Genomic DNA, 66,452 nt, shown 5'->3' on the forward strand with positions numbered 1-66,452 from the left:
ACCGCCACGGGCGCCGTCGGCGTGCTGACCTATGACCTGTTCCATATGCAGAGCCGGGTTTGCTCCGAGCGCATGGCCATCTTGTTCTCCGTGCCCTATGACCACAACTTGTACAAGAACCGGCTGGCCGTGGGTGTGGTTGAGCATTCCCGCGAATGCGACAAACATTTGTACGACCAGATGTATGACGGCAAGGACCTCAGCAACATGTCCCGCTCTGATGCAAACGGCTGCGGGCTGGAGTACAAAGCCAAGTATGTGGATTTGAAGGCGACCATGTCGACTGTCGGCAAAGCCATTGTTAAACTGGAGCTCTATGATAAAATGGGTCATTAATGCTGAAGGAATAACTGGTGTTCTGCTTTTTAGATGCCTTTGTACAGCAGAATGAATAAACATCATTAAATTTTAAAATGTATTGTGATCCAGAAATAAAAACATCCAGAAGAGGGGAAGAATGATTTTGCTGTCGTCTGTATTTCTTTGTCCTTAGAACGATATCAATATCTGACAGCCAGTGCATTGATTCTCCATTAGCTCATTGTTTGGGCTCATGTACATTATACACTCTCTTCTCTCTGATTATGATAATAAAACACTCAAACCCAATGTTTTTGTTACTGTGAGTTTTCTCCATGTTATTCATTACTGCTGATGAACATTGGTAATTGTTTAATCTCTTAGCTGGATCCATCTAATACTAATGAGCAGCAACAGATGGGAATATCAGCATAGATGTTTTTTTAATTGTCAAGATAACAAGATTGTTATTCAGTGGCTGTGAGGCTCTCGGCTCGGCTCTGAATTGTGTGCTTCATGTGAGGAGGGGCTGCAGGAGAAAGAGTTACGGAGAAGTTGCACCAGAAATTTCTGTCTTGACTTGTCGCACATTTTAAGTTGCGCAAAACCATAGGAATGAGATTCCCATATCAACCCGGTTTGTCACTCAGTCACTGAGGTACCCACATCCCCCCATCCCATCTCACCCAACAGGTTCAGGATTCAAATTCAAACTGCTGGAAGTGGCTCAACTTTTCCACGTAAACAGGGCGCGGTTGCTTTATCAGTGATGGAAAAACACAGGGATGTTTGTTCTCATAGTCTCCTGCTTGTGTGGGCTTTGGCTTAGTGGGGAATAGGAGCTGAAAGAGGGTGTGCCACTGTCCGACTGGGATTGTGTTGCAAATGGGAGGGTTCGCTGAGTGATGCCTTACTTCCCCCGCCTCCTCCCTCTCAGGTAGCTTTTCCCATTTTGGGATTTGGAATCGCAAACAGAGGTTCTCGACAGGTAAGTCCAGAGATTTGTACAGAGAATGGCTCTTTGGCTCATGGCTCATAAGAAATAAGGAATTGGTGGAGGTAGATCCGAGCCTGACGGGCATTTGTATAATTTGTATCTGTGGACCAGATCTTTTTCTCTAGTATGTTCACTCTAACTTCCTTATCGCACGGTGCTTGGTGCTCTGTGGTGTCTGCAGCTCTTTTCCGATTCTTCACAACCTCACAAACTCTCAGTAGGCTCTGAAGTGCATCATTCACACTCAGTGCCAGTCTGTTTGAAGGTCACCATAATGCCAGTGCAGATTGTCAGCAGAGCACAGGTCAGGACGGATGTTTTGTGCTGCGCCAAGTGTGTTCGAGAAGTGCCCCTCACAGCTGTTTGATTCTGCTGGTTGACACCTTAACTGCCTTTGTTTTACAAGCGGATCTCACAGCCTTTGCAACATGTCGGAGTCAGCTGAAGCCGTGGCAGCCGACGTGAGCAGCAGGAGAAGTGCTGTCATTGAACTCTCAAATGTGACCAACAACTACTGCCTCCTCAACCCCAAGTAAAAACCAGACCCTGTTGGAATCATGTATTTTTCAGATGCGTACAAAAATGAGAGGTAGACAGCGATTCTCAATGCCTGGGCGTCTTTTTCCACAGGGTGTACCTGGAGAACGGGGAGACTTACAACCCACCTCAGCCCACAGTGCGTCCTCTCAAGACCGAGGTTTGCACCTTCACCAAGTCAGGCGGCAAAGCGACCGGCTGCGTCGGCGTGATGACCTACGACCTATTCGAGCGGTCGAAGAACGACTACATCGAGACGCTGGCCATCATGTTCGCCGTTCCCTGGGACTACAACCTGTACAAGAACTGGTTCGCGGTGGGCATCTATAAGAAGGGTCGTAACTGCGACAAGGATTTGTACAAAGAGATGTACTACGAGAAAAAGCAGCATGGGTTCGTCAGGGAGGCAGCCAATGGGTCAGGGATCAATCACGTGGGCGACTATCTAGATATCAAGGCCACCATGTGTCCCCTTGGTAATTCCATCATGAAGGTGGAGGTGTGGGATAAGCTTTTCACCCCCAGCCTGGTCCAACAAGCATATTAGAGACCCCTCCCCAACCTGTGCTAGCATGTTCCCAGCAGCAGAAGTCATCAATCCCCCTTTTTCCAATGCAGTCAATATGCATGATTCAACAGATGTATTGTTGCTGACATGTGTCTGTTTACCTGGGTATTAACTCTCAGTAAATCTGCTTAGGATCAGAGTTTAATTTGTTTATAAATCCAGGATGCAATATCCCCCTTTTATACCCGAAGCCTCTGTCAGTTTCCATAGCCTCCCAGTTCAAAACGGCATCTTTAGAAATGGAAATCAAAGGATGAGTCAGTGGAGGATGAGGGCAGCTTAATAAAACACACTGAGAGCTTGTCTGTATTTACCTTGACACTGTCATCACAGGAATAAAGTAAACCTTTTTTTTTTTGCTGAATCTATTTGTGTTCGAGTGTCTGTTGATTGAGTTTAGAGGAATGTTTCAAAATAAATAAATATATATCAATAATGTTGAATGCAAATATGATTATTTTTGTACTTTGGAGTTAAACTGAGATTTGGATAGCTGTTTTTTTCCCTCTGTATAGGAGCTGTGTGAGAGCAGCTTAGGGGGACACACCCTTCCTCGTGTTGCTCAACATTAAAGTACATCCGTCATCACTATACCAGTCGCTTTGCATCGAAATATTATATAAATCTAACCCTTTTTTTTTTTTTACATGCATACAAAAGGAAAGGAATTTAGGTTTTTATCTGCTTTTGTTTATTTAGTTTAGCAAGATAACACAAAAACAACTTGTATTTATGAAATTTGGTGGAGGGGCGGGGCATGACCCAGGAAGGAACTCATTACAATTTGGTGCAGATCTGGATCAGGGGGCAGATCCAGGATTTTATATTTTTTACTTAATTTAAATTAAGGATCTTTATGGGTAAAATCAGCCGTGTTAAGAATACTGATATTTATGTGTTATTTGATGCAGATCCAAATTTAAATATGGTCTCAAAGAGGGACTGTTGACGGCCTTGAAGGAGGAATGCACTCCACTGAGGGCCCTTCTAGTTAAATTGGTTTTAAGATCCACAATCCATCTCAAACATTTAATTTAATTGTTGCAATTGGATTCATAACACTAATATTTTGGGTTCGTTTTTAGAAACTATAAATATTTGCAGTCCCGCCATCCCTGCTCAATAATCGTAAATAATGCCTCGACAAACACTTAAAAGTTAAAAGCGAGTTAATTCTCGGCTAAATGTGACTTTGTGTAATTTAAATCTCTTTTAACAGACTCGGTGCATCAGTGTTTTCACCCAGATTTTGGAGATAAAGAGGGTTTTCATTGCCTCCTGACAGAACAAGAGGGAACAGTAAAAACTCCTCAGTTATTGCTCGCAATGCAATCACCGGTTGGTTTTTATGAACCAGTAAACTCCAGGATAAAATGATCAGATACACTGTTTTTTTTACGATCTTAGCTGGGAGTATGAGGCAGTGGTGAATGAGACGGGCCCTGGCCTGTTACAACGACTACTCAGCAGCTTGCTTACTTAACGTTGCATTATTCTTTAATTGGGCAGAAATGACAAAATCCTGATGTGTCATCTCATCATCAAAGAACGCGTTTCGCCGTAATGGCTCAACCAGTTCTCCGCGGATACAATCATTAACCTCTGGAGAAAAAAAAGTGGGGATGTGAGGCGGGAGGCAGAATACCGGCTCTTCATTCCCACCGCAGGCCAACTTATCTGGTTCCTGGATCCTATTTACAATCGCAACGCTGCATCCCTGATTCTGTTTTCCCATTAGATTCGTGATGCTTTTGCAGCGTTTACTGCTGCAGCCACAAAGAAAGCCCAGATCAAAAGGGTTTCTCTCACTGTCACCGTTGCATTTGCATAAAAGCCATACATAATATAGAGGAATAAACCAGGCCTGTTTAGGCTCAATCTCTGAAGCATTGTGGAGGGGGGGGTATTGGAGAAACGACACACTGTCCCTATAAACAGATGGGGACACTAAGCAGAAACTTGTTTGTTGGAAACCGTGATGATTTCCCGCACATTTTCTTTCACATTTTCCCTTTGAGCTCCTCCTCTGTGTTTACCGCACCTGCACCTAAGTCTTCTTTCATATCGTGCATTATATTGTTGACTGTGGGCCTCCATTGGTGTGTACAGTATGTGTGTTTGCCTGCTTTTGTGATGAGCATCTCTAAGTGCAGGTACCTGCACCCGCAGATATGGATATTTCATAGCAAATAAATGCCTTTGTGCATTATGTGATTTGTATTTGGGTTTGAAAAAACATTTCTGGAGACCAGTGTGGGATTAGACGCCTTAAACAGGAAACAAAGGGAAATGTGAAAAATGTATTTTCCCTATGTAGATAAACATAAGCAGCTCAGCATCATGTGGATTGAAACGGAGGCTATTCATCACTAAAGAGGAGTGAATCTATCTGTGTCTCTTGGTAAAGGCTTCTGTCTGAAATCCTAAGTGCAGGTGCACCATGCGGGTTGGCCTCATCTTTTCATGAGACAGAGATCAGGTGATCGTGCGAAAACAACAGCGAGGCTCCGGTTAAACTCACTGCAGGGAGATGAGCAGAGAGGAGCGAGAGGAAATGATTGTTCTGGAAGAAGAATCTCAGAGGGAAATAAAAGAGGAAAACCTGAAAATACCTCAGTTGAGACCGAGAAACTCTTTCAACTTCATACAGCCTTTTCAACCTTTTTAGGAGAGGCGGTGGTCTAGTGGCAGAAACTTGGACTATAGGCAGAGAAGGTCTCTGGTTCGTCTCTGGTTCGACTCCACGGAGAGACAACAAAAGACGAACCTCGATTGATCTGTCCAAAAATCCAAGAGTCTCCCTACCCTGTCTAGTGCCCCTGAGCAAGGCACCTTACTCCCCCAACATCTGCTCCCCGAGCGGCTGCTCACTGCTCTGTGTGTACTGCACAAGATGGGTCAAAAGCAGAGATTAAATTTCCCTACCTGCATGAGTGTGCCTTTGCATGACTGTGCATGTGTTTGGGATGAAGAAATGCATCTTAATCTTAATCTGAAATATGTGCACGTACACTATGTTCTGTCTTCTGCACCAAAAAAATATACAATAAGAAATAAAACGAGGGAACATCTCTCTTTTTGTACCTGAAGTATGTTATTTTTTGTCTCTGCCTATCATCACCATCTGTGGCCATGGAAAATAAATCAACGTTTTAATTTTTCTCACATTCTCAGATGTCCTGCGCCGATCGTCACAAAGCTGCCGAGAGTCAGATCATAAAATGATATTTGCATAAAAGGGATCAGCTCTCAAGGTTGTTTGAATTTCTGTCTCTTTCTGTTTGCTTGGAAATTAATTTATCAGTGCAAAAGAACTGGGTGGTGTATTGACTCAAACTGGGAGTAACCAAACAGAAGAATAAGACGGGTCCGTTTCAGTGACCTGAGAACCGCAGCTCTTTAAACAGCCTAAGCCGCTGCATACCTGTGACCACAGCTGCAAATGGGAAAATAATAGATTCCTCTTCTCCCTCAAAGTGAATAGAAGTGCACTTAGAAGCTACAGTTTGAAGGGCCTTCGATGAAAGAATATGCTCTCAAGGACTGCCATCTAGAGGCCACTTCTGGTAGCCACACAGGGTTCCTAACAATTGACTACTCTGACTAGGAAAACCTTGAAAAAAGCTATTTTTAAAAACCTGGTTCAAAACATTTTCAAAACTATCCAGCTATAATTCTGTATATAATGTGAAATATGTGGTTTTTATTGATGTTTTTTGAGGTGGATGTCCTTTATAATGGGCAGGCAGTAGGATTACTGGTGCTCACCCCGTGGTCCTCTGTTATTCCTGGTTTCAAACATGGCTTGACATCCAGCTGGGTCCGGTTCACTATCTCTGCCCTGATGTGTGTCAGAGTGGCAACAAGCGCCTGCAGCCCCGTCATCGGAGCTCAGTCACAGGCCTCGATCTCACTCAGCCTCCCCCGGGGGCGACTCTATGAGAGGGTAAAACAATAAAATCTGATATATTATTATCAAGCTAGGCCGGAGTTGCATTGTTTGTTTGGTTTGTCAGATTTTCTGTGGATCACATTTCATCACTCTCGTCCTTCAGATGAGATGCGAGGGCCGGAGGTCATGTTACTCCTGGCAGGCTTTGGAAATTGTCTCATCCTGTTAGTTTGTTATTTTGAAACTTCTCAGCATGCACAGTGACACAGATGTGTCTCATGCAACAATACCGATATCTCCAGGGAGGGAACACAAACTGTTCTCTAAAGTAACTCTTGACATTATTAAAATAAACTGAGCTGCCACAGTGTTTCTTTAGCAGCAATATGCTGTCATAAATATTCAGCTTCAAATGTTAATTTAGGACAATTTATACAATTCTCTCTGTGTTTTTCTATTAATACTCGTTTAAATATTGGTCTTTATTGAGGTTTACAGAAATTACATCCAATGCTAACTCATAGGAATAAACTACAGTGTGTGAATAGATCAACTGATTTATTTCATGAAAACGAATCATCTAAAAATATTTCAACATAAAACTTCTTTAATTAATATGTTAATGTTAAGAATTGATCAGATGGTTCCTTTGCTCTGTGGAGCTTTATAACGACTTTCCGCTCGTTCTTTCCATTTCCAGTGACTTTAATGTTTACTGTCCCTGCATCAGTTTTGTCTGTCTTCAGTAAAAGAAAAGAAAAGCAGGTCAGAGGGAAAAGCAACAACCCTCAGACAGGCTCAGTGACTCTATTTAACATAGTAGAGCACTTAATGAACCTTAATAATATATTCAGTGGAGACCAAAAATCTAAATAGAAACTATTAATGCTCAGTGTCTTCCAGTAGTGAAACTCAGCAGCTGTTTATTAACGTATTAAAGGTGATAACATGTCGGTGTTGTACCTACTGCTTGTTTCTGCTGCCCCCAAGTGGCAGAACATTTTGTTATTCCAGGTTTAATAAATGAATCATGAGGATTTGTTGATTTCTAGCCTAAACCCAACATTGCACAAGAGAGTTCCATGTGTCTACATGTGGCCCTTCATGTCTTCAGTGATGAAGTGAACCTCCTCGAGCTTCCATAACACATCTGCACATCCACTGTTTATTTACTCGTTTCTGCCTTGGCCTCTCTGAGATAAACCAGGAGACCAACATCTGCTCCTTCTTTTATGTGTCAGTTGACACAGATTCCTGATCTGGAATAACAAGCAAGTAGCCTACTCCTCAATTTTCTTCTAATCTAGCTTTGCAACGATTTCATAAACAGATGCTGTTCTCTCTGCAGTTTTTTTCTTCTCTGTTGTCGCCAATAGCATCTTTTACATAATAACTCAGAGCTGCCTCCCCAGCAAACTTGGATGTGGTTTAAAACTGCTCGTTATTCGTTTCCATTTTCTGATTCTGTTAACCCCAGCTCTCTCTGGTTATTTCTCTGAGGTGGAAAAGCTTTACCCTTGAAGTTGCATGTCTAGATTTGTTCCAGAAATTCAATTCAACATTATCTTCATCAAACCGGTGATTGACCTTCACAGGTTGTTGCTGGCTTTGCTCCTTTCCCATCGCCGCTGGACAACTGGTGAGTGTATCTCCTTCTTGCCACTCCTATGTCCATATGCATTAGAACACGGTTGTTCATTTGAATTATTCCGAGTGACTGAGTAGCAGTGTTGATGTCGAACCTACTTGTATGTAAAGTCATCTGCTGCCATCATGGTGTCATCCAGCTGAAGGGTCAGCTCTGACGCAGTAGGGCCAGCTGCTGAGATCTCGCACTACAAAGTAATTACTCATGTCACAATGAATGACTCGCTTCAGCGGGCGCGATCTTTTAATTCTTTATCAAGTTTGGCAAACTTTAGAACGCACATGCTCCAGTAAACTATTGAAACATCATGAAAATTGAAACATCCCATAAATCAAATGAGATGCTAAAAAAACTCAACGATAACTTGGCACGGGCTGCTCCAGGAAGTTGACTTTCTCTCTTGCAGCTGTGGAGGTGGATGTGGTGTCGCTGATGCTGCCCAATACTCCTTCACCCGAAGCAGTGATGCTGACACTATCAGACAGCGACAACGGCAAAAGGCTCCGTCAGCAACTGCTGCCAAGTAGACCAACAGTTGATGTGCAGACGCCCTTACCTGCCGCCCTTCCACCACCTCTGCCAGATCTCTGGGACGAGACGGAAATCAGCTCCCACGGTTTCGAAGACCCAGAGGTCACAGAGTCGAAAACCCACCCACCCACCCACCACCCTGCAGCTGGACACACAGCTGAGGCATGCGAGTGAGATCAGTACAGTGTCTGTGCAGCGGTCTTTGTCCTCCGTTTTATAAATATATATTCATATGTCTACAGCTGTGGCATAAACATTTTTTTCGCAAAGTCAGCTTAATTAAAGCCACGATGGAGAATCCTGCTCCGACCTCCTGAGCCACGGCCGCCCATTTACTTTCCTTCATTCACTTTGTTGTCCAGCTTTATGTTCCGCCATGCCCAATAATGCTGAATGCACAGAATAGTTTTTCTATAGACTAAGCTTGTGCACATAAAAATGAGTTGTTTGTAAAAACAAGATCTGCAGGTCACATTGGTTTTATGATGATGTCACTGGAAGAATAAAAAGAAAGACTAATTTAGAGAACAGTTAAAACGTAGTAATTTACATTTAGCGTTATCCCCGATTCAGATTTAAGGTGGAGGTCTTCGTGAAGGCTATTGGCTGCTCATGGTTTGCACAACATAGATCTTTTTGTGTTGCCCAAATTTGAAGTCTAAGTGATAAAGATACTACTAGGAATTGAAGGCCTAATCTTAAAGTTGCCATAATTTAAAGATGTGTAGTCATATTATCATTGATAATGTAACCATAATCTACATGCACAGACGAAATGGTTTATTAGTGTCACTTATTATTTGTAAATCTGTCTGCATAAAACTCATTACATGTTATCCTGAGTTTCCACCCCTGCACTTTGGTAAATGCTGTCAAGCAATATTGCTGAATCATTAAGGAGTTTGATACCTTACCACTTGCAACCACTAGAGGGCATAGTTTACTGGCCTGGTTAAGTTTGTGGCAACTCCATTTGAATGTGGATCCTGAGTATTGGTCTCCTGTACTGATCATGCGCACATATGGTTTAGTGCAACATCTGATGAAAGGTGACTGATAAAATATGATTAACATGGCTTTCACAATCACATATTGCATTTAACTGTCTGAAGTGTTTCTGGCGTGTTGCAGTAGTGAGGAGCAACACAGAGCAGGATGAGATCAGACGGGGGTGGGGATGAGGATGGCCCGACATCCAGAGGGGAGGAAGGTCACCAAACACACTTTCCCACCCAGCCCTGCCAGACACACACACACACACACACAAACACACACACACACACACACACACACACACACACACACACACACACACACACACACACACACACACACAATGTACACACAAGCACAGGCCCACCCTGCAGAGTTGTGTGTGCCAGATGAGGGTGTGATACATGACTGCTGTCACCGCTTCCCTCATTGCATTTCTGTGGAGACTATGCAATGCGCTATGCTACGCACTTGCACGTCAATCCAGCCCATACAGCTTACTGGAGATACAATGAAACTCTACCTGGAGCACAAAGCAATGCCATCTGCACTGCACAGAGGGGAGAGGAAGGTGTTTAATCAAATACTGACAAAGGTTAAAGGGCCCTTTTGCGAGAGAGATGTCACATCTCTGTGAACATGAAACAAATAAACAGCTGACCAAAGAAGGGAGTCAAAGTAGAGCCAACATTCCAACTGTAGATTTAATTGTATAAAATATAAAAAAAGTACATACAGTACATGGCGTGAGAGCAGGCAGGGTGTGTTCTCACAGACAGCACGGTAAGTCCTGACAATAGCAGAAAAATAACACAGTATATAAATACACATTTGATTCCAAATCTGAAAGCGCATACAATGGCTTTGTCGTCATAACAACACATACCCACGGGTATCAAGATTCAAGCAGAAGATAGCATGATTATCTTCTTGTCATCACTCAGTGTTTATCACTAGGCTGCACAGACAAACTAAATATGTCCCTTTGTCTGAATTGGATTGAGACGTTAGATACACTTCGTTCAGCTCATCAACATAAGATCGTGAGGATTGTCACAGTGAAAGTGCTTAAGGATTCAATACTATTCCAAAAATAGACAATACCAGGAAAAAGATCTCCCTCTCTGGGCGTACCCATTCATTGTGTCCCATCTGTAACCTCTGATCTCCAAACCATATGCTCTGACTCACATAACCACATCCATACATCACACTATACTCCCTTGGTAGTTCTCCCTGTGTACACGTGGCTGACCATTTGCATATATCAAACAACGAACCCATACCTGTACCCAGATCAGCCTTGGTTTGAATAGTACGTCGTCTAATTAGTGGCTCAGTTTGAAGAATTCACGAGTTCAGCAATAAGTCATCATTTCAGAATCTTGTCTTTAACCAAGACAAATGGTGTCAGACTTATCGAGGACTGTCAACAAATACATAGTTTTGCAAGCTCTAGAGCTTTTGTCATCATAAACCTGAAAATTGTGTTCTCCATTTCAAACAGAGCCGTTTTCCGAACATGTGCATCCAGTTTGGAAGTAACCAAAACCATCAGTGTTCCAATTTCCATTCGGTGGTTGAAAACAAATCTTTTGTCACAGTTTCTCTTCCTAAAAATTGTTAATTCGATACAGTACATGAATTAATAATAACAAAGGATTTTGTCACAGTCAGCGTCTGTTAACACCAGGGGGTTTGTCTCTGATCAGCCACAGAATATGACATTATGAACTCTGGCTCAGAAGTGTCTATTGATCGGTTTTCTCTGCTGCTGATGTTTCAGAATTCCTCAGAGAAGTGAAGTGCAGGTTAATTTGTCAGAAACAGTCACACCTCCGAAAGCTCACCGGTGAGATTAAAGGGCGGCAGCAGCCTGCGTGGAAACAAGCAGTCCTCACATTGGGAGAATGGACAGAGCATAGGTCCAAAATCGCCATTTTCCTGGTGACTGTGAACCAAGAATTGAGACCCTCAGTAGCTGCCATCGCCATTCTTAGTTTTGAACACCACCAGGACGACCATGACCGGGATCATACAGATGGGAGTTATCACCAGGGCTAAGACGACGACCGGCGGCGGGTCGCTCAACTCCTCTTCTGGACAATCCTGGAAGAACCTGGAGTGAATGTCCACAAAGGTCTCTTCCACCAGCGGGTTGGGCCACGGGATCATGAGACAGTCAGACATCTCCTCTGTGCAATGGCTTAGGTTACTGTACATACTGCAGCGTGGAGACCGGGAGAATATGGAAGAGGATTCAGAAATTTAGTAAAAATGTATATATTTCAAATGTCAAAAAGTGCAGACACTGAACTCACTGCTCACCCGCTCACGTTACCCCACTTGCACCAGTCAGTGCTGTTCAGTGACTCCATTGAACTCTCAAAAGTGTTGAGACATAAATGGCCAATCAGGGTTGACAGGCAATCCATTGTTGGAGCACCGTACATGTCACTACAGAAGTTGCATATTTCCGGGCAACGGTGAGTATCATTCCCACAAGCTGCAATGACAGTTTACAAAAGGAAAGAGAACAGCAACATAAACAGATTATAAAAAGACAATAAAGAAATTTGGACATTCACAGGATGAAATACAAGTTTGCCTGTCTATCTGTGGTTAAAAGGTCATGTCACCTACCAAACGGCACGGTAGCCTCTCCGTAAGTTGTGTCTGAGAGGGAGAAAAGTCAGATTTTGGGATTAAAAACATTTACAGTAAACTGTACACGCTATCATGTGAAAACATTCTAATTCAGTCCATTAAGTTTCCATACAAAAAGAATTCCGTATAATGAGCCATGAGTCTCTTTCACGTGTCTGTGCTGAAGCAGGCATTTTGCAGCTGTAGAGAGGGAGACCACACACTCACCGGAGAGAAAGGAGAGGAATACCCCAATGAAACCAAGTGCTCCATTCATGTCAGAAGAAAACGAATAAAGGTGCGATTCCCCCGGCTGATGACCATGTATAATAAACCTGCACGTCTTAGTCTGTGTACGGCGAGGCATAACAGGAAACCCGGCAGGATGGAAGAGTCGCAGTGTAACCTTCGGTAACCAGATGTCCAAACAGTGTTACCCGCGGTTACCAGATGTTCTTGGAAGATCTGTCTGACGGCCCTGCGCCTTGGCAGCAGTGCTTCCCCTCTCCAACACGCGCTGCTTTAGGACTTTTTCCCTTTTAAAGGGGTGGAGGCAACAAAGATTGTCTTCTCCATTCTCCCAAATAAAAGGGAGCACACCCAAGCTGGGCTGGACCCACATCTGAAAACCCTTACTCTTTAACTCTTGTTCTGCTTTTTAGTCTCAGTTTCTCACAGTCGACGGCCTGGCCAGCTCACAGCATGTGATTTATTTGCCTTTTGGGCTGCCTCTGCCAAATAGGAAACATAAGTAAACATTTAGGGCTTCAGCGTTTTGGGGTGGATGGAATCATGACGCTGCAGGGTGTGCTGTGCTGACAGGCGGGATTTCATATTTAGGTTAATTTGACCAAACCTGGAACAAGTTGTGAGACCCAGCTGACGGGCTGTTTAAAAGCAGATATTTCCACCATAGCTGCGGCAAGTGTTTGTTCTTTTCTGTCACGAGCAGCTCACCAGAGTGTTTCATCTGCGAGGTAGTTTCTCACTGTCGCCATTCACAACTTTAAAAGAGCAGTAAGAGGGAGAGAGACAGAGAGAGAGAGAGAGAGAGAGAGAGAGAGTGAGAGAGAGAGAGTGTGAGAGAGAGAGAGAGAGAGAGAGAGAGAGAGAGAGAGAGAGAGAGAGAGAGAGAGAGAGAGAGAGAGATGGCTTCATTGATTGAATGAAACATGAAATGCACGGCTCGTGTTTTCTCAGGACCAGCTCGTTCATTTATTTCACTGGATCCACATGTTGGGCCTCTCACAACATCTGTTTGCCGAGCTGCATTTTGATTTAGTAATGACATCAGGAAATGTGTCTTTTCAGCAGAGGAGGAGCTCAGAGTTTGGGGGGAGTTGGCAGGGGAAGGAGGGGGGACAGTCAGGGGAAAGGAGAGAAAAAAAAAAGGGAAGGCACAGGATGAGGAACAGCGAAAGGGGCGCTGCTCCAAACTTCCAGTTGTTTCACAACTCTTGAGTTCATGCGTTGATCACCGACGTTGCATGGGGTGAATGACGAACAATTTCAGGAAGTTGAGCCAGGTGGGGGCCGCTCATAATGAGGTTTCAGTTAACCTTTCACCCCAAACCATTATGGACCTTTTATCTGCTGTTGCTGACCCCCACGCTGGTAGAGACCTCCCCAGGAGTTTTTCTTGGATTCTCAAGATAATACACACAAGGGGATCTTGGCAGAAAACAGCCTCTCCGAGCTCTGCTTTCTCCGTGTGTCTGTTCCAGGCCAAGAAAATTGATGTAAGGACCTGACCCAGAACAAACCCCCACTGGACTCAAACACTTAATCCCTATTTGAAATATACATTGAATATATATATACAGACACACAGACATGTTGTCGACCATTAACAATAATGTGAAATAGAAAAAGGTTGTAAACTTACTGGCAGTCATCTCTACTGAGTGATACCCTGTCGAGAAATCGCATTGGGTTAGTCAACGCATTCATTTTCATGCATGTGATCAATATATTTATATATATATATATATATATGTATATATATGTATTTATATATTTCTTCAACATACCTACTGTTGTGGTAGGTTGTGCAGCTAATTGTTCATCTACCAGGCCATCCACTGTCGTGCATCTTGCTGTAACAGATATAAAACAATGGGAAAACAGAACATTGAAATGATGATGGAAAGTACGAAATGCGGCAATCCAGTAAACAGCACATACAAATATAATGCAGTATATGGAACAACATAAAGTTACGTAGAGGTATATACAGTTCAAAATATGTTATTATAATCCAGTACATACAAAAATATATTCTTTACAAATATAATCCAGTATATGCAAACAGTGAAAGTAAGAAGGTATAGAATAGAATAGAATAGAATAGAGTAGAAACTCTTCATTGTCATTTTATTGTACAAAATACAACAAAATGATGTGAGCTACTTCTGGTTTGGTACTTTAATGTAAAAATAACCCATCGCACACAATATATCATGTAGTTAAAAGTAAAGGAAATAGCCTGTTGAGAAAACTGTGAAGCAAACAGGTCACTGTATCCTCCCTTTGTGTGCTACTGCTTGAAGGAAATATATATACAACACAAAGATTATTGAAATACACAATCCATGTCCTTCTTACGTGAATAATACATGTATATCTTATTTAATAAATACAAGCAATGGTAATGAAAATTGTTATAGCCTGGCCTATACTGATGATAACATTTTCAACATCTACTACATGTTGTCACGGCATGATGACACTCACTACATGACAGTTAAGTATAAAGGTATAAACCTTAATCATGAGACAAGCTAAGCTCCATTCTTAAAAGCCACACAATACCACTGAAAGCCTCCAAAGCATTCCTCCTCAGAGGTGAGACAGAGGGCAAGAAAAGAAGTTATACTGTAGCTTGTATCACGCTGGATCCTCGACTTACCCCAGAAGAGAAGAGCCACAAACCAGCCAGAGAACATGGGCGAGAGGCTGGTGGCTGTCATTGTGCCTGACAGTGCTCTGTGCGTCCTCACTGGTGCGTAGGGATTACATATCTCAACCTTTTCGCAGGAGGGCTCTATAAAGCAACAGGAAGCTCTCATTTCCCAGGAAGGGTGGATTTACACAACAGAGCAGGGACACTCTGATTAGCTCAAAACTACTGTGGTCCATTGGTGCACCACCATCTCTCCCTCTCTCCCTCTCTCTCTTTATCCATTTCCTTCACTCATCCCTCCCTCTGCTTCCAATCAAAAAGTGAGGAGTTAGGTAGACCCCCATCACATCTCTCTCTCTCTCTCTCTCTCTCTCTCTCTCTCTCTCTCTCTCTCTCTCTCTGATTGTCAATCAAAAATCCCCAAAACCCATTTGATACTTCTATCGTCCCAGAAATGAGTAATTCATATAAACAGCAAAAATCTATATTATATAAAGATGAATGACGTTTTGAAGGGGTGCTCCACAGTGTTAGTATTTCACTTCTTCATCTTGAGCTCTAATGATGACACTCTGATTTCTTCACACACGCACTAGTATTCTCCAAGACCTCTGATTCTATTGGTTCCCATTTAATTTGACATCATTGGAAAGTACGTGTTCCAGATCATGACTTCTGTTTCCTTGTTGTTGTTGGAGAGCATAAGATTTATGGCTCATCAGTGGCGTTGGTGAGTCAGGAATATGTTGTTTTTTGCTGTTACACCATTTTTGATCTGTGTCTCTTTTCCGACCACATCTGCGTCTGACAGAACACTGAGCTTCTGTGGTAATGAGACGCAGCAAGGCTCTCCACCCGTGATGATGCGCTCGTCCACGTCACTGAATCGCAAGAGCTCTCAGCTGCCGGGGCTCGGGACGACGCCAGGTGACTTGGGGGCCACAGTAAACCTTATTTCTGATAAAGGAGTCCTCTCTTTTTTTTATCTGATTGATTCAATTTTGAAAAGTCCCACAAATAGGAACTGAAACATTTAGCTCAATAGATTTTTTTTAAGAGCATTAGGAGACTATAGCTGTGTCTCAATTCAGAGGCGCAATCCTTCGGAGGCTGTATTTGAAGACCGATTGTGTCACAGCGGCTCGACTTGGCTGTGTCCCATTCCGAAGGCTTTTTCAAATGCCGAGAAGCGCGAAATCACAGAGAAACGAAGGCTCAATTGGATGGATCCTTCTCTGGCCAACCTATCCGATGATTCATTGCACTTAAGTGACAAACCATTGGAAATGATGCCGGAAAGTGAAAAAACACCAATACTTGAGTATCGCTCTGTCACCATGCAACAGCAATAAGGGCGGGACGATCATGGAGGACTTCTGTTGAGACTGTCTCAACTCGGTTCGGCCTCCGTCGTCTGTGCGGCTCATCAGACATCCTGAACTGGGGAGGATGCTCAAACACTAATGCATTGTTATGAACAGAATAATGTTGTAGCTATTGCTGTGATCCAGGTTAAAAAGTCAAACAAACACAGAGTGTCTGACAAACTGTTTTTTATTTCCATGGTTCAAGGTTTAACGACATATTTGATAGCTCATTAGCTACCATTAGACAACAGCTAACGATTGCATTCAACCACTTATTTTAGTTAGCGTTGCATTGTTAGCTTGATTTCATCCAGTCGGTTGCTACTTTAAACTACTTAACACGTCTGTGTTTGTGAATTTTCCTAAGTCACAGATCAATAAACCTTCAATATACTTGAAAGTGAGTCCCAATGACAGCCGCCAAGAGCCCAACACACAGTTTACATTTAAAAACTTCCTGACGATAATCGCGTCGCTCCCCACATGCTTATCTTCCTGTTTGCTTTAGTTTGACAGCTCAGTATCAGTGTTAGACGACTTCATAATAAACATACTTTAGGTTGCTGAATGCATAATTAATAACCGGGAGAAATACGAGGCATAAACAACATAGTCACATTTGTGTAGCTGTATAGTTTCTTTGTAAGAAACCAAAAAACTTCCAGGGAGATTTCTTTATCCAAGCTAGACATGTACGTGAGCATGTATTGTGTCATATCATAAAAAGTAACTGAACAGTGCCATCTTGTGAGTCAGAGAAGCAGCGTTTCTTTGGATATTAATTTGGGGAAAAAAAGAAGAAGACAATATAGTAAATCATTGAAAATGTTGACAGAATAACAAGCATTCACATATTTATAACTCATGACAAGAAGTGACACATGATACAGCTAAGCCTCAATCTTTCAACTAACATCACAGAAGCATCGAAAGCTACGTTCTATCTTTTTATTCATGGGATCTTGAGTAACTACACATTCCATATGTGAACAAAAAACGTTTCAAAATATCCTTAAAAATGTATTATTTGGTTAAGATCGTAGAACTGCAGAAGGCTAATGTGTCATATGGTAACACCCCATTGAATTTTTATAGAACGGGAAAAGATGTATCTATGTGAAGAGTGAATATAGGTTTGTCTATCAACGCACCCATGTGTACTTATGCATTATAAACCTTTATGTATATTATGCAGTGCTTTCATTTTAGCCCCCCTATTTGGCAGTAATGATCAGTATATAAGCATGTTATAAGTGGTTTATACGTGTTGTAATGTGATCAAATATAAGCGTTTATTATTGTATTTGTCAATGGGCGGTGTGGCCTAGGGGGTAGAGTGGATGTCCTCCAACAAGCAGGTTGCTGGGTCAATCCCTACTCTTCCTCATCTGCATGCCGAAGTGTCCTTGGGCAAGATACTGAGCCCCTAACAAAATGGCCCCCACACTAATTGTAAGTCGCTTTGGATAAAAGCGTCGGCCAAATGACATGTAATGTAATGTATTGTAACTACTAAAATTCCTACTGTGGTAACCCCTAAATCTAGGTTGGTGTACAAATAGGTATTCAATGAAAATCAATTAGAACACTGATATAAATTTGCATTCCAAATCATTTATATCCTAAATGAATGTACATTAATAAATACAAATGTAGTTACATCGTTTGGTTTTCTATTAAAAATATTGATTAGATACATTTGCTGGACTTAAATTTCAGCTGGGGAAATAATTTTCTGTAAAATGCATCTTTCTTAACTAGGTAATTGCTTTATTATCAGTCTCAGGTTAAATGCATTGATAATAGAACACTGCTCCAAAAATACTGTATTTTTCTGAACCAGAATGTGATTCTGCACAAGTATCAACTTCTGTATCTGTGCAGTGGCACAAACTGCGAGCAGCCTGACTTGTTAAAGATAATTAGTATTTATATTTTAATGTAATTATGTGTACAATTAGCTTTATTATAGGTCGTATGGTATAGGTCATATCAGGTTAAAGAACAAAAACGTGCTCCATTGAACTCAAGTATACTTTACGTGTTCATCCTCTGCACAAAGGCTTTCAAATTGTATATTTCAATATCAATTCTGCATTTATATAATTCTCCTTTTTGTTGCAAGAAGTAGTTTCATGCCATGTTTCCACCTCGAGTTCTGTGAATTCGTATTGCACGTGAAGCAGTCATTGGTGACAGCATCAGTGGCCTGAGGAGCCTCATCCTGGGTAAAATGTGTCGAGCGCCCTCGGGAGGCAGAGAGCGGAACTACAACTGAGCTGTTTACCGTCCGACAGAGCGTGGAGGTCTGCAGGAATGTTAGAAAACTATTGGTCAGTTTTTAAACTATAAAAATCAGTTTAAATGATCATAATAGATAACTTTAATACAGGATTTACTCTCAAGTGAATGCGCCTATTATATTTATAATGAGGGTTTTTTTTACTCCTTCAATTAAAAATTATCATTATAAAATCGATGTAGCACGGTTTTATGTATTTATAGCTTGTGTCTCACTCTGCCTCACCCCGTGAGTGTCCTGACGTGACTCATCCGAGAGGGGATCACATGCCGACCGAAAAAGAAGAAAAAAAAAGCACCCAGAGAGCTAACGCAGTATTTAAATGGCGATCTAGCCCTTTACTACGCGGACGCACAGTTGCATCAGATCCTGTTCGTGAGTGCCTGTGTGTATGTGTGTGTGTGTTGTGTGTGTGTGTGTGTGAATGTCTGTGCACCGCGGCCGCTCCGCCAGGCTACGCCACTTTTTTCTCTCTTTTTTTTTTTATTCCCAGGACGCAGAATAGTAATAAATCCTCGCGGGTTGGGGAAAGGCTGTGATCACAATAAAGACGTCACCCTGCTGCTCGGGTTGAGCCAAGTGCGCAGCTATTCGCAGGCGACAACAACAACACGCTCCGGCGGCACCATGCCCCTGGATGGACGGGCTGCTTTTCTCCGAGAGATCCCGACGGTTCCTGCGTCAGATCCACGGTGAATAACCGCGTTTAACCGCCCCGGATCCCTCGGCTACAGAGAGAGAGGAGCAGGAGGAGGAGGAGGAGGAGGGGGGGGGGGACTCGCTGCAGGCGCAAGCAGGACGCACGACGTGGATTTGGAGGTATTTAATAACTGCGACACTGGGTGGACACGGGGGGAGATGCTGCGGTAGTGTGCTGCGATCGCGCTGTTTAAAGTGTCGCACATCGGGATGGACACAGTGCTGGTGTACGGATCTGCTGCTGCTGCTGCTGCTTCGGGACGCAGCGCACTTTCCTGAGCTGAGGCTGAAAACGTGTGTGCACGGATCGTCTGTCCAGGAGGTGGGAGAGAGGAGAGAGGCGCACGGGAGCAGCTTCCCCCGCTCGGTTCTTATTGACCCGCACACTTATTTCCGATCGCGCGTCGGCTCCCGCAGAGAAGTTCGTGTTCTCTGAGGAGAGCGTGAAACGCGTGAAAACTGTTACTACGCACTTTTTCTGCTCCGCTTCGTGCTGGTTTGGTGGGGAGGCACGCCCACTCCCGAGCAATGTGGATGCCCCCCCCGTGCTTTCACACGCACTTACACTTTATTTATTCATGTGCGCGTTGTGTGTCCGTTTGCTTATTATCACTGTGACATTAGAAACCGATGATGAAGAGGAAGATGGAGACTCTGAACAGTTTAAAGCACCTGTGTTTGGAAGCTTTTTTAAAAAAAACACGAGATGTCAGTTTTGTTTTGCCAGCAGTGGGGGGCGCTCTTTGGAACAGACTTCCAGTTTGAGTGAAAGGGGAACTTTTGCATCAGTGAGAAGCAGAAAGGAAGAGAGCATCCTACTCACTATATATAGTCATTTAATAACAGCGTGTTACCATCTTTAATACCAACTACTTAAATTAAACTGTTTTGATCAGATATTTTTTTTTAAATATTTTAATATTAAGTATTTATGCTGTTTATTATGTTGTGTTTATTATGTTATGTGTCTTGTTTTGTTCTCTTTTACCCCCCTGTGTTTGGTAAAGTTCTTTGTAACCTTGTTCAGATAAGTGCTATAGAAATAAAGTTATCATTATTATGATAATAATAATATTAACACAGCTACCTGTAGGCTGTTAAGGATAATTGACAATTGCTGGTTAAAACAGTCAAATTACTACTTTATAAAGTGTCGTCAGAGGACCAAATACTATTGAAAATTACTTATAGTTTTCCTGATATTGTTCCCATTCAACTTTTTGCGATAACAAAAAATCTGTCGTTGACCTCAGCATCTAATGCCAGTGCAGGCTGTACCCAGTGATGTTGGATTTTAACCACACAGCATCTCTTGTCTTTTTCTTTTTTTTGTAAGCATCATGGAGGATGCAGCTGCCGCAGACCCAGTCCCTGCCACTGGTGCCGCCCCAGCAGCCCCGAGACCTCAGCCTTCCTCCCTCGCCAACTCTCGCAGCTTGCTGGAGTGGAGGCGGAGGGTCAAGTCTGAGTATATGCGCCTGCGCCAATTAAAACGCCTTAAAAAAGCAGAGGAGGTCAAGGTGGGTGAGCACAGTTATAGATACATCTCCATATAACTGAAATGAACGGCTCGGTCTGTTACTGTTTGCATGGTTCCTTGCAGGAGGTGTGTGTTTTTTATGTGCAGCACTCGCAGTGTTTGTTTATGTGCCCGGTGCACGTGTGACACTGACTTTGTTCTGTTTGTGTTTTTAGAGCCTGTTTGTGTCCAACAGACAGAAGATCGAGCGGCAGACGAATCTCCTGAACACAGAGTGGTCCAAGCTCAGGATTCAGCCCACACCTCTGTCCACTTCCGGTGGAGCTATGGCCGGAAAAAAGGTGTGTGCGCATCTGTGTGTGTGTGTGTGTGTGTGTGTGTGTGTGTGTGTGCTGAAGAGGGTGTAATAATCTCTGTTGCATCACAATCTTGTAAATACCATCCTCCTGCCTGCACTCTACAGTTCAGACATCATCTTCCTGCACCAGCAGGTCAGGGTCAACTAGTTACTACCTCCACCAAGGAGGTTACTGTATGTCTTCGTATCGTTTGTTTGTAAGATTATGCAAAAATTTACTTGACCAATAATCATTATATCCTGTGGAGGGTTGGTGCATGACCCAAGAAAGGTTGGGTGGATGCAATATGTTTTTGTAATGTAATGTTTGGCATTTTTCAGCGTTTTCAGTGATTTCTCTGAAAATAATTCATGGATCTTGATGGAAAAATCAAATACATGTCAGAGACAGATATTTATAGAATACTCTGCAGATCCAAATGAATATCCGGATCTAGTGAATTTAAATGCGGTTTCATAAGGGAGACTGTTGAACCCCAGCAGTGGTGTGCACTCGACTGAGCTTCATTCTAGTCATGTGTATTATTATTTTTACATGAGTGCCATGTCCATCGTGCTGAGTCCACTTCACCAGCTCTACTGCTCTGCTCTCATTCCCACCTGCCTGTCAGATGTTTTACGAAAATCAAGCTGTGTGTCAGAAACTGATGGTATGGTATGTGACTCTGTAGGAACTCATGATATAACAAGCTGAGAGTATGACGGCATCATTCTCTTCCCACGTGCTGCCAGGTTCAGCTATACTGGGTTTACTGGGTTTATTTCCCCCTGTTACATAGTAATAAGATTGCAGAGGATTGTTCTAGTGTCTGGACCCTAACCGTTCTTCTTTTACAGATGTGTACGGTGGAGTTTGGCTTCCCAGGGTTCAAAGCTCAATCCATCGCCATGAGGCCCCTGTCCACAGTGGCAGGAATCCCCTTCATGTACTCCTGGTCGCCTCTGCAGCACAACTTCATGGTATGAAGTGAACCACAGTGTGTTGCGGGCAATGCAGTCACAGTATTTCACTATATTTATTTCACAATATTGCCCTCATTCACCTGATTCCTATTTGGAAGATGTTGAAAATCAACCGTCACCGCTCTACAAGTGGATGTTACCGTTGTTCCATAAACGCTTTATTTTGACAATGAAAGTGCATTTGATATTTTCGGATGTAGCTCCTCAGAAGTCGCACGGTTAGCGTGCAGCATCAGGAAGTCACGTACCTGTCTTGATGGGAGTCTTTGCGTCCTAGGTGGAGGACGAGACGTTCCTTCACAACATCCCCTACATGGGCGACGAGGTGCTGGAGCAGGACGAGGCCTTCCTGGAGGAGCTCATCGACAACTACGATGGCGTGCATGGGGACAGAGGTGTGTGTCCCCTCAAGCTCGGATGTACTTCATTTGGGTTCATTATATGCTAATGATGTAGCTTTGGTTCTGGAAGCCTGCTGGGGGTTATACCGAAGGTTCACGCTGTGTCATTCCTTCTCACCTGTCGTGTCCCAGAGGGCGGTTTCATCAGCGACGAGGTCTTTAAAGAGCTGGTGGAGGCCTTGAGCCAGTACTCGGACCACGAGGAGGAGGAAGAGGAGGAGGTCGTGGCCGGGGTGGAGGCGGTGGGGAAGAAGGAGGAGGAGAGGGCGATGAGGAGGAGCTCGGCGGAGGGTTCGGAGGAGACCAAAGCGGGGACCGTGGCGTTCGTCAAGAGGAAGAGGAGGAGCACGACGGAGGGTGAGTTCACACGAGAGGGCGGCAGCGCGAAACAAGGGCGACACTGTTCCTCTTGCAACACAGTACAGCTGCCACAAGGTCGTCCTGTCCCAACAGCACTTGAGCTGGCATTGTTTACTCTAAAGCAACCACTGTGTCCCTGCATGGGCACAGTGTGTGTGTGTGTGTGTTAGTGTGTGTTTGAGGGAACTTGTTTGTTCATGACACTGATATGTCCCGTCTCTAATTACACAATTGAATGACCTCTCGTTCCCGGCTTTATTAGAAACTGGACTACAAACAAACACTTCCAACACTAAGCGATAGTGAAATTGAAGCCCACCCGAGCGCGCGGTCAAACCCGTGCACGATTGAAGGGTCCATGAATAAAACACGCGGAAAAAAAAGACCACTACACTGTTCTCACGAGAGCTGCCTTCAGAGCATGTTAACGCTGAGCGGCCTTGAGAACCGGGAAACCCTCGGCTCCTTTGCAAAAATGTGTAAAAGTATTTGTGAATCTGAATTGTGGTCCAACTCTGCTCCCTTATTATCTTGTCTCCTAATAGTGAGGGACTTGTGCGGCAGCAGGAAGATCCCCAACGATAAGATATTTATGGCCATCGCCTCCATGTTCCCGTACAAGGGCACCACAGAGGAGCTGAAAGAAAAGTAAGAAAAGCGAAGTGAAACCGCCGGTCGGCGCTCACAATGCCGAACGGGCCGTTGCTTAGAGTTCACCATGGCGACGCGAGCCGTCGGGGAGGAAAGTAATAATGGTGGCTCGCTCTCAGGCTCCCTGACTCAAAGGAGCACTTGCATCAGCATCTGAAAGAGCTTTATGTCAAATGAGTATACGTTTCACCGCTGAAAGTTGTTCCCTGTCGCCTCCTCAGGTACAAGGACCTCCTGGAGCCCCCCAGCCTGGTGAAGCTGCCCCCACTTTGCACCCCCAACCTGGACGGACCCTTTGCAAAGTCGGTGCAGCGGGAGCAGTCCTTACACTCCTTCCACACACTCTTCTGCAGACGCTGCTTCAAATACGACTGTTTCCTACACCGTAATGGCTTCTGTTGTGTTTATTTTCAATTCTCTTGCAAATTCATTTTTTGTGATTCCCTGAGATTTTAGCTCTTCTTACACTTTGAGTTTCACTGTGGGCAGTTGCAATCTATAAAACCTCCTGTTGCACAATAGAGTCAGAATATTGTTGTCTTCTTTTCTTTTAGCTTTTCATGCTACGCCCAATGTTTACAAGAGGAAGAGTAAGGAGATCCGCATGGTGACCGAGCCATGTGGTGCAGATTGCTTTCTGCTGCAGGTATGCCAAGCTCACAATCCTGCAACCTGTCCATGCATTTTGTACAACGATGTTTTCATTGTTTACTCTTTGTCATGTTTTTTCTCTCCCCCCCCCCCCACCTACTCCTCTGAAGAAAGGGGCTAAACAGTTTGTGGATCAGAATATGGTACGGCCCCAGAGGTCTCGCCGATGTCGGAAGCAGCAGCGTTCCACCGTGTCCAGCTGTCCCGGACCATCCGGGTCCACTGAGGAGGGCAAAGTGGGCGACAGTGACCATGAGACCACCTCCTCCTCAGGTACAGGACTCAGATCTCACAAGAGAACACAGTCGGGAGCAGCTTTTGAAACCATCAGGTGCTTTGTCTAGACATGAAAATTACACAAGCAATGGAAAAACAGGTTTCAGTTGGGTTCTTATGCTGTAGACTTGAAGATACAGTGCAGTATTTGCTAGTACTGAAGAATTTGTCATTATGAGACTTCTATTTTCACAGCTAAAAGTGAATGATTCACTCAAGCTTAAAGGTTGTGTGCTCTGTATTTCCACACACTATAGCCACAGTTGTTTGCAGGTGTTACTGAGACTTTGAGTCACTGTATGACTCTGTGAGTGGCTGCATCATATGACTTCCCCGAATAGTCCCCCTTTCTGGCAGGCTGACTGCAGCTCTTCAGAAAAGTGAAATTTGGCCGGGGATGATAGCTTTCAAGTCATATCCTGCTCGGTCCGGCCCCCCTCTTCCATCCCCTCTCAATATCAGCTTTCGCTTGCCAAGCAAAATAAACCAAACATTAGTTTTGCATGCTTCAGACCCAACATAAACACTTTGCTCCCCCCTCCCCTCTCTTACTGTGGCCCTTTTTTCTCTTCCTCTTTAATTTCTATTGACATCTGCATGTGGTGAGCAGTGGGAGGGAAATAAGAGCGATCTCCTGTGGATCTTTATCTTTATTCTGCCCTCCCTCCCAGAGCTCTCAGGTCGTCTCTCTGTGCCGTCAGTGCCTCACTTGGAGTCCCTGTTAGTTTTGGAAGCCGCTCACGCTTCACCGGTGACTCAGCAGACTCTCTCTCTCTCTCACACGTTTTGAGATAATGTGGAAAAAAACAGATTGTTGGGCGGATTAATAAAGATACTCTGTGTGGTGGAGCATGTGGCCGCGGCAATGCTGCATTCTGCCTGTTGCCAAGCAACATTAGGCTCTCTGCCTCGAGCTGTGGGTGTGTAAGCATCAGTCCTGAATATCCAAAAAAGCTCAATCAAAGCCCATGGTCCTTTGAGGACTGTGTACCGTGTACCGTGTACTGTGTGTGTGTGTGTGTGTGTGTGTGTGTGCGCGCGCCTGTGTGTGGGTCTGTTTGTGTGCGCGTGTGTGTTTGTGCGCGCGTGCCTGTGCGTGCGTCTGTATGTGTGCAGATGAAAAGCTGCCTAGACCAAGGAATTGGTTTGCGTGTGCTGCTGCATGTGGGCAGGTTCCAAAACTATGAAACAAACTGTCTGCCGAGAGTAGTTAGTTAGTAATACTGATGTTTGTTTTTTTGTGTATATCTACGTGTGTGTGTGTGTGTGTGTTTGTGCGAAACAGAGAGTCCTTCACGGTGCCAGACTCCCACCAAGCTGTGTCCAGGGGATGATGACGGCGAGCAGCAGCCGTGCTGTGTGGTCAAGTGGAGCGGGGCGGAGGAGTCACTGTTCAGGGTCCTGCACGGCACGTATTTCAACAACTTCTGCTCCATCGCGCGTCTCATCGGTACCAAGAGCTGCAAGGAGGTGAAATGTCTGCACGTTTTTCGGTTTTCCCTTCTCAACTCGTTTCCCCTAGCCCAACGAGAAACAATTACTTTGCTATGTTCATTCATCTTTGTTATTACTGTATGACATAGATCCAAGCAATCCAGTTTTTTAGGTTGTTAAGTTTTAAGTAGAGATTTTCCCTTCACACTTTATTTATTGCCACTGAAACACATAGTTTGTGCAAAAGAGTCTTCTCAAGAGTTCTCCACAGATTTTATCATTCCACCTCTATAACCTTGTCGAAACCCGGTGCCTACATTACCCACAATGCAACGTGACTGCCACCAATTAAGGAGCTGTAGTAATGAGGAGCAGTCTACAAATATCTAGTTAAGAGTCTCAAAGCATTTTTGTATTGAAAGTTCGAGACCTTACAATTTTATAGAGAAACCAAACAGTTCCCACAGCGAGAACATTTTGGCAACTGGAGAGAAAAGCTCAAGTGTCGTCACTGGAGAAAAAATACTTTTTTCATTTCCCTCAGGAGCTTAAAAAAGCTTTATTCAGCTGTTTTCACAAAGAGCAATAATACTCCCCAAGACCTGAAAACGCACTTTGAAGTGTAAAATACGTGGGGAGTTCCTCTTTAAAACGCCACATGCTGGAACGAGAAAAAGGCTGGAGATAGATATTAAAGATTCTCAAAGCCTCAGTGGAGCAGAAACAGAAAAAGGATCTCCATTCAAACAAGGGAATAGAAAGTAGAAGCAAGAGGTTTTATGAGAAATCAGTTGATCTACTTGTAAAATAAACAGTGGAAAATAACTAATAATGAAAGGGATGCGTAGTGGTTTTGAAACACGGTACAATACAGACTTGCGTCGCTGATTTCCGTTGCGTTTGCGTCAGTGCGAGTGTAATAACATGCATCCTGTGCGTGTGGTTTTATGATGTGGATAATTGGGCGGACTAGAGAGAGAATGGCATGTGGCACCATAAACAGGGATGCGTTCCAGATGTGTCGTCTCTCATACGCTCATATTACATAACATATAACAGATCTCAGAGCTCTTTTTTAAAAACTGTTAAACTGATAAAACGAATTTTTTGATATGTCTTTGACACACGTTAAAGCCTGTCCATCATCCCTCTGTATATCCAGAACGCCCCGCCCACTTCTTAATCAAGTGGAAATGCTAAAACCAGCTGCATCATTATGTCTGTCTGCGTCTCCGGGAAGAGGCCAAATCCGGGTTTTGGCAGCAAGAAGATGTTGTGTGTGTGTGTGTGTGTGTGTGTGTGTGTGTGTGTGTGTGTGTGTGTGTGTGTTTGTGTGTGTCCATGCAGATGTTTGTGTATGTTTGGCCTCTGCAGTGGAGATTTGATAACAGAGGATGGTTGGGGGGGGGGGGATGTTGTGTGGCGTAATCGAGACAATGTGCTTTTCAGCTTGACCGGTAAATTACACAACATCATTAGAATAAAGGGAACCGATTTACTTCACAGCAGTAACCTAACGTTTCCGCGTGATGTTGTTTCATGACATTTAACCCCCCCCCCAGGTGTACGAGTTCGCAGTGAAGGAGGTCCTGATCCATCGGGTTCCTTTAGAGGACGGAGGCATCTTGCCCCAAAAGAAGAAAAGGAAACACAGGCAGGATGAAAAAGAAATTTTCATTTAATTACATTTTCTTTGTCAAATTAATATTTTGGTGTCTTCAGAAGATGAAAAGTGAGCGAGTGTGGAACAGGATTCTCACATAACTCCTCCCCCTGGTGTTTGTCTGATGTTGCAGGTTATGGGCGAAGATTCAGCTGAAGAAAGGTGCGTTCCTCCCCCACTGAATTATCCCCGTGTGACTTTTACTACCCTGCCCTCTGAAACACAAACCGGCTTTCTGTGCCAGTCTGAGGGTTTTGTCCTCTGTTGCTCCAGATAACTCCTCCAATCAGGTGTACAACTACCAACCATGTGACCACCCCGACCATCCGTGCGACAGCTCCTGCCCTTGTGTGATGACCCAGAATTTCTGCGAGAAGTTCTGTCAGTGTGAGCACGAGTGTGAGTGTCACCTTTTCTGTTTCACCTGTCTCTCACTTATTGTGCGCATCTTTCCTTTACACAAACACAAAGAAGCAGACACACAGAAGGAGCCTTCTCGGCCCTGGTGCGGCGAAAAGAAAATAGTTTGTCACCACATTTTCCACTGGAAGCTCCCAGTAGCTTTAAAAACCTCATTTATTTTTGCCAGGCCACAGTAGAGCAGGGCAGCAGAATGTAAAACGATTCTGCAGTATTCTGGCAGCAGTCAGAGGAGAAGCTGTCCTCTGGCGGGGATAGGTGGGTGTCTGTTTAACTCAGAGCTGCATTCACAATGAGGCATTCGCTGCAGCAGTAATGACCTAGAACTGTGTTTTCCAAAATGACCACACGGTGGAGGAATGCATTTTGTATTTTGCCCTCTAGGGAGCTTATACCAGAGAACGGGGATAAGAAGAGGTAAACATATTTGCTTTGGTTTGGTTTTGCCCCATTTGTGCATCACTTACGGTCCAGTCACCTTCTCCCCCCCGCCTCCTCCTCCTTACCCGAACGTTACCTCGCCTTTTCCCGTAGCAGGGGAGAGCTGCGGCCAAACAGGAAGCAGCCCCTGGTCGCACATGTGCGTGCTTTAAAAGACTTGGAGGGGAATCAAAGGGATGTGTCAGGCTCTGCGCCTGATATACAACCTCATCTCCAACATCAGCATGACTCAGGCTGCTCCGGCTAAGCAGTGCTCCATGATACTGACGCACAAAGCTCACACAGGCTGAGCATGGGAGGTTACAGCGCCGCAGCAGTGGAGACAAGCGCTGCCTGGAGCTGTCGCTGTGGACGGTTTTAACCAAGCAGAGTCTCCTGAAAAGACATTTTTGATTTTTCTTGCCTGATCGTTGTGGTCATCTGCCCAGAGGGTGTTGTGTTACACTCTGCAAAATTGTATTTCCGCATATCTGCCAGCAGAGGTCTCCAATGAGTCTCTCGGCCATTGTTCATCTCTGCTGCAGCTGCATTTGGAGATGGAACTGATCCATCATAATCACATTGTGTTCTGCCCAGTCATGCATCATATTTCTGCATAGCCCCTTTCTGAGCAGCGCTGGCTCTGAATGTTTTTCAGGCCAGAACCGCTTCCCAGGCTGCAGGTGCAAGACTCAGTGTAACACCAAACAGTGTCCCTGCTACCTGGCTGTGAGGGAGTGCGACCCAGATCTGTGCATGACCTGCGGGACTGCGGACCAGTGGGACAGCAAAGTGGTCTCCTGCAAGAACTGCAGCATCCAGAGAGGCCTGAAAAAGGTACAGAGGGCACGCTTGAAGGTTTCAGCAGCTAAAAAATATATAATCTGTCGTTATGTTTGAGGTCACTCATATTGGTCGTTCCTCTTTAGCACCTGCTGCTGGCTCCATCGGATGTCGCCGGGTGGGGCACCTTCATCAAAGAGGCTGTTCAGAAGAATGAATTCATCTCAGAGTACTGCGGAGAGGCAAGGCCACATTGATTGGTCAGATATTAAAGACATCATTTTGCTTACGAGCTTTCAGATAGATGACACTGTTGTGTGTGTGTGTGTGTGCGTGTGTGTGTGTGTGTGTGTGTGTGTGTGTGTGTGTGTGTGTGTGTGTGTGTGCAGCTGATCTCTCAGGACGAGGCAGACCGACGTGGCAGGATCTACGACAAATACATGTCCAGCTTCCTTTTCAACTTGAACAATGGCAAGTATTCCCCAATCTCCCTTTCATGTTATATATTGTAAGTCGCTTTGGATAAAAACGTCAGCTAAAGGAAATGTAATGTAATATAGTCCCGGCCTATCCCTGCCGTGTGTTAAGTAATCCTTCATAAACTCTGTGCGTATCTCTCAGTAGACTTTGTTGTGGACGCCACACGAAAGGGGAACAAAATCCGCTTTGCAAATCATTCAGTTAATCCCAACTGTTACGCAAAAGGTGAGACCGTCTCAGATGTTCTGCTATGAAGTGTAACGTGAATTAAAAGACTTGGTGACCTTTCCCTTTGTTTTGCCGTTGCAGTGGTAATGGTTAACGGGGACCATCGCATCGGGATCTTTGCCAAACGAGCTATCCTGCAAGGAGAGGAGCTTTTCTTCGACTACAGGTAGAGTCACAGGCCTTTAGGTGACTCTCCATCAGCTTCAAAGTAAAAGACGAAGGACAAAGAAAAAAGAGACAGGCAGACGTACAATGTCATCGTGTGCTTTCTGCTGTTGTGGCATATTTAAGACGCTTTGCTTCCTCTTCCTCTTCCTCTTCCTCCCACAGATACAGCCAAGCTGATGCCCTCAAGTACGTGGGGATAGAGAGGGAGGTGGAGACGACATAGCTGCACCAGGCGCCTGAGCCTGTCCCCCATAGCTCCATGGCCTCCTAACGCTTCTTACCCTTTCTGCAGTGTCACATCTGGCTGACGACTTTTCCAAACCCTCACTGTCTCACTCCTCTCCGCTGCACTTCCAAAAATAGACAGTCCCTCCCTGATGGTTTGCAGGTGCCGCTGCTCTGCAGACGCCTCACCGCCGCCATCAAGGACGGCTGCTGCCTCGCCCTCCTCCTCATCTTCCCCCCCCCACCAACCCCGCAAGACTGTACACGCCAAGCTTATGAAACAAAACCATTAACAGTGGAAATACTATTAATCCACATTGCACATTTTCTTCGGTTACATCTTGTCCAAGCAAAGAGGCGACAATTACCCATCATGCAGCGTGTTAATCTCTATCAGCCGTTTTGTTACTGTGCTTATAGACCGGCTTTTGTTTGACTTCTCGACACGTAACGTAAGCTTTTACTTCGTACCCGATGATGATCGGTGAAATGCATGTGCTGTCTCTTGGATAATCAAACCATTAAACGTGTTAGCCACGGCATTAGCTTCAGTCAGACACAGTCACTCTGTATCGTAGTGTTGTGTTGCCCTCTTTCAGAGGAAACCTGACCGGGTGTGTTCCCCTGTGAGCCCCAGTCAGTGGCAGGCCTCTCCGCCACATCTCTATGGTCAAATAAGTTATTGTGCATTTATATCATTGTTCTGCAACAAAAAAAAAAATTAGGCAACCGGACGAGAAACCGACTGACTGAATGTAGCCTGTGGACGATGGTGAAGAGATCTCATCCCCTCTTTTCATTTCTTAACACACCAACCTATTCCTGATTGGTACTCTGAGCAACCTATGCGCACATCCAACATTTCGAATCATGTTTACGTGATCTTGAATCCGTCAAACCTTGTGAGGCAAGTAATTGACAAATGAACGAATCACAGATTAAATGTCTTCCTTTCAAAATCGTATACAAGTGCCAAATGTTTCTACGCAGAGAAAAGACTGAAGCAGTGTGGAGGAGTAACTTCTGCAAGGTTTAAACAATGGGAAAAACAAAAAGTTTGACCAAATATTCAAGTCCCCCACATGTGAATGTAAAATATCATTTATCATCTTGTCTTCTTCTTTTTATATGTCCAGATTTGTTAGCCGCTCCGTTCTTCATTTTTGAAACATTAATTCCCACTTTGAAATGAGATCTTTGTCAACAGAGATGAACAAAATGGAGTTTACTGATATGTACAGTGTATGCCTATAAAAATAAAACTTTAACTTTATACATTAAGACATGCTGCACTTGTCCTTTTTGTGTGTTGGTCCAATAGCTTCTCGCCGAAAAGTAGTAGAAGGAATTCCTCCCTAAGGGCCCAAGAATCTATCAAGGTGCACCGAATTGCTCACACACCTTTGTGGCTGTAACATGCCTGATTCTCTTTCATCAAGATTCTTCAAATGAAAAATAGATGAAACTGTCTCACAACTTATCTCCAGTGTTGTGCATGAACGAACGCAAAAGAACGAATTCATTGGACACGTTCACTTTTATGAGAACGATGAACTGAACACAACTCAATGACAAATTAAGTTGAAAGGTGAACACGTTCATATTGTAGCGTCCTCGAATATAGACGACACGAAACGTCTCTCTTTATGTGTAACTTTATTAAAGTCCAGCGGACACGACACACTTCTTGTTCGTAACTCCGACACTCCTATCATCCATCCACCAGCGTATTCTTCACTCCCCTTCCTCATTCACCCTTGATACGCCAACTCATCAGCCAATGAGAGCCTGCCATCCCACAAAACCCTACAGCCATTGGCCTAGAACTGTCACGTGCTCCTCCCTTACCTGTTCACTGACCCTCAGGACATACTTTCTCCTCAGGAGAGAAGCTGTCTAAATCGATTGCTTGCACCATGTCGTTGCTCAGTGCCCGTAAAATGTCCTCGATGTAGCCTAACCTAAACCAACTAACTAGACATCACTACGTTACCCATCACTCATGGTACACATATGCAGACCAAATAAGCAACGAATTCCAAGTGTTTTCTTCTCTGGCCAGTGTCTCGGCTTCGAACCGTAGTTGGGAACTCAGCTCACTGGTCAGGGCCGGCCCTGGCGATGTTGGCACCCTAGGCGAGATTTCAAATTGGCGCCCCCCAACATACACATGCAAACTGTCATGCATCCCCAAGAACTTTTGGACTGTATACAGATACACACCCAGGCAGATTTGTAAGCTATAACAAAATATATAAAAATATATAATAAAAAATACAAAAAGAGTCCTGTACTGATAGCATATCATGTCATGTCGACACAAATAAACATTAATGATGTCCACAATCGGGGTGATTCTTACATCTATATTGTTCTTACTTCTCCTCCACTACTTTGCGGTGCTTTCTGAGTTGTGTAACTGATCATTTTATCTTTTTTTGATTCATCTTTGACTTTAACCGCAGTCTATCACCGCAGCGTGTACGTCAGGGACACACCTGAGGCGGAAGCGCAAATTGTGTGCGAGCCGCCGCCTGACTGTTCACACAGGGAGACATCCAGGAGGATGTTTTAGATGTTGGCTAGCCTGTCCACGGAGCCACGGGTGGTGACATCAGCAAATGTCCCTACTATGCTGCCAAAATGAGTAGGTTTTTATACATCTCTTCATATGCATCATGCTACTATGAGGAACTGTTGTGAGGTGAAATGAAACTCCCTTCTTTTTTTTCTGTTCTTGCTGAAATAAAGTGGATTCACTTGGTCTGACGTTTTCACATCTTTATAAAACACCTCATTAGCTTCACACTTCATACCCTGTGGGGGGGAAATGTTTTTTGAGAGAAGATTCCAGATTCATTCACTAGATTGGCACTCAGTAGAGCTCAACAGAGCTGTATAGATTCATCTCTGATCCATGCAGCTTCCTTCTGCCAAGTTGTGTGGTTATTGGTCCAGTAGTTTATTACATAAACCTGTTGACTGACAAATCAGAGATGAAAACATAACCTCCTTAGCAGAGGTAATAAAACCTCCACCCATTTATCAAGGAAATGTCACCAACATTAATAATTATTAGAAACACAACAGGAAATTAAAAGTAGAATGAAATGTTTCGAGAATATCTAAATAGTGGACGGGTAATTTTCTGACTTATCAATTCATTTTTCCCCTGTTACTTAGTCTATAGGGTTTTTATATTGTGTTTTATTTACATTGTATGTATTGGTTTATTTTTTTCGTGCACTGATTGCTGGATGTATAACAAATTGCCCTTGAAGGATATTAGAGATTTTATTTTATGGACAACTTTAGTTAATCACAAGCTGCACAAACCAAGCTAGAGCAGCAGAGGAACCCAGCAGCCAGCAGGGGGCAGCCTCAGGACATCACATGGAGGCGTCCGAAGACAAGGTTCTTAGTGAGCTTAGTTCCTAATGACAATCAGCAGGTTGTGTGGCCTACTCTGTAGAGTGATAGTTCCCTAACATAAGGTACCTGGGTTCAAACCCCACTCATGGCAATACACTGAATCCTTAAAATTGGCAGGATTTCCCCTATTGACTGTTTTATATCGTTCAGTATGTAAATTTAAATTAATTAAAAATAAAAACAGAAAAAAAAAAAAATTTTAAAAGAAAAGAAAAAATTCCTGCGCAATTCCTGCGCAATGGGCTTCTGCATAGGATGTGCGCAGTGGGCTTCTGCAGGATGTATCCAATGGGCTTCTGCGCAGGCGCAGGATGTTCACAATGGGCTTCTGCACAGGATGTGCACGCGCAGTTTTTTGTTTTTTTCATTTAATTTAATTACATTTATTAGATATTTAATTAATTTAATTAAAAAATATATATATTTAATTTTACATTAAATTTTTTGATATTTAATTTGTCATCATCATCATTTCTCCTCGCTGGTTCAGGGGTAAATGATGCTGGTCTTCACAGGCGACTGACCTAAGCAAGCCTATAGCCGCCACACCCCCACAGGAGATTATGTGCTTGTGTGGGTTTGGGTGTGGCCGCGGCGCTTCCCGGTTTGAACAGCTTTGAACAGCCAAAGTATTTACCATGGGCGAGGAAAGGAGGAGGACCGCTTTTCGCAGCGCTTCTACCTCCGGTGCGTCCCCGGGGTTAGAGGATGATGGTGTGACGTTAATGTATTGTTTTACATTGCATGTGTCACGTCATGATAAATCAGTCTCCTATGTCGCCTGTACCAGGAGCCGCCCCTGTCTTGGCTCGCTGTCTGGTCGGTAACCAGCCGTCCGGACCGAAGGAGGAGGAGATGTTTCCTTACCTGGAATGCGGCCACTTTATTTCTCGGATATAAAGCAGGAGCAACACTCGTATCACCTCTAGTTGCTCCGTCACTTCTCCTTATAAACACACTTTTAGCGTATTTTCCCACAATACCCAGATGCACTACGTCACACACTACAACCTTTTCTTAAAGGGGCAGGCCATACCTGCAACACAACAGCTCTCGGTCTCATATACAGATGGCAAGAGAAAGCAGAGACGCAGACTCAGCAACTACATCCGAGATCCGATGCACCTTATTATTATCTGAGTGATTTTTACACACTGTCTGATAAACATTCCGACAGTAAAGGTAAGGGGTAGTGATGGATAAGGTTTTCTTTAACAAGTTAAGTCTTTCATTCTCACTTTCCACCTTAAAACTTTGAAATGAACTGAACTATGAACTAGTTCAGAATTTAAATGGTGAACTATGAACGTGAACTATTCATGTTTACTTGTATGAGCTGAACTTTGAACTAGTTCATGAGAGTAGTGAACTTGCTTATCTCACTCACACTATGTTGAACAAAGTTTCATGGAAATCCGTTCAGAAATCTTTGCGTCATCCTGGTGACAAACAAACAAAGCAAAAACACACGAGCAGTTTCCTTCAAGCTTCTTTTATTTAGGTGACAGTTTGGCTTTGCCTTGATTTACACAGTCATGGTCATTTACAGTGAGAGTTTTTACAAAACTAAAATCGAGCGCACTGCAGAACAGAAAAACTCCTAAATGTCAGTGTGATCACAAACACAACTGTAGTCATTGTTTCTGGTACTCGCTGCAGAAGGATTCAGTTTGACCGTGCAGAGGAATCGAACCTGCCCTCTCTCCTCACTCACACATGATATCACTGTGAACCGGTATCTGCTGATTTATTAGTGTCAATTAGTGTTCGTTTTATAGGTACTAGAATTTTATAGCATTAAAAGTGACATGCAAATCATTACTTTTTTAACTAAGCCTAATTTAACTTTATGCCACTTTGAATATAGTGTATAATTTTGTATCATTATTTCCTGATGCTAATCTTTGTCCAATTTGAAACTCAATGAAGCATAAGATAGTACTCAATAGATGGCCTTTTTAATATCTTTTTAAGGATTCTGCAGACACCCTGTTTGAGCCAACAACTTCCTGCTGGTGTGCTCCCTCTACTGGCCATTTTATCTCCACTTTCACCCACACCCTTGCCTCCATTATGAGGAAGCAGGCTCTGCACGTCTCAGCAAAGACCCTCTGTGTTTGAAATCTCACACAACAGACGTCCCATACCTGAACACGGAGGAGCCACGCTGAGCTATATCTAGTACTGTTGGTGCACTACAGTAAGTGGTTGGTTGGCATCAGTGCACATTTGTTGTTGTTGTTGTTGTTTGGACGAGTCACTGTGACTTCAGTTAGGTGTATCTTGGTGGACACAATGCACAAACACCTACACACTCAGTCAGTCACACACACACACACACACACACGCTCCAGGGACCACGCATGGATTACCAAGTGAGTTGCAATGAAGTAACACCGATATAAGCTGAATGTTTATACGCCGTTTACCAGTGAATACAGTGAAGTGAATACATTTACAGAATACATGAGTTGGCTCTTACCTAATAGGCGACTAAGCGTGTTTTAGCCACGTTTGTTGGTTTGGCTTTGCACCGGGTATGAACTTATGACCGGCGATTGTCCATATAACAAAAAAACAACAACCCACAAACGTTTCTTTGCATCGATCAGAAGACAAAACATTTTCACTCTATCTCTCACTCCTCGTGGCCATTCGTCTTTCTCACAGCACATTCTCCAAAAATATAGCCTGGGAATTCCAAATCTATGTGTACATTTTCATACATTATCAGCTGTACATCCTGTCGCTGTACAATTATTATTATTTTTTATTTAGCACAGCCCCGCTCGTCTGCAACAGAATAAAACCAACCGAGTGTCTTTGAGGAGTGTTAGTTCCTGCAGAGAACAAGTACTGTACTTTCTTTATCCTGAGCTTTACTTTCAGTGCTAAAGCAGCCTCACCGTCTGCTCGTACATTACAGAGTCAAAGGATTTACATTCAAATACCTCCCTTCATCTGAATTCACCATGTTTGGTATAAACCGTAGGAATAAAAAAAGTCGCTTGACACATTAATATTCATAGATTCACATATAGACTCGTAACATCCTATGTGCTAATGTGCATCTGCAAAACAAACAAGCGACGTTAACATCATTGCTCTACGTATACACAGCTGATATGTTGCAAAGGTATTCCTTTTTTTTTTTCTTCGCATACACAATAGTGCATTTGCATGTAAGTTGAGCTGCAGTGAGTGATGATAGCACTAAGCTTCTGTTGCACCACACGTCAAATGAAAATTCATCATAGCAGAGAAGAAAATTTGATTTGGACGATAAGAAGAGTTTGGACTTTCCACTGAAAGCAGCTAAACAAGCAGCCGGCCACTGTCGTGCAGCATTTTGCTAAAAATATTCAAGCAGTGTGAGTAAGAAGTGATAGATTAGCATTTACATCTGTGTGGTCCTCTGTACATATGTTTTAAAGTGTGTGTTTGGGTGGATCCTTCTCCGCCCGGCAACAGGGAGCAGCTGTTACCTGAAAGAGGCTGAAAAGGGTTTGAGAGAAGACTTGATCCTTTTGACGTCCAATGCTCTGTAGCAACGAGCTACTGGCAGATTGACCCGCGATAAGACCACCAAGTAAGACAGAAAGAGTGAAGACTTGGATATTGAGGGTCGCTGTGTCCCCCGGTGAGCCTCGTCCCACTGACTTTTGTTCCGTTGTCTGCAGTACACCAACAGCCCATCACATCTGAAGCAGTATCTTCACTCATATCCGAGGCCCTGTGTCCGAGAAGGTGAGTATACTTTGATCGGCTAAGCTGCTATCTACTGACACTATGGCAAGTCTGAAACTGCTTCACATGTGCCATTCAGTATAGGTAATGCACTGTTATAGGCTGCAATACAACAAATAGAAGCGTATACACCTTTTACAATCTTTATACGTATGATCTCAATGCTAAACATCTCAAAGCTCCATGCTTGTCGGTTTGCTGTCTCCTCGGTTTGTTGTTATTGTTCAATAACAATGTTTTAGTTGATTTGGATTAGTTGTTTTTGTATTGTTTTTTTTTGACATGCTGGTTTAGTGCACCAGCTCTCAGATGATGACCTGAGCTCGTTCCCCAGCCGGATTATGAGCAACAGTGTCAAAAATGGCTCAATGAGAGATTGTCATCCGAAGGTGATTTATAGATAGCAATAAATCTGCGCTGCAAGATATCGGTGGTTTTGACCGGTCTCAGAAATGGCTCGGAAAAGAAAGCGATCCGTAAAAACCTGAATGACTTCAAACTGATGTTCGAAACTGTAAATAAACGTCCCTTAAAATCCATTTTTCCCACAGTGTCTGATCTGAACCCGATCTGAAAAAGCTATTGTGGATACTGCAGATCACGCTTGCTCACATGAGCCACTTCATTTCGGGCTTGATTTAACTTTGAACCCAGCAAAACTAGAACTGACCAAAAATACATAAAGAGCACCAGGCATCAGATTCCAATCAACCGGGGAATGGAACAAAGAAAAATAAATAAAATAAAATTTGAAAAATTAACACAGGTATACGTGGTTCTTGTATGTGCTATTTCCCTCGGATCGACCCCACCCTACCCCCCCACCCCCAGTCAAACCCTACCCGCTGCCCCACAGGTCCTGTGATGCTAGTCACTCCTGAACTCCTCGTCAATTTCCGGGAAGTGTTTCTTCTCCCTCCGCAGGGTGTCGGTCAGCGGCCTGGAGCTGCTGGGAGACTCCAGGTTCTTGGGTTCGTTGGTGAGGTAGCTGCCCTTCTGCTGATACGTGTACACATAGATGCTGTACAGGCCAGCGAAGAGCAGCAGCAGCGCCAGAATGACGATGACTGAAAGATAAAAATAGCACAGTCACAGTAAATCTGCGAAACAATGAGGGAGAGAGCCGAAAACTGATGAGGGGGGTGGGCTCTGTTTGATTGGAGCTCTACTGCTGTGCAGTTACTATATCAGCCAAAGTGGTACGGGCGAATTTAGGCCTTGCATTATCTATAAGGACGATATAATAACCCCAAGAACTAAGAAAGTATTCACTTCTCTGAATTGAGTCCACATTGCACAAAGAATTGTCAAATCAGATGTATTCACAGTAAGACTCCTGACTGAAGGACATCTGTTGTGTCTTATATCCCTCCCTCTATCCACGTGTCTTGTCTTTCTCTACACCGCCTGTCAAATGAAGGTAAATAATGATCCTAAAAACCAAAGGAAATACATAATCATAAGACACTAACTCTATCAGGGTGCAGATCTAAGATCGGCAGGCCAGCTATTCAATGTTGTTGGTGCACAGGGATTCAGAGCAGGCTTTCAGGAAATGAAGGATATTGGTGCCTTGTGATCTAAGAGGTCTGCTGGCTTTGTAAATGGAGAGCATTATCTGATATATACTGCAGAGCCGGCCCATTAAGACCTTCATAAACCAAGGAGTGTCTGTAAGAGGCAGGCTGCAAATGGAGATTTCTGGGAACTGGAGGGATCTTTTTTGTCCTGGGTCGGAATTGCAGTAATCCAGCATGTTTATGGCAAATGCGTACATAGGCTTATGGCATGACATATAGATGATAAACCCTTGTGATGCTACTAAAGTGAATGGTCGAAGGTCAAATTAGTGTCCAACATGAGTCCTGGATTTGTATTGCGGTCTCTTATTCGACAGCCCACCTGTACCTGAGCTCTGGCGCTCACATCTGCACTTGTTCCCGCTTGCAACAGGATTGCTTAGCGGCTCGAGCCAGCGCCCCACAGCTAAAGATTCCGCCCTCAGCCCCTCGTTCTTTCTCAGCGTCGCCCCTGGCATTTGCTTTTGTTTTCTCTCGCAGTCCAAAGACACGATTCAGGTGAACGGGAGACATTAAATAGCCTGAAGGCGTTTGTGCTTGTTTACCAGTCAGAGTGTAATAGACCTGCAAAATATCCCAGTGTTTTTGTAACCTTTCTACCAATGCTGTCAAAGGCTTCTACCCTAGGTAGGTGTTTACACCATTATTTAATATGATATTGTCAAAGGCCAAATAAAGTTTTATAAATAGGTTCGGTTTCTCAGTCATAACCATTTCATCATGAGGACTATATCAACACTGGACCATTGTCCTGATGCCTGAATACCGCTCTAATCTTTAATGACACGCTGATGTCCTGCATTAGCATAATATCTCTGAAGCCGAATGATCTATTAAGCTGGAGCATGCATCAATCATGAACAGTAAGCTGGGCCCGCATGCAGACTAAATATAGCTGATCCAGTAAAGGTCTCAGACAGGGACTGTGTCTGTGCCGCACTTTAATCCTGAAACTCCAGTCTCCTGCTCATCGGGTGGACCTGCTCTCATTTTCTCCTTCATAAGTCACACTGCGCTGCCGAGCGTTCATCTGGTCCCAGCACTCTACGTGTCCCCTTGTAATAAGATATGGTGATTTGTCTGGGTTTAAAAACATGAAGATATATATTGAATATTGAGGTTTTATAGAAATCTATAGGTAAAATGTGTCTTATCAAAGTGATTCATAGCATCAGTGTGTATGGACATATTGTCATCTATAATGATAGAGTAAGTACCATTGATTAAGCTGGTGCAATATAAATCTGAATTTATGTGTTAACATATAAACATTTTTAACTTTTCACTGCAGACTGTCAAATTAGATTTACTTCAATCTCGTTGAAATATACCTCTAGAAATGTGTATATTACTGATAAAGGAAATTTACTCCTTGTAAATTATGTATGGTAAACAAATATAAGAAATATACAAAATATACATAATAATATACTGTATTCTAATATAATAATAAAATAGAAAAATACAAAGAAAAGATAGAGATTAAAGATAAATAAATATAATTGGGAATCCTGCTGTAAAAAAGGTGACAATATGTCCATATTAAGCCTCATTTCCGTTATCACCAGAATAATAGCACAATAACAAAAGATAATGGATGTGACCATCTCTATTATTAGCTCACATAGTTATATCAAAGGCAAAAAGGTACACAAATAAGTAGCTTACATTAAAAAAAAAAGTCTGACTTCACCTGAATGGAATCAATTATAATTTTCAGTGGCATAACATTAGCATTAGAAATGTTTCTTTTTTTAAGCTTTTTTGTGCCACATGTAATAAATTGAGACCGCTGTCAGATGCTTGAATAAACACTTAAAAGCCCACGTTGGAAGCCGACAACCCAGTTCTGATTTAGGATTAGAGGATTTTAGGAAAAGAGGGAACGAGAATTTCAAACGTCTGATTTGTGTCATCTGGGACAGTGAGTGAAACAGAAATGAGGGGAGAGGAGCAGTGCTCCAGAATAAACTGGATTAGCTGCTAAATGTCACATTACTGGACTCCACGAGGTAGACATGCAGCATTTGACTGGATAATGTCTGAATAAGGAGAGTGTATCATCAGAGTACATGGTAAAATGGAATCTTACCTGTTAACCAAAACAGGCCTAGGTCATCGTGGATATAAAAATACTCTGAAAGAAAAGAGATATAGATAATATAGAAAATACAGAAAATACTATTCTCTTCATGGTTTTATGAATAATGATTCCATAGATATTAACTCACCTATGCTGGTAAACCAGGGGTCTGCCTCCCATGGTACATAACCCAGGACAGGAGGGAAGGCGCCACAGTTGGACTCAGAGACATAGCCTTGTGTCGTCACTGGAGGGTCGGTTTCATTGGGGCGGAAGAAGGCCTTTAAAGGGGCGTAGACGTTGTACCTCACCCCGGAGATGCAACCTATGAAGCCTGGAGAATTATGCCTCTGTATCTCATAGTCGATGTCACCAACCTCTGGACGAGCGGACACAAAAGGGTTCAATAAGATTTTCTACTTTAACGATACAAGATGAATACACTACATGTCAAGTAGGGTCATTACCCATCACTCTGCCCAGGAACATGGACTTTGGAGAATCAAACCTGGCGTCCTCCACTACGGTTATCTTTTCAACTATGGGCTCCATGTAATCCACCTGTGGGCAAAGTACAGTAAGTCATATACTCCATCGTTACAGGAAAGTCATGTAAAAAGGCCATATATCAAAAAACAAAACTATTGACAAAAGTGTATATTTGTAGGTGAGCAATCACACAAACAGCTGTAGAAATCTGTCTGCATTTCATTCTAGATATTTGGTAGGAAGTAGGTGATGTCTAGATAAACAACCTATCATCCAACTCTCATATCACATTTTCGAATTACTATTCTTGTTTCAATTCTTGCATCAAAGCTTTCCTGTAATTTAATGAAACAATGTATTTGGTAGACAGGTGCACAACTGTGCGTTTATTTTCTAGACATTGAATATGATTCAACATGAAGTGCAGATCATGTTCATACAGAAACAGCAGTGAGAACGCCGACCTGTGTTTTGATCGTTCGGTTGTGTCTGGTTAGGTTAACGTAGTGGGGGTATCCGTCTGCCAGGTTTCGGTGAGTCAGCTGGTACTTGTGTGTTATGAGCCCCAGCCTATACCTCAGATCTACACTGCCTGTAGGGAGAGACACAACATAATGCATCAACAACACATTCTTCTCCTGAATAACTTACTTATTACATCAGAAATACACTTCTGTTTTATCTGAGTCTCTCCTACCGTCTGTCTTTAGGATGATAGCAATGTAGTCCTGAACGAAGGAGCTGATGTAGAGCAGGACCGCTGGCGTGTGGACGGTGCTGAAGCTGAACTCGATGTCATCCGCTGTGTCGTTGTAGCCGAGGCTGAAGTTGTCGTAGTGCGGGTCGATCCAGTTGGCCCACGCTGCCTCGTCCGTTATAGGCTTCTTTCGGATGTTGTAACTCAACCATGAGCCGAGCTCAAAGAAGGCTCCGATGTCTTAAAAGAGATTATTGCAGAGTTACAGATCTGCATCCGTATCAAGGCATGGATGCACATGAGAGGAAGGTGTCTGAACTCACCTTTATGGCAGTAGAAACCATCGAAGGCTGTGTTGTTACAGTCACAAGTGTAAGACGCGTAACCCTCAATACACTGTCCACAGTTTCGACATGGTATGGTGGCATTGAGACACTGTCCTGTACAGTTCCTCCTTATACCCTGTTCTTCGTTTACTTTGCCCTCTAGATCCAGAGGAACACCGTTCATCCGTAACCCTCGAAGACAGCCCAGGAACGGTCTCTGGGTGCGGTTGGCTGAACCTAATCAAAGAATACTCATATCAGTGATTATCCCTTTTCAATCAAAGTTTAGGGGACTAATTCAATCTTCAAAAAGCTTCCAAATTCACTTACCTACTAAGAGAGGATGGGTAAACTTCATGGTGATGAAGGTCTGGCCTGGGAAACGTTTCACAGCCCATGGTTGATAATCAACCTTGATCCTGGCCAGCTTCACATTGAGCTCAGCCTGAACAAAGTGCCACTCGTTGTCATTGAGTCCAATCGGGGAGTTCAGGGTCACGTTAAGGATGCCGTCGCCAACCATGAACACGAATGCAAGGTTTTGGGTGGCTGGAAAAGGAAAGTGGTTAAAGTGAGAAAGAAAGAATGATTTTGGCTGTGTGAGGAGACCCGTTTCCTGCTAACAGGTGCGTCGACTCACTGTTGAGCTCGATCCGTATAAAGTTTCGAAGGTGTTCGTCAGAGTTCTCCAAGAAGACACAGTGGTCACGATAGGTTTTGAAGTGGAAGGAGATGTCAACGCTGGATCCAGGCTTGAACGTAGGGAAGGTGATGTAGGTGGGCTTGGTGAAGGAGATGGTATTCCAGATGTTTCCTAGGGAAGACATTAAAATACGTATAAAGAAATACAACCACCAACCCTCCAACAACACTGAATTTAAACTCACTGTCCCCATGGCAGCGGAGGGGCCCAACTGTGAACTGTGCTTTGGATCCTGTCCTGTTGGTGTCCCCGACCACCACTCTCCTCACAGGCAGATGGTCCCTGAAGTCCAGGTAGCCCTTGTCTGAGTACCTGCGGAGACACAGTGAGGACGTTAAAACATCAGAGTCACAGATACAGAATAAACCTGCTTAATGTGTCCGTATCTCACCATTGTCTATAGTCAGCATCACAGTTGCATTGAAACTTGGAGTCGATGCACGTTTGGTTGATGGCACATCCACACTTTTGGACCTCTCTGAATGTCCCACCCCAGTAATAGTGACTCACGTTGTTGCGACCGATCCAGTAACCAAAAGGTCTTCCATCTATTTTTAAAAGATAATTGTGTTAGTGTGTCATTCAAGTGTCGTTTCTTCTTTGTAATTCACTACTAACACAAATAGAACAGCACTCAGTAGAGCGCATAGACCTCCACAAAGGCCCAGCAGTCCCCTTAAATTCAATCAAGCTGCACCAAATTGCACAGACATATTAGTCCCATAAATATGCCTGATTCTTTTTTCATTCAGACTCATTAACTGTTCCCCGGAAAATCTGTGCAAATGTAAAACAAAATATCATATTGTTAAAGAAACTGAAAAGAGAAATCCTGAATCTACCATCCCAACATTTATTATTTATTCATTCTTGGCCCATGTCCCATCCTCCCACAAAGTTTTGTGGGAATCTGTTCAGCCAACAAGGGGTGAAAACCTCACCTCTGGCGGAGGTAATAGACCAACTTACCGGGGGTGTTGAGAAGACGGGACTTGTAGCAGGAGTAGTCGATCCACTGCTCACAGTACAGGGAGGTGTTGGCCAGGGCAGTCACTTCGTCCCAGGAGGCATTCCAGTAGTTGACATTTCCTATGTACGGCCGATCTATGGAACTCCCAGAAACCTTGGTACCATCCACTCGGTCGTGCATGATCACCGTCCAGGATTTATAAACTGTCCACAATGAAGAACAGGTGGGAAGAATGAAAACTTAAAAGAAGGAAAAGCTATTGAATCTTGGTTAAGAATGTCAAAAAGCTTAAGCACTACCTCAGAAACAGAGATTGACTTTTCTTTATATTCTAATATACACACACAGACAGAAACAACTGGACCTTTCTTGTTTGATGCCTCGTTTTTTTAATTTCCCTTGACACTCCTGCACACATTCCTCATTGCAGCGACATTATAACCTGACATCTGGCTTTCCAACTTTTAATTTATAACCCACGGACGTTCTGGCTCATACTGAATACATTGCTGTGAAGCTGTATTTTATCTAGGGACAGCTCTTGCTTACAGTTCATTTTGCAGTACACCTCAAATGGCTTCAGCGGTCCACTGAGATCAGGATCGATGGTGTAGTTTCCAGACCAATACTTGCCGCTGAGCCTGTAGGCCTCGCACGACTCTTTATAAACAGCTGTTTGAGGAGAGGGAGATTTTCAATTTGTTATTATTAGGGAGAGAAACATTTCACGGATCGGGTGTAATTAACTGTGAAGAAATGGTTATATATCAATGGTACGATGAGCGGCCGGCACTTACACATGTGACACACTTCTCCTTTGTAGCCTGTGTTCTCACAGAGGCAAATGAAATCATCCCAGGACTGGATGCATCTGCCTTCATGCTCACATGGATTTGGAGTACATCTGTGGACAGAACAGATATTTATAGTGAGAAGTCTTTTTATATTTCTAAAAATATATTATATTTCTTTCTTGCGTCCACATTCTTTTTTCAAATATTTATATTTCTTGTTAAAGGACACTGTTTATAAGTAGAAACGTACTTTCACGTGATGAATCCTGACTACTCGATAAATACAATATAACAATAATGTGTTTCTGTAGGAACACAGTATTTGGCTTCTTGCCCTGCTGTATTTTTTTTCATATGCATCTTTTAGTCATGCTTGCCACGCTGTAGGAAGGTACTCTGAGTTAAGAAGTGTTCCCTACCTGTCAGTGATGCCACATGTTCCCAGCAGCAGCTCAGCATAGCGCCCCCACTGTCTTTGCAGAACAATATCAATATCCAGCTGTTCGTTGTCTATGAAGATGTGCTGCATGCAGCCATGGAAGCGGTTTAGCTTGGTCTCACACTTCCTTATTGTATTATTGGTCTTTGGACAACCTGAGTGCAGTAAAGCAAAGGAATGTAAGTCTATAGATTTGGAGAATGATATATTATTGAAAGCATATGATCTGGTGGACATCACACCTCCAAAAAAGTAGCGGTCCCCAGTCCGAATTGTGAAAGGGTTGGTGATCCTCAGTGGAGAGCCCTCCTCCTCATCAATGGTCAGGGTCATTAAGTTGTCCCTGGCGGCCAGATCCACTGTATGCCAGTAACCATCATTTAGCCGGTATCCTAGAGATGGAGGAAAGGCTTGTCATGCAGTGGTTCTTCTTTGAGAGACATGCACAATATACAACATTAATCTTGCAATGGTTGTCCACCAAACCGTGTCCTAAAACAGGTTCGTCCAATCATTGCCCATCAAACTTATCGAGGCATGGCGGGTCTACCAGGCTTTGAATTTCTGCGAATGCTAAAACGGTGCATGTTGGCAAAGCAGGAAATCTGAAATCGAGGACTCTTTCTTTCAAAAACAAAATATATCTCATTGCACACAGGCCTTTTGAAAATGGAAAAATCGTGTTTCACAAAGCCTATGACTCTATCAATGTTCCAAAACCTTTTCTGTCAAATCTGACTGGACTCCACATCGCTACCTGCAGCAAACTGGAGTTTCTTCTTTCCTGGCTGGAATATGGTGACGTTGATCTGCCCCTCACTCAGACCCAGTTCAAGGGCACCCAGGTCATCAGCGAAGCGTGTGAACATGAGCAGCCCCGTGTAGTCCCAGGAGCGGAACTTGAACTTTACGAACATGCGAGGCCTCCGGAAGAAGCCCGGCACCTGCAGGAAGTTGTTGGGCCCGGCAAAGGTCATCGGTTTGAGGAGAATGTCGCGGCAGGCAAAGTGCATCTTTTTCTGAGGGCAAGAAGGAAAATCATTGATTTTGGTGAAAACATTTCCATCGGTCGTGATTCTGTTGGGACCATGTAGCAGGTCAAGTTATGGTGTGTAAAGATCGACCTTTCGTGGTATTTGGATGTCCTCTTCTTCTCTCTTGGCCTTGTCAATGATGTTGATGTTATTAATGAAGACGTTCTCCAGGCAGCCCCGGAAATTTGGTGTGGTGGGGAGGTGAGGCAGGTTCTGCTCTATTACGCCGCCTACATACAGCTAAGCGGTATTAACACAGTCAGTTACTCTCATTAGCACAGAATCCATATTTCATAATTATTATCAGTATAATGAATTGATGCTGAGTTACCTTTGTATCCAGATCCAGGTGGGTGAACTCTCCATTACAGATGGCTGTTACTGTCTGACTGTCCACTGTGAAGTTCACCTGTCTGCCATAGCGCTTGATGGTGACGTAGTGCCAGTGGAGGTTATCAAGGAGGCTGCCAGCGGTCAGTGTCGTTCGACCACTTACTTCGTGCACAACACTGCTTCCTAGAAAACATAGGGTTAAGAAACAAATGCTTAGAGCAGCTCCAAGTAACCAAACGTAATAGTGAGAGAAAATACTGCAGGACTCCAGCCAACCACATAGCCAGCAATATAGATTTTTGGATTGAGAGAAGCCTGACTCTTTCCAAGATTGATGCCATTGTCAAACAGGCCATTCTTTCCTTTATCCAAAAGTCCCTAACATAAATTCTAACTTTAAGTGTGTCCCCTGTGTGGCTTAGAAAATGAAGGGCAGACCAGATCCGTCTAGTCTGGGAATTTATCTCTCTCTCTTTCATTTCCTGTCCACAAAGCCTGCCCAAAACACTGGAAAACATTTCTCAATTGCTCAGACATAGCGAGCGGGGCCGTACCGAGGCTGATGTGCAGGTAGAGACGACCTCTCTTCAGCTCCAGGGTGAACAGGTCTCCCTGAATCCCCTCGCTGTGCAACAGCAGACCGTCCTGCTCCAGAGTCTTGAAGTTGATGGCGATGTGGTCGTGCAACGTGCGGGACCTCTTCCCTGGGTACAAGTACCCCACCGATTCATCCCCATTGTACTGTAGTACGTAGGAATCTGAAACAAGGGGGAACATTTTCAAAGATATATTCAAGATGCGCTAAATAACCACAGATGTCAAATATTGCTCATATTGTTTTAAGTATTAGGATTACGAGTTTATATGTATGCTTATGTCGCATTTTACAAGCTTTTAGCAATTATCTAAAATAATCCTTGCACAATTTAGCTAGATTATGATTCAGGTGACCAGGCTCTGTGGAATGTTTTACCCTGGAACTTACTGAGCCTCATTTGACATGTGGGTGTAGCAGCATATTGTCAACTATGATTAATCACTGGGATTTTTTTAATGTCCCAAGATCTGAATTCAGCAGGAGTGTATCACTGTCAGTCATTTTTACCATATGGGCAGCCGAACAGCTCCAGCCTCACGCCGATCTTTCCTCCGTTCTCTGTGTTCCACGCCAGAGGCAGCAGACGGATGTGTTTAGCGGTAAATGCGTAATGGAAGACATTCCTCTTCACCTGATAATAATTCCAGTTTCCAGGCATCGTCTGCAAACAGATGACACGGGGAAAAAGAGAAGAGAGATTTACTGAGTCACTGCAGTGGTGTTCACACACTTATTAAGCGACTTGAGATGAACTGATGATGAGATAAGCTTTGTCAGTGTAGAGGGAGATAATAGGCTGTGCTGCCTGTGTGTGTAAGCCACGCAGTGACAATAACTGTCATGGGACACCCAATGAATGTAGATTCAACTATAAAGATTATGTTTGACTAGTTAATCCTGGACCCATCCCACCCACAACCATTCTGGCTTAGTGAAACCCACAGAGTTCCCTCCGTTCATGATGTACGGTGTCCAGGAATCCGGTCGGTCTCCGTACAGCAGTGAGTACTTGGTGACCCAGTCGTACGAGTTGAAGACCCCCTGGGTGGCGACGGCTATCAATCGGTACTTCCTGCCCAGGTCAACCTGCAGCCATGGCTGCCGGTCCCTGGGGGATGGCGACCAGCCGCTGCTGCCTGGAGGAGGAGAAAGAGGAGAGCTTGATTCCAGGCTGATGGATACAATTTGATGGCCATGAAATCCTGAGCAAACCAAATGTGACATTAACTGAACTTATTGCAGCCATTTTTTACCTTGAGTTAACTTGGAGTGGATTCAGCTAATGAGCAGGTAAAACTGGAACCGGACAAGCACTTAAGAGTAATATAATTAAAAAGAAAATGCAGCTTAACACCCAACGGTTCATGTTGTGCTTAATTTAGACCCAAACTCTCAACCCCAAGCAGAAATGAGAGAATGCTGCAGAGGTCTGGTGAGTTCACTCACCTCCAGGTTGTTTGTGTTTTCACACTTGTAGTCTCTGGTGTTAACAGACTAACAGTTCTCCAGGGACCTATGAACACACTTTGATGTGTTTGTATGATGCTCAACAAGTTTTAGGGCCAGGGCTGGGCAATATGGCCAAAGAAATCAACTGATATCAGGAATTATCACAATTGATTTCACATTATTTTTTCTTTTATGTTTGAAGACCCATTTCCCACTCTAAGTGAAAGTTGTGGTTTTGAACTCTTCTTTAAGAACACTTGATAGACAACAACATTTTTTACAAATCTTAGACGGATCAATATTTCAACATATATCGTACTTTTGTGGTATCGAAACAAAATTTAAACAAAATTATATTGTGATAATTATTGATATTGTTTTATTGCTCAACCCTATTAATGACTCACCAAGTGTTCCATACAGAAGTTGCAAGTTTAATATTATTCAAAAACAAGTGTATCAAATAACGTTCCAGTACCATGAACCTGGTATTACATACTGCAATGGTTCATTAATGTTATTGCTACACTTCCTTCCTTTTCCTGGTATAATGTCTGCCCAAGGTAAAAGACGTGAAATGAATGAACTCGACAAGTGAGGACTTACCATACAGTTTGGCAAAATTGGCTGAGTACAGAAAGTTATATCTGGAGGAGGCCAGAAAGGAGGAGGCATAGAGCCCGGAGATCAGTGGATCGACACATTCTCCTGCAGAGACAATCAAAGAAGAAGTGAAGGTCAGGAGTTATTAAAAGGGTCTTCTCATAATGCAGCGTTCACAACTGGCTTTCATAATGAAAGCGTTCCAAGTGAGAAAGGCTGTGCTGCTGCACAGCCTGATAAGAAAACACCATTAGGAGTTTAATTAGAGGTTACTTGTTCTGTTAGACATAAAATTCAAATTTAACCAGATCAATCCAATTTAATTAAAAGCGTAGCAAAAAACAATTTGAGGCTTTTTTACTGGTTAAAGTGCCCAGATAATGAGGTAAGAGATTGACACTGAACAGCCTAATGGCAATCAGTAGAGCGCATACCTCCGTCAAGGCCCAACAGTCAGTACATTCAATCAAGCTGCACCAAATTCCATATACCAGAAAATTCCTGCTGCTACCACTGATCCAAAATTGAATGGGTTCTTCCCTGACCCATACCACAGCCTTCAACCAAGTTTCGGAAAGTCTGCTCAGTTGTTTTCATTTTGTATCCACCTGTCAGTGCTTGCACGTCTGAATCAGTCTGTGTAATTTATTGAAAAGGTTCCTGAGTATCATGGGTAGGAAAGTCAAAGTCGAGCTGAGACTGCAGCTGTGTCGTGAGGAGTTGTTATTCTGTATTTGGTCATGAGACTGATGGGACCATCACCCGTTTACTGAAGCTCATCTGTAAGCTCACAGCTATTAAAACCCTAATTCTCCTGCAGACAAGCGCACAAAGGCCTCACCTCTAGCCGCAAGAGAAACACTCCCTCATTTTAATGCTGAAGTTTGCTCTTTAATCCCCCCCAAGAGATTTTAAATAGAAAGGCTCAAATTTAGATGGATTTGGTTTTGTTGAGGATCAACAAAAATATAGTAATTAGGTAAATGAAAGCAGCTCCAGGCTGAGCCTTCTCTTTTATCTGTATATAACTCTCCAAACGCTGGGAGCTGTAATTTCTGTTGCTAAAATAGCAGGGTCCATGGAGCACAGGTGGCTTAAAAAAAGGAAATGTTTGATGCAAACTGCTATTAGATACAATGAAATGTTGAAATTCTCAGCGACTGTCCAATGCTTTTACTTTGAGAAAATGTCGTCAAGTAGCATCCCTTGGATGTTTCCACTCTGAATCCAGTTGTAGCGTCGGCACTCGGCAGTGATGAACTCGCTGCCCATCTTCTCCTGACTTCTGGCACAACTCCTCCTAACAAGAAGCTCTTTCCCCTGCCTTGTCCAACCCATTAGCCCCCCCCCTTCCTCCTCTCCCTTCCAGCTAATCCAAGAGCTGTGAGCATATTCCACACAGCCAGCACCTGGACACCCCTGCAGCCAAACTCAACTGGAAATAGCCATGCCTGTGCTGTCCTTTGCTTTGTTGGCCCATGCCCTGGTGGCCTTCCTCTCTGAGGCCTCCTCCCATTCCTTTATAAAAGAACTGTCAGTTCAATCAGAATGATCGTCCTCGCCTCCTCGGACATATGACTGTGTCACGCCTCAGGCATGTTTGGATGACCTTTTCTTCCCACATGGAGCAAAATGAAAAGGAAAGCTACAGCACAGCATGGCATTAAATTTTAAGTATCTTTGCAGAGGAGAAGGAGTCTAGGCGATCAGAGCTGATCCTTACAATGAATGGGGAAGTAGAAAGCTTCCATCCACTGCCTTGCTCTACTTTAAATGTCTCATGAAACATACATACTGTATGTTTTCATAAGCCATTATACAGCAATAGTACACCATTTCCTACTTCATCTGGAAAAAAGCGAGTGAGCACGGTAGGCACGAGTTTTGTCACATTTCATTCAAGGACCTGCGGGGCACTAAGATGGAAGAAAGCTGCTGAGCAGGTGAAATTTGACCTTGACTTTCTGTCCCGGTCTCAGCGTCTTCTTCATACACCCTGGGATAACGCTGCTGATCAATACCGGATGTCATGCTGCATCATTCCATCAGTGCACTGCGGTGCCTCCTCATGTGATCCGCTGCTCAAACGGCCATTTAAACGAAAAAATATCTGGCAGCATATTTTGCTACTAATAGCTTCAAATGAATTAATTTGTTTTGATTAAATGGGGAGCCATCTGACTTTCAATGTGAAGAGCAGCTCCATCCTAGACTGCAGCAGGTTACCTCAGGCTAACCGGCTCCTCGGCTCCTCCTTATGGTAAGTCTGTCACGCACTCTGCACCCCCACCTTTTCATCGTCTCTCTTCCTTTCCCCTCACTCTGACTCCTCTCTCTCTTTTTTATCTCCATCCAAACTCCGAAAACCATCCGTTCTTTTTTATGCTCCCTGCATCCTCACATTCTCTTTCCCCATCATAGGGCTATTTTTTACTTCTTTCCTCTCTTTTAAACCCTGTGCCTCTCTCTCCCCAAGTGGGCGTTGTCATGTTACAGTCGCCAAATTGTACCTGAAGTGTGCGCACAGAGCATCCTTTTAACCCCTCTACTGGTGATCCAGCCTCCTACCCCTCCCTTCTCTGCGCCACACAGAGAAACCTCTCTCTCCATTTATCATTAAGGAGCTGTGGGGGAACAGTGTGGCTGTGCGGGGCATCACTTCTGCTGAATCATCAGTCTGCTGTATGTGTAGGCTGGTCTGTCTGGGCTGACACATCAGTACTGCGGGTTGCATACAGTATGCAGAGGGGGGCGCCTTCTCCGGCTGTCACATGCCTATGACGCGTAGCTCCAAAGGATTGTGACACCATCCCTGCATGCGTGCAGTTCAGCTGAATGCACCAAAAATAATGTTTAAAAAAAAGTACACTGCAACAGAACATATGGGAAGTGAAATATAGCATGCTCTATCGAGGGGATTTCATTAAATTATTCATACCCTTGGCAGTGCACCGCGGCGGGTGGTGCACTGCCCAGGAATAAAATCCAAACTATACAGCATATCACAATCAGGCTTAAATTTGGATCTCAAACAGCAGCATGCTAATGGCGCTGCTCAGAATAACACTCCCCTCATTCTCATGGTATCAATCCAGTCAGTCCCCTCCTGCCTGCTCACCATGACAGAAGGAACAAGGCATGAACTTGAGATTTATTCATACGCAACACACGCTGCACAAGCACACACACACTACTTATTGTGAGTGGATCTGAGCCCCACCCCATGCTGGGTCACAGTGCTCTGGGACTTGAGGCTTCTTTTTCAACTGACATTGCTCTTTTGTGCACAATCATACAGTGTGTATGTATGTATGTATGTATATATATATATATATATATATACATAAGCATCAGCAAGCATCTCTCACAAGCAGTTCCCACAGGCCTCAACTTAGTGGTGTGATCTAATGAGGATTCAAACCCCTACTTGAGTGCATGCAGTTATATACATTTCAAACCTCTACAGATCACTTCCCAGAAATCTCTGACAGAGCTTCTAGAAAGCAGCAGAAGTAGTGATCATATTAACAACTATATATTATATATAGTATTATATATAACAGTAATTATATATATTAAATAAAAAGCAGTCCTTACAACAGCTTAAAATATATAATCCAGAAAGGAGAATTATCCTACATAAAGTAATATTAATCCATTTATATAAACAGCCAGAGCCCAAACTGTTCAACTTTTGCTTCCCTAAAACACAGGTCAGGTTCCCTGGCCTATCGATCCTCAGGGTTAAGTGACGTGTGCAATTCACACCATCGAGAATCTGACAATCAAAACTATCCAGAAGTCACATGATGCCCCACCCCTCATCTCTGATCCTCATAGAAGTCTAAACTAATGAGTCACGCATCTTCTGAGGTCATCCTGACACCGACATCACCTGGAGCTCATCGGTATGCATGGAACGTGTTAGGTTAGATTGCACCTTTTACCCCCCAAACACAGCTCCCACCTCGAAATCCACCACAAGACTGCTGCATCGGGTTTCAATGATTTCTGCCACGCGCTTCGTGTGCAGGATGCGGGGCTCCGTGGACAGGTGATGCGGACAGTCCCCCCCCCCCCCCCTCCAAAAAAAAGTACTGCAGTGGGCTGGTCCCGGTCAGGACGCGGTGCCCTGCACGCCCGATTGTCACTTTGAAAATGTGTTTTTGGCATCCCCCACAACAGTAACACGCACTATCACTGCAACGTGGAGATGATCACATTCGAAAGAAATGACACCGTGGGGCTGCGGGGAGTTTGAAGGCGCGCGGTGCAGAAACTTGCACGCCGGCTCACAGAAAGCACTGCAATGCAGAGAGTGCAGAGCGGCGCAAATGGCAGCATGGTGCGCACTGTCCGCAGGAGCGACGCGGTTCGCTCCTGCACTTTTCCGGGTGATCCCGCTCCGATAACGCTTTAATACGATTTCAACATCCAAAGCGAACAGTGCCATTGAATGATGTGTGCTTGAAGACCATGCCCGGTTTGATCGCAGCGTGTGTTGCCCTTCAAACATCCCAACACCCCCAGGATACATTTCGCCCTCCAGTGTTATTTCCCACTTATTATACCGAATGCAACTTTTTCCTCAACCATATACGATCACAGGCTGAATAATCTGACCAGAATGCATGTCTATATACGTTGAAATAGGAATAACATAGGAATAACACACATGAATAATGACTGTTTCACGGGACTTACGTGTGGAGCAATGTTGAAAACCCAAAAACAAGAGGCATATGCTCAATATTTTGCAAGTCATCCTTGACTTATGGACACGTTTCTCCGCATATGCGACAGTTAATGAGGCCGTAGGTTGTTCCGCAGCATCCTCTCGCCCCCCTTTTGGCCCAACTTTAACTCGCGCAGCTCCAACTCCTCTTCCCGGGATCTCGGGCAGCCTCCACCGGGGCGGGGACGCGCATCGGATGCTGCTGGTGCTGATGCTGCGGCGAGAACGCGCAAATCTTGCCTTTATATTTCTTGAAACAGTTGGATTCACACGTCTGTCGTGCGCCGGTGTGGCACCTCCGTGGTATAATCTAGCATATAGGGCTACGTCTGGCTGAGAGCTCGTACACAGGGACAGGTGGGAGTGAAGGATTTTGTTGCACAGGATACTGGATGAGAGGAAGAAGAAAAAAAAACTTTTCACATCCGCTGCAGATTGGTTGTTTTTCCCCCAGAAAAGTAAGAATCTTTTGAGGTGGTGTGCAGATTCCAAATAAAGTCAGCAACAACAATCTTCCTGGGTTGTTAGTGGACAAACATATTTAGGATATTCCTCTCCTCTTCTTCGCTGGCATCTCCTATATATCCTCCTCTGGTACAGTTCTCATGGCTGCCCTTGCTCCAGGAAGGGGTCTTCACAAAGTCATTCCCTCCAGGAAGCAGATCTTAACTTATCCCCCAAAATAGATCAGGAGTCCTTAGTATCCTCTATCAGCAGCAGAACCACAGAGAACGGCAGTCACAGCAGAGCAGAATGCGCAGCTCAGCTGGCCGAGCGTCTGACCTTGTCCAGGTACACAGTTCAAACCAGTGCTCTCACAATGACGTCCAGAGCAGAACAGGTTACAGGATGAGGATGCCAGCTGTGCCTACACCAGTCTCATCCCTGCACACACACACACACACACACACAAGGGGGATGGAGGCGGGGTAAAACTGAGGCAGTGGGGGATTTGTGGCAAAGGGTGGCACATTGACCACAACATAAAAAGGCTTTGGGATTAGGAATTGGGTTTATGGGACGTCAGTGTGTCAGCGATGATGTGAGATTGAATGCCCGGGGGCCAGTGTGGGATTTACCATGTTTTCAATCAAATCAGATTGTCCGTTTGTAAGCTCCCTGCCACTGGTTTTCCTCCTGGAATTCCATTGAATACTGCAAACAGGAGACAATGGCAAACAGAGGAAAACAACATGGGAGAATAAAGTAGGACATGGAATCGGCGAGGAGAAAGGGCTGCAGAGGTGGTCTGTACTGCAGAAGTATAGGTACAGGTAAAATTATGTTGTGAATCAAAGCAGAAACATACATTTCTTGTTTTGTGTTCCTGAGAGATTGTCATATTGATATTTTGCACTAATCATCAACACTCAAGATTGAGGCCTAAACTCACAGTGGCCTTTACAGGTGTATAATTATCTAACACTTCTGCAATGGTTTCTCTTTATTTTGTTATGTTTTTTTTATGTTCAACAGCTTCACCACAACACAGCATCAAGTTTTACATACACTCTTTTATGAATGAGAGAGAGAAACTAAAGATTTTATATTGCGTTCATGTCGTTTCTCTGTGAAACTCTGAGAGAGCGTCAGAGTGGAAGCGCTTTAACCTACGCAGCACATGGTACTTGGTGCACGGTTCATGGCACACGATAAAACACAGACGCTCTCCCTCCCACACATCTGCACCTTGTTTATAACTGTGGGGATTGTTATTAGGCTGGATTGCCATCTGTCTCCCTGCCCCTGACCTTTTACATTTGACCTTATAGTAACCATGGAGACCTAATACAATCCAGTTCTGGGTTAAACTACTCATCTGGATAAAACAACACACAGGCTCAGTGATAAACTGATTAATAGGACAAGAGCAATCCAGGACATCATTTCCAGCAAATGTGATTCAAGCTTAAAAACAACCTCACTCACATTTAGATTTTTTGGCACCATCTCAATGTAATACTTTAATCCTTCGGTTTTTGTATGCCAGCGGTTTGGAACAATGCCACTTCTATACAACAAAAGATGATTATTTTAAAACTGCATAAAAAATAAATATATAGATAATATTTATAAAATGTATTTGAAATAAGCAAAAATAAGAAATAATGTGGTACAACACGCCAAATTTAGTTAACTATTACTTTGGGTTGTATGAGTGAAATTGTTATCATTTTTAATAAATAATACTTTTATTATTGTTGCTGTTTATATATAATAACTTTTTTCCTTTTTCTCTGTTCTGTAAAGCAGCCTTTAATAATATTATTAAAGCAGTAGTAGTAGTATATCACATATCACTTTTTTTTTAAATAAGATCATATATTGAAATATTCAGCAATAATTGGGTAAATAAATACATTTAAATTTGATCAAATGTTAATGCTAAGAGTTATTTTTTTCACATTTAAGCAATGTGTTTTCATTCATTATTTCATATGAAGTGTATAATTTGCAGGGTGAAGCCTGTTGTCGTACTGCAACTGACCACTAGATGTCAGATGAAGCTCAGACTTGAATCTGATCACATTAACGTCATGGCAGCCTGAGTGATATGACTGATGGGATGTTGTGCATATCTCCCCCACAATCTATTCCTCACCTTAACTTTACAATGCAAGCTCCAAAAACACATTAAACCCTGAAATACATTATGAATGAATGAGCAAATAATCGAGTCAGAAAGGTCAATATGTCACATCATCTTCATCAGTTAAACAGATAAAGCTGTAAGATTGTGCACAGATATATATTTTCCTTCACACCTTTTTTTTGTTCCACTTTCAACTAACTTGAACACAAAAAGACACATGCCGTAAAGGTCATTCTCACCCTGTCTCTGTCAAATTTCTTAAAAAACACACACACACACACACGTGCCAGACAAACAACAGGTGGAGGCTCATGGTGGCCTACTTTCTCACAGGGATCTTTTTTTTTTGTATCAGATTGTACTTTGGTCTACCCCCATTAGCACTGTGTGTATTTTCCATAGGGGTGCCACCGTATGCTGCATTGGACATGTGCTGAGAGTATAAGCCTGAAAACACACACACACACAGACACACACAGTTCTCACAAGTAGACATGCACCATCAAAACCCACAACCATGGGCACACAAACACAGGCCTACGCATAAACATGGGTCAAGTCATGACTCAAGCCCAGATGTTTCCACATGATAGTTTTGCTGATCTGTCATCATGGGTGAGTGCAACCTGTCATGAAGATGGATGTTCAGGTGTGCGTGATGAGCACTGGCCTCTTTTTGTGTAGCAGATATTACCAACACAAAACACAAACTAGTTCTGCTGACGGTTGCGGGTTTGAAAATGTGCATCATAAGAAGTTGAGAATTCAGCAAGATCGTGTTCTATCCGGAATCAAGGACAGGTGTTTATATCGGCCAACACCTAAGGGAACCCAGTGTCCCTCGGGGGACGAGCTGCTGTAAAGGCCTGTTAAAACAGCTTGCTCTTAGGTGTCCATACCTCCTGCTGGCGAGGGCCAATCCCAGCTGAAAAGAAGCCCAGCGGGGGAGGCACAGGCGGGGTATCCGACCTCTGCAGCGTCCCCCCCAGTGTGAGCTCAATCGGTGTCCAGGACAGCTGCTGCAACCTGTTCGACCACTCAAAGATCCCAGTGGACTCACCAACCAACTCAGTTTAGGACACAGATCGGGGGTGAAGTAAAATGTTTAGATCATCAAGTGATAGTGGCTTTGGATGAGTATTTTAGGATGAATGAATAGTTCAGCATTCTATGAAATCTAAAAAATCGATACCACTCTTGTGTCTGACCCAGCAGCTGGCTAGCTTAGCTTGGCACAAATGGGGACATAGCTAGTGTGGTTCTATTCAAACGTAACTAAATTTTGTGATTTTTCTTTAATCTGTACCGTAGACGCTATGAAAGCTACGTAAAAGTGAAGCCAAAGCGTCTCCATTGCCACCTGGTGGCTGGCTGCAGTATAGGTCATAAATTAGGGCAATAAGGACGGAACTTATGTTAAAGTCAAATAGATTTTTCTCAAAGATGTTTCTGTTGTTTTAGGTAGCTATTATCTCACTGTGTATGTTCGGGGGTTCATTTTTGTCTGATAGGTTTGGTTATATAGTATAATCATTTGATGCTATAAAAATGGATGATTGATAACTGAGACTGACTCACGATTGGACTTCACTACCAGATTCTACATACGCAAGTTGGCAGCATTCGTCATTGGGATATTTTGGCTTCAATTGTGGATCTAGGAGGAAGTGGAGAAGCGCCATCCATCTTTATTTATGTCTATGATGTAAACAAGAACTGAAGAGTAACAATGGAAATTTGCCACTTTGGAGGGACTAACATTCTTTTTGCTCAGCTTAGCTAACTGGTTGCTGGTGGTTGGCTTTCAATATTTAACCTACAGACGTGAGTGTGGTATCAACCCTGTCATCTAAGTCTACTGTAGAAAGAGATGAGGGTATGTTTTGTTTATGTTCTTCTATTCAATGTCCTCATTTCAGCTGCAGGGGTAATTTCTCTGTCTGCGCTCATCACACTCTTTTTAAAACAACCGAGGGATGTTTGGGTACACGTCATGACTTTCCTTTCACCGAACCATCTTCGAACGCATACAGGCTCGTTGACAAATACACACGCGCTCGCATATATTTTTCGAAGGGGGATTTAATTCGCAGAGACGTGTGAGATGTATGCACGACGAGAGCTTCACAAAGACGACGGCACTGACACCTGCATAAAGTTTAAAGACTGACAACAGCTGCGGCCTGGTGGCGATGCATGGAGCCGAGAGACTTTTGTATCTAATGTTTGCTGCCAACACACACACTAAACACACACACACACACATACACGCACACAAAACACACACTACATTCACGCCCAGAGAGAAAGCGAGAGAGAAGTTCACACATAGGCAGATGCAGAGCCACAGCCAGTGATACACACACACACACACTCACACACACCAGTGGGTTGTGTTTCGCTCATGCAGCAGACAAGCCGCAGTTATTTAGTCTGCCTCCCAGTTTGTTTGCCCACTGTCTTTTTTTTCTTTTGTTGCTCTGCCCTGGGCTTTGTTTGATGTAAACTGCTAACTGTAGCGAATGACAGTTGCCGGGCGGATGATGAGTGAGGATGAAAAGCCTTCATGACAAAGTACGAAGGTGGTCAGGCTGGATAAACAGAAGTCACGTTCGATTAAGACATCTCTCTCAGGATACTGGGAAATAGTCCAAATGTGAGCTGAGTATTTTCCTAGAAGTTCCGCTGACCCCTTCTCCACAGCTCCACTGTGCACATACACATTGAGATATGTAGCTCGACGTGCTCAAACCCCGTCCTTCCCCCTCCCTGGCTCCGGTAAAGCAGATTTGGCAGCGGCGCCTCAGAACGGCTTGTCCTCTCAATGCTGAGCTCCACTCAGCCCACAGCCTGCAGGTGGGGTGGGAGTTGGGACATGTGGAGGGCAGAAATTCATGCAGCTAATGGCAGTGAGGCCTATTGACTGTAAAAGTTAGAATTGCAGGAAGTGTGTGAAACGTTTCGCAGTGATGTCATCCTTCGTGGACCAAGACGATAAAATGATCAAATCAGAGTCTCCTCTGCTTCCTCGGGTGATAAAGGGGAGCGGAATCATTAGCGTGGATATGTTCATGATGATTAACCATCAGTGAACGAGTGCAGCCACATGCCAAACATATGTAGGATTTGTGGGGCACAGTGTGTTTGTGAAAGGCCATGTTGCACAGATAGAATGCAGCCCTGCCCCTCTGTGCAGGGTTCATCCTCCGCGGCCAAGAACGTTGCTCTTTGAAGTCACAGCACCAGCCTGGATCAAGTCCTGAAAGAAACACGAGGCAGAACAACATGCACCGACACACACACTCCTACACACACATGTTTATTTATATAAATAGCGATGTTCATTTTCTTAAAACACACCCAAGTTAAACTAGCTTCTTGTGAGACAATGTTGATCACACGTGCAGAGTGGTGTAAAAAAAAAAATTACGCTATCTAGTGCACATGTGTCCGCGTGATGTGGTGTGGTTATCTTAGATCGAATCACTGATTCATCTCAAAGAATTTCTTATTTCTCTCTTCCTGTCTTATTACCTAAGAATAACATTTGAATTCAGAGGAAAAACTCACAGTGACTGTGTGGGGGCGACTGAGAGAAGATGATATTTCATTAGACGGCCTTACTCAGGAAAGTTAACAGGACCTTTATTCAAAATTCATTGGGACATTAATTAATAGAGGCTATGAACAAGTACATCAAAAATGTTGTGAGTGCACAATATCAAAGAAACTGGTTACAGTTGAAATAAATGCATGCTGCATGTTACCTTGTCTGTTGTCCCACTGCCAACGTACAGTAAATATCTCCCGTCTGTGTATCCACCCTGTGAACGATGACTGGTAGACATCCATTATGTGCAGAGTCATATTATGTTTGATTTCCTCATAAGGGTAAATGCAGGATCTTTCATGAACTAAGATAATTAAATTGTAAAAAAAAAAAGCTAAAAACAAGATGTGTAATTGTCCAGCAGATCTGCTTCCCATCCATTGTCTCTGGATTTGTGGTTTTCTTGATTCTTGTTTTGAGCGTTCCTGTTTACAGTGGCGCTCGGAGTGAGGAGGAGTGTGACGTTCTGCTTTAGGATGGGTTCCCCTGTAAAGACACCCAGATGCACTCTCGCAAATTGGACCAATGGAGCCGTTTACTCGGTTGTTCTGTGAAGGGCCGCTGCCCAGACTGAGGTAGAGCAGTGGGCACTTTTTTCCATATTCAGTAATTATACTGCTTGTACTGCTAAGAGTCGCTCTCAAGGCTGATATCTAAACACAGGAAACACAAGCAAGCCTGTGCACAGACACACAAGGCTCGACTCCTCCACAAATAGCAGAGAGTTCCCAATGATTCTGCAAGACCTTTTAATAAGTCCATCATTCAGTTATTCTTCACAGTGACCACCAATCATTGTCACTCCTCCGCTGCTATGCACAGAAAGATACAAGCACTCAGTTTTGTATTCTTTGTACCGGATGCATGTTCACAACAGTGCTTTCTCTTCTTGTGCACATGCACATTTCCACATGCAAGTGCACACAGACGCCACTAATCCGGCACAGGTTCAGATTTTGGCTATGTGTCATCAATTCTGTATTCAGTGCACTTTCACACAGTCAGCATCCTAAAAATAGCTGAAGGACTCTGGCTCTCGGCTCAGCCTCCCTAACTGTCAATAAGTTATCTTCCCCCTCACGCCAACACTCGCAGCTTTTAACCTGCAGTACCACGACAGTTAACAGCACTGCCTGCCGAGCAAACACCACAAGTTAATCATTCATTGTTTTAATTTGGCCAGCCTCAGGCATTTTGATAATAGACCAGTGTTCAGTAGAATTAAGTTAGATTTACAGGATGAAGGAGGAGGTAACACTCACGACTCACTAAAACAGTAAAGTACATTATTTAGGAACTTATTTTAGGTACTTTTACTTAACTTGAGTTGTTTAATTTTTAAGCAACTGGATACTTCTACTCTGTAGTTTTTACTCCACTACATTTATTGATAATTGTACTCAACTTGTAAGTAAAGGATCAAAATACTTGCTTCACCACCTTATTATATGCAGTAGGATATTTAAGAGTGATACAAAAATGCACTTGCTAATGAGGACTATACGGTGAGAGAGTATCACAGGTACTTCATTGTTGTTTGGGTGGTCGTTTGATTATTGTCGTGTATAAGTTAATCAATTACTCTAATTTGACCTGTTCCAAACATGAGATGATACACAAGGCTCAGTAGAATTAAGGGAGATTTACAGGTATAAGGAAGAGCTAGCACGCACGGCTGACTGCAACAGAAGGACCTGTATGCAGTAGAGGAAATAAAAAAAAGTAACTTTATTAAAGTACTGTTTATAAGTAGGCTACAACTTTTAGGTACTCGTAATATTACTTTGTACTTCTACAAGGTAATATAAGTTTTACAATAATAAGAAAGAGTATAACTTAATTGCAGTATCTTCATAAAAACATTAACCAGCAGTAAGATCATTTGTTCAGCACACTTGGTGACGCATGTTCTTTATTTCCTCTTTGATGTGAAAGTACCAGACAATATGAGGGCATGTCTCTGCTATTTGTTTGCATGGTTGGTTGTTTTGTCTCCAAATCGTATCCTCAGCCCTCCTGGATTATTGTTTTTTTAATCGGTTCTGGTGGACTCTCCATGTTTATCAACCTCCCATCTTTTCTCTCTGCCTCCTCGCTTGGCGTTTGATGGCGGTCAGAGATAACTTCTTTTATTGTGTCTTCTCGTGTTTTCGTTTTTCCCCAGTTCTGAGGAATGTTTGCTTCTCAAATTCCAGTAATAGGTGGATTGTGGTGCTGAGCTTGTAAAGGCTGAATTATGCAACTATATAAATTTAATGGATGGCGTGAATAATGGCGATGGCATTTCAAAATGCTTGCAGCCACAAATCTTATTACAGATGGTTGCAGACCACATACACAAAACAGCTGTAATAAACAAAGTCCAGGAGAAAAAAAAATATTCGCAATGAGCATGTCACATTATGCCTATTTTCTGGACTGGTAAATACAGTGAGGAATAAATATTAATTGTCTGTAGTGCCCATTGAAGATGCCTCGGGTGCAGAACATCAGTCAGTCTCTTAAAACCTGAGAAGCTTCCGTACAACACAAATATTCATTCTATGTACAAGTTCTGAAGGCAGGCTATGCCACTGTTCAAGACGGGGGGAGAATTGCAAGAAGGTCAGAAGTTAACCCCCCCCCCAAAAACAGATGTGCCCACTGCCAGGATTAGATACTAAAACCTCCAAAAAACTGGTAAACACTGCTCCTGAAGCAGGAAGACGGAAGGTACTGGACATGCCATCGACGTGAATCCAGCTGTGTTCACAAGGGTCTCACTGTCTCTCTAAAAATAAAACTAATGAAACCCTGGAACAACGCTGTGGTAGGATGTGTGTGCAGTTAGAAGCTGATTAAACCCATTTCATTATCATTCTTTTAATCAACTCTCTTCCTTCATCATTTTATCCCACTTTCTGTATCCTATTTACAGCCTTTCTGTCACAAACGATCCACATGCACAGCTGGATGTTTCACAGCGGGAACTTCGGGTCAAGTGGTGCAGTAGTTAAAGGGCCCTATCCCATTACACAGCCAACAGCCGTCAAACAGCACTCCTCTGTTCACTAACTCGTAGCTTGAAACCCCTGTTGGACCAAAAACACACTGCTGGTAGTGGAGGGGGCGGTGGCACAGCAGGGTGAGGGTTAAGTTCAATGCTGGACACAGCAGAGAGGACATCCTGTCTGAACCAGGGGTGAGGGATCACTGGGGGTCAATTCCTATCCTAAATCCTTACTTTGGGGTTGTCAGATAAACTCTGACCTTGGTCGGGTCTTCTGAAGAGAAAGCCAGCGAGGATCACCAGAGACTGAGCTGCCGTCTCCAGCAGACACAGAGCTTCTTTATTGAATTTGTTTGGATGTGCGCTCGTAGACCACATCGGGCGCTCAGTTTCAAATGAAACCTCAAAAGCAGACACCCCCTCGGTCCTCCTCGAACATAAAGAAAGTTCCCATCAATCATCACCCGGAGAACACTCACAAGATAAACTTACATACGGCCACATGCAAGGAGCTTCTAGGCCAGACCAGATTTCACATCCATTTCTGTTGACAATCAATCTGGTTCACCAACATCAGCGTCTGGCTGTGATGCGGGCTACAGTGAAACAGGATCCTGCAGACATAAACTCAGAGGGGAAAGAGTGGGAGACACACAGAGACGCAGAGAGAGAGAGAGAGAGCGAGAGAGAGAGAGAGAGAGAGAGAGAGAGAGAGAGTGTGGAGGGAACAGGCCCCTGCTCTGCTCTGTCTCCGTTCAACTTGACATGTGCGACTTGCATCTACCCCACGTCTCCGTTGGAAACCTCACACGCCAATTTCAACAGACGGTGTTGTGAGGAGTGGCAGGCAGGAAGTGGGTGGGACCAGCCTGAAAGGACAAAAAGACAGGAGGAAGTTTTATTAACAGCCAGAAGATATAAGTCATATCGAGATCAAAAGAGTAAATCTGCACCTGATTTAATTTGGGAAGGGTTATTATTTTTCTTGCTTTTGAAGATGTCCATGCTATTTCCATAATAATAAAAGCTGTCTATAACTGCTTTTATATCCCCTCTTCTCTGGCAGTTTGAAGCTGGGGCCTGCCTGCTTGGCTCGTGTTCAGGCTTGGAACGCGTCCTCTGGCCTACTCCTGATCTGGAGCCTCAACCTGACACATTATATCAGCTAACTTGTGCGTATCTAAGTTTGTGTGTGTGTGTGTTCGGTAGTGGGGGGGAAGAGAGGGACAGGGAGGACAGTGAAAGAGAAAGTGCGGGTAGACGTCGAAAAGTTGAAAAGACCAAATAATACCACCAAATAATAAATGATGTACTTTTACTCTTTGTACTGACTACATCTCTTGCAGAAACCCTATGCGGAGAGAGGGCTGTCCCACATTTTTCCCACTTTACCAGCATGGGCTGAGGGAGTGAGCTCTAAAAATAAAACATATGTTCCTCCAGGTCTGTGGGAGCAGGGGCCCCCAGCGTATTGTTTTGGGATATGGGGGAGGACAGGGAGGATCTGTGGAGACAGACAGAGAGAGAGAGAGAGGGGGGGGGGGGGGAGCAGAGGAGGGGGCTGGGACACAAGGCTGCTGTACTTTCAAGGAAAGAGTTGAGGAGATACGGTTCCACTCAAGCAAATGTGCCTGAGCTCTTTTGTAACGTACACCTACATGTCAAGTGGAAAGCTAAACCGAAGTCTCTCCTCTTTCCTGTATCCACCAGGCTGAAATGTGGGGCAGTGTGTCTGTGTGTGTTACTTGAAGGGGCCTGTCTGAGATGGGGGGGGGTGGTCAGGATTACTGTCCATAATACTGAATGCACCCCAGCTGAAAAGGTGCATCCATGAGCCTTTTTATTGATTCCCAAAGCCCTCGGGGCACCAGCGGGGACAAGGGTTAAGAGTGTCTGAAGGAGCAGTGTGCTTATGTATGTGCACACTGAAAAAACTGCTTACAGTGTGTGTGTGTGTATGTGTGTGTGTGTTTGGTGGGAGAACTGAATCGAAGGAGTGTATCCATCAAGCTAAAAAGCTCTCCTTGGTGAGGAAGGAGTTAAAGCCAGCTGACTGAGATGTGTGTGTGTGTGTGTGTGTGTGTGTGTGTATGTGTATGTGAGGGGGTTGGATTTGCACAGAGCAGAGCAGGGGAAATTAAGGGATATTAGGGCAGAAATAAGCGCGAGCGCCGAGGGGACTGGATATGTCACGTGTCTAGATTTAGCACCAGTCCTCTTACCTCCTGCTGTATCTTTGCAGACTGTTCAGCAAAGTGGAAGACGAAAGAGTGGGGGAGGAGTGTGTGTGTGTGTGAGTGCACAGATCAGGATGTGTGTGTATGTGTGTGTGTGTAAGAAAAGCAAGAGTTTAGTTAGAATACAGAGATTAAGAGAGAGAGAGAGCAAGAAAGAGAGAGCAAATGATGGTAATCAATAACATGGCACAGAAAAACCTTATCTTTTCTTCAAATAAAGTTTTGAGAAATATCATGTCCTGCTATTCCGTTACAGCAAAAGTAAAACACTTAAAATGTTGAGCATGATATTGTCATCACACACTCAGAGTGGTAAAGCAAATACATGACTGAAGTACTGTTCATAAGTGGAATTCGGGTACTCTACTCGAGTATTTCAATTTCATGCTACATTTTGTATAGATTATATGACAGACAAAAGAGTTGATAAGTCATCTCAACCAGTTGTAACATTACTTGTCCGCTTAAAGGGTAACACACCAATAATAAAGATCCATTGTATATTAATACATCACATACAGACAATGGTTATTCCATATTGAGTTCTGGTTACTTTAATATGCATATCAGCAGTACTTTATATTTGACAATACAAAAGTAACATTTTGAATTCAGGACCTTTACATATACTGTGACTACTTTTACTACTTAAGGAAATGATCTGAATA

The 66,452-nt window shown here is 43.6% G+C and overlaps 5 protein-coding genes and 1 long non-coding RNA gene across 10 annotated transcripts in view; 4 read left to right on the top strand and 2 right to left on the bottom strand.

Annotated features, from left to right (window-relative positions):
- The window catches only part of LOC128458477 (uncharacterized), a 2,304-nt gene extending 1,695 nt beyond the window's left edge, over positions 1–609 (top strand). Inside the window, exon 3 of the mRNA XM_053443315.1 lies at positions 1–609. This exon is cut by the window's left edge and continues 94 nt beyond it. Within this exon, the coding sequence (XP_053299290.1) occupies positions 1–336 (336 nt within the window). The 3' untranslated portion in view covers positions 337–609.
- Positions 610–1,104: 495 nt separating this feature from the next.
- Positions 1,105–2,845, top strand: apnl (actinoporin-like protein). Its single transcript, XM_053443312.1, has 3 exons — positions 1,105–1,288; positions 1,704–1,829; positions 1,928–2,845. Exons 2-3 carry the CDS (start codon positions 1,726–1,728, stop codon positions 2,379–2,381), a joined length of 558 nt encoding a protein of 185 aa, XP_053299287.1. The 5' UTR covers positions 1,105–1,288; positions 1,704–1,725; the 3' UTR covers positions 2,382–2,845.
- A 7,300-nt stretch (positions 2,846–10,145) lies between these two features.
- On the bottom strand, positions 10,146–23,589 carry ramp2 (receptor (G protein-coupled) activity modifying protein 2). Its single transcript, XM_053442651.1, has 8 exons — positions 23,490–23,589; positions 22,703–22,941; positions 15,021–15,155; positions 14,143–14,208; positions 13,998–14,024; positions 12,110–12,142; positions 11,795–11,972; positions 10,146–11,690 (listed from the first exon to the last, which is right to left on the bottom strand). Exons 3-8 carry the CDS (start codon positions 15,079–15,081, stop codon positions 11,441–11,443), a joined length of 615 nt encoding a protein of 204 aa, XP_053298626.1. The 5' UTR covers positions 15,082–15,155; positions 22,703–22,941; positions 23,490–23,589; the 3' UTR covers positions 10,146–11,440.
- ezh1 (enhancer of zeste 1 polycomb repressive complex 2 subunit) lies at positions 18,660–31,624 on the top strand. Of its 5 annotated transcripts, none has more exons than XM_053442649.1 (20): positions 18,660–19,502; positions 20,719–20,902; positions 21,078–21,203; positions 22,058–22,180; positions 22,461–22,578; positions 22,717–22,941; positions 23,490–23,592; positions 23,817–23,980; positions 24,150–24,241; positions 24,357–24,519; positions 25,808–25,992; positions 27,519–27,610; positions 27,753–27,781; positions 27,893–28,018; positions 29,118–29,296; positions 29,389–29,484; positions 29,632–29,713; positions 29,864–29,947; positions 30,032–30,158; positions 30,281–31,624. In XM_053442649.1, exons 2-19 carry the CDS (start codon positions 20,723–20,725, stop codon positions 30,118–30,120), a joined length of 2,256 nt encoding a protein of 751 aa, XP_053298624.1. In that variant the 5' UTR covers positions 18,660–19,502; positions 20,719–20,722; the 3' UTR covers positions 30,121–30,158; positions 30,281–31,624. The 5 variants fall into 5 exon arrangements, with proteins under 5 accessions (XP_053298624.1, XP_053298620.1, XP_053298622.1 ...); XM_053442645.1 differs by having other exon boundaries at positions 18,661–19,502; positions 30,032–30,116; XM_053442647.1 differs by having other exon boundaries at positions 18,664–19,502; positions 29,867–29,947; positions 30,032–30,116.
- A 4,208-nt stretch (positions 31,625–35,832) lies between these two features.
- Positions 35,833–48,624, top strand: LOC128458873 (uncharacterized). The gene is made up of 4 exons (XR_008342068.1): positions 35,833–35,975; positions 37,247–37,364; positions 37,456–37,522; positions 48,501–48,624. It is a non-coding gene; the product is annotated as an uncharacterized LOC128458873 (long non-coding RNA).
- Positions 38,380–54,385, bottom strand: cntnap1 (contactin associated protein 1). Its single transcript, XM_053443913.1, has 24 exons — positions 54,325–54,385; positions 49,624–49,725; positions 48,511–48,704; positions 48,076–48,229; positions 47,525–47,728; positions 46,969–47,153; positions 46,728–46,877; positions 46,361–46,622; positions 45,846–45,995; positions 45,584–45,758; positions 45,168–45,274; positions 44,920–45,042; positions 44,370–44,573; positions 43,792–43,948; positions 43,585–43,712; positions 43,338–43,511; positions 43,028–43,246; positions 42,695–42,934; positions 42,372–42,611; positions 42,139–42,266; positions 41,653–41,746; positions 41,334–41,564; positions 41,195–41,239; positions 38,380–38,589 (listed from the first exon to the last, which is right to left on the bottom strand). Exons 1-24 carry the CDS (start codon positions 54,383–54,385, stop codon positions 38,390–38,392), a joined length of 3,927 nt encoding a protein of 1,308 aa, XP_053299888.1. The 3' UTR covers positions 38,380–38,389.
- Positions 54,386–66,452: the final 12,067 nt, after the last annotated feature.

This window comes from Pleuronectes platessa, chromosome 16 (assembly GCF_947347685.1).
Source record: "Pleuronectes platessa chromosome 16, fPlePla1.1, whole genome shotgun sequence".
Classification (NCBI taxonomy): domain Eukaryota; kingdom Metazoa; phylum Chordata; class Actinopteri; order Pleuronectiformes; family Pleuronectidae; genus Pleuronectes; species Pleuronectes platessa.

Excerpts from the sequence above, each read along its gene's own strand:
- apnl (XM_053443312.1), top strand. The coding sequence starts at position 1,726 with ATGTCGGAGTCAGCTGAAGCCGTGGCAGCCGACGTGAGCAGCAGGAGA. Across the intron at positions 1,830-1,927 it reads TACTGCCTCCTCAACCCCAA|GGTGTACCTGGAGAACGGGG; the intron begins GTAAAAACCAGA and ends CTTTTTCCACAG.
- ramp2 (XM_053442651.1), bottom strand. The coding sequence starts at position 15,081 with ATGACAGCCACCAGCCTCTCGCCCATGTTCTCTGGCTGGTTTGTGGCT. Across the intron at positions 14,209-15,020 it reads TGTGGCTCTTCTCTTCTGGG|CAAGATGCACGACAGTGGAT; the intron begins GTAAGTCGAGGA and ends TATCTGTTACAG. Across the intron at positions 14,025-14,142 it reads ACAACCTACCACAACAGTAG|GGTATCACTCAGTAGAGATG; the intron begins GTATGTTGAAGA and ends ATTTCTCGACAG.
- ezh1 (XM_053442645.1), top strand. The coding sequence starts at position 20,723 with ATGGAGGATGCAGCTGCCGCAGACCCAGTCCCTGCCACTGGTGCCGCC. Across the intron at positions 27,782-27,892 it reads GAAGATTCAGCTGAAGAAAG|ATAACTCCTCCAATCAGGTG; the intron begins GTGCGTTCCTCC and ends CTGTTGCTCCAG. Across the intron at positions 29,297-29,388 it reads TCCAGAGAGGCCTGAAAAAG|CACCTGCTGCTGGCTCCATC; the intron begins GTACAGAGGGCA and ends GTTCCTCTTTAG.
- cntnap1 (XM_053443913.1), bottom strand. The coding sequence starts at position 54,385 with ATGACTTGCAAAATATTGAGCATATGCCTCTTGTTTTTGGGTTTTCAA. Across the intron at positions 45,759-45,845 it reads GGACCGCTACTTTTTTGGAG|GTTGTCCAAAGACCAATAAT; the intron begins GTGTGATGTCCA and ends TACTGCACTCAG. Across the intron at positions 45,043-45,167 it reads AGGAGAAGTGTGTCACATGT|CTGTTTATAAAGAGTCGTGC; the intron begins GTAAGTGCCGGC and ends CTCCTCAAACAG.